At 35.0% G+C, this 72,089-nt stretch overlaps 1 protein-coding gene across 1 annotated transcript; it reads left to right on the plus strand.

Annotated features, from left to right (window-relative positions):
- The first annotated feature begins 51,087 nt into the window (after positions 1-51,087).
- On the plus strand, positions 51,088-56,633 carry LOC131073803 (wax ester synthase/diacylglycerol acyltransferase 11-like). The gene is made up of 7 exons (XM_059209615.1): positions 51,088-51,132; positions 53,716-53,833; positions 54,010-54,236; positions 54,910-55,497; positions 55,586-55,658; positions 55,755-55,831; positions 56,391-56,633. Exons 1-7 carry the CDS (start codon positions 51,088-51,090, stop codon positions 56,631-56,633), a joined length of 1,371 nt encoding a protein of 456 aa, XP_059065598.1.
- Positions 56,634-72,089: the final 15,456 nt, after the last annotated feature.

Below are 72,089 nucleotides of genomic sequence, written 5' to 3' on the forward strand. Positions count from 1 at the left end.
TTTCTCAATCACATCCATGTATGTATGATTGCCCATCAAAATCTGTGGCATGGTGCAAGGCTCAAATGCAGAAAACATAGACTGCGAAGATGCCATACGATGAGAAGCCCCTGAATCTATAAGCCATCTCCCTAAATCACGACTTGTAGTAGCATAAAGAGATTTTCCTTTTCTTGTCCTGAAAGAGTGAGTCTTCCCACTTGTAGAGGCCATGAATTCTTGCCCTTTCCCCTTTGATTGTGAGGAAGTGGAAGCTGATGAATCCTCCTTCTTGTAGGCATTAGGCAAATCAATGTTGTGCTTTTTGAGGATATGTATGAGCTCATCAATCTTCTTAGAATGGCAACGATACTCCTCATGACTAGAACCTTTTTAAAATAGGCACAAGTAGGTCTCTCCTTCTTTGGTGAATTGTCCTTCTTGGAAGAGGATGAATCCCCTTCATGTGGAGAAGGTGGTGCTTTGTCCTTTGGCTTTGATTTTTCTTTGTTCTTGTTTGAGTTGTCCTTTCCTTGATTTCCTTTGTTCCCTTGATTTGCCACTAATGCTCGAGACTTAGAAGTCTTAAGAATTCCCATGCTTATGAACTTAGTTTGTTCCATCATCAACATTTCGGTGAAAGCATCAAATGTACGAATTGTGTAGCTTGAACCCATTGTCATCCTATGGGTTTGGAAACTAGAAATAAATGCTGCATATTCTTGTGGTAGTTTTCCCATCAAATTGAATATCAATTGAGTATCCTTGTTATCAATGCCACAATCCTTGAGTTGTGCCCTCAACTCTTTTGCCTTAGTGACATAATCTTGTATTGTATCAAAGTTCTTGGGATATAACATAGTGAGATCACTATCAATTTGATATCCCCTAATTTCATCAACTTGACCATACCAGTCTTGAAACTTTTGCCAAGCATCCTTAATTAAGGTACATTTTTCAATATGAAAGATGAGATCTTTTGATACATACTTTCTTAAGGTATCAATTTACATGATGTTTTTAGTGAGCCAATCCAAGTGACCATTGGGGTCAACTGTAGAATCAACGGGAGCAACAATAGTTCTATCAATGTAATGAGTTAATCTTTTTTTCATAAGTTTACTCTATGCATCAATTTTCCAAGTAGCATAATTATGAGGATTTAAGAGAGGAAACTTAGGAGAACCAATAGAAGAAAAATAAAATAACACAAGAGAGAAAGAGCACAAGAGACACCCCCCCAAATTCACTCGATCAAAGTACCCCCCGCAAAAATGATGATTTTGGCACTTTATATGTACTGCGTGTACAATAGGGCACTTGCAAATAATGACAAGGTGGAATTTTGATTTTTTTTTACAACTTCCTCGATAGGTAGAGAACTACAATGCAAAAGACCAAAAAGATAGATCTATGCACTACAAGTGCCAAATTGGCCAAAAAAGACCATATGCTGAAAGCACAATTTCCACCTAAAATCACTACAAATTGATATCAAATTATGAAAGAATAGGAAAAATCATGCACTTTAAAAAAAATGACACTTGAAAAGGAGTTCGTATGAGCCCAAAAGGAGTACTGGAAGTTGCAGAAATGAGGATTGGACAGGTACAGTCATCAAAAACTGAATTTTATGAAAAATATGTCCACCCAAATAAGAAACTAACACCACCCCATGAAATTACACAAAAAATTAGCCCTTATAAAAAAAAATTGCACCAAAAAAGGAGCAAAACTGAGCAAGATATGGCCTTCCAAATTTGAACTGCAAAATGGAAAAGGAAAATGAGAGGGGCCTACTAAATTTTCAAAAAATTGATGACATCATCAAACTACAAGGTTAAATTTGATGGTTGTATGACCATCACATAAAAATTCACTCCTCTATTGACTATGTGTCCGTACTGTACGGACTGCTGACGTTTCACAATCCGATTGGCTGAAAAAGATGATGTGTCTGCATGACATGGCATACAGAAAAGACGATGTGGTGTTGCACGTGGTTGTATGTATTGTTGAGTGTATCTGATGACTGGGATTATATGTGACAGATGACGTGTTTATACGTGACACTCTAGTTGTCATTGACTGCATCGAACAACTGTCTATATGGTAGCCTGCGTGGATGACTGATGGTGGAGAACCACAAGAAGCATAGGCCGGGAGGACAACAAGGCGATACCAGTGGTTGAGCATGGGCGGTGGCGGTTGGAGTGGTGACGATAATACGTTGGCCGGGGAGATGCTGGGCCGATAGTGGTGGCCAGAGAGGTTGCCTGAGGATACGACCGGCGGGAGAGAACACGCAGGGGCTGCCGGGAGTAAATCCTTAGGGGCTACTAGAAGGAGTCGCTGTTGGGAGAAGCATGGATGGGAGGCATGGCAGGGATGACGTACATGAAGCAGTGATGACGGTGAGGAGACTTTGATGGGGCCCGATAAAGGCGACAGGCAGCTGGTATGACCCTATGAACTCCGCAAGGTATGACCCCTGCAAAAATAAATTTTTTGCAGTTTGTGTGGGGGAAAAAAAACACGAACCCCCCCACAAACAATAATTTTATTTTTAATTTTTAAAAAAACTTCTACAATCAATTTTTCATAAAAACCTTTTCAATATTTAAAAATTGTGAAATTTTAAAGAAATATTGACATAAAATATATTTCATAATTTTTTTTTTTAATAAATCCGTACCATATAGCCTAATAGGCTAAATTTTTCTTCCAAGCCCCAAACTTGACTTTCACCCAATATAGGCGAATTTATAGTCAAAATTCATGAAAATAGCCACCCAGATGTGATGGTGAGGTCGAATCTGGTCTAGGATGCCTCTATAAGATGCTTCTCCTCAGATATTCTTCTTGAGCTCCTTCAAAATCTCTCCAAAGACTATACAATGGTGCTCCAACCGCTCTGATACCATGTGAGATTATTCTTGAAGCAACCAATATCAAAGAGACCCCAAGATAGCACAATGATAAGAGATATAAAATATGACAAGAATAATCTGTATTCCTATCAATAATGCCAAAAGAGATCAACTAGATCATCCAAGAATTACATAATGTAGATGAGCCTTCTTATAAAGGCAAGGCTAAGAGACAAGAGAGCACACAATGATGTCATGTGGCTCAATGAGATGCAAGGGTAGGTAAGGGTAGGTAGGAGAAATGGTAAAATATTCCACATGAGGTGGATCACCCACCGGAGTGGAATTATCATTCCACAATAAGTGGATATGATAGAGTAACAACAAGATCACACCATAAAAGGTGGAAATTCTCCTACATACACATTCCCAATGTATGCATATCTCCCTAAGTGTCTCATATGCAAACTGCAATGTTATGCATGTACCTAAGTCAACTTAAGTAAAGTGTAATTATATCCAATATGAATAAATAATTACACCAACAAATTTATTTAATGCTTAATAAACTATACGAATCAATTAATTATTAAATAATTGAATACTCTCAACACCACAAGGCAACAAACATATGTTCAAACATCACATCACTAAATACCAACACGACGACTCACACCATGACACTTAATTGACAAGGATGCCAACTTAAGCCTAGAGTGTGTAGAGGGAACTCATGCCATCTCTAATTAACTTTCCTTTGGGATAAAGACACGCTCAAACCTGTGAGACCAGGTGGAATTGATGTCTAGTACCTGCAAATCCCGCAACCACCAATAACCACAAGACAACATATACCATAAATGATCAGACAAGTGAGAGAGAATCACAACGTCATATCATGCTTGTAATGAGTGGTATGACATCATCTCTATCATGAATACAGTAATAAGACAGTCACAATCAACAAAGAATCATCTCATCCATTACAATCATGAAGTGGGGTTAGCAATAATAAGATGCCATCATATCCTCAATATAATCCATACATGAATAATAAGTGCATCTAGATCACTACATAATTCTTATCATCTTAATAGTCCAGGAAATAACTTCATCTACATAAATAATAATGAATCCACTAATGTCAAAGAGACTATCGGTATAAGAATGAGACAGGAGATATCAGAACATGCACAAATCTAAAAGTGTTTATCACATCCCCTCATAAAGGATGAGTCATGGAGGGGCACTACACTTCACATTTAATTTTTGGGCCATTAGAATCTCTTGCATAACATTGGAGAAATTATTTTGGCTTTTATTGGGTGTAAGCATCATTTCATTTAAAAAAATACTAACATTATCTATAAGATCACTTTTCCAAGATTTTTTTGAAACTAAGCTTCAATATTGTAATTTAAGGAATAATTAAATCTCTTTGTCATGTATATTATGATTTGGCCATGAATTCCCCTCTTGTACCTTAGTGTGATATTGGGAATCAAAAGTGGTCTCTTCAGTTGTGTATCACAAAAGGAGTTTTCTATATAATTTGCAATCAGCCTTAGGGTGATTTTAGAGATCAAAAGAAAGAACCACTTACTTTATTTTCTTTTATATATGATCATAATTTGGATTTTAGTACCAATTGTTTACTCAAATCCATATATTTTGATTGAGTATAAAAATTATCTAGAAAATCACAAGAATTCCTCTTTAAGATAAATTTATCATTCAACTAATCTTCCAAGAAATTCTATAGCTAATTTATTGATGGGAAAGAGTGAATTATATTCTAAAACTAAGCTATTTTATATATGCCCAAATTTTGTGGATTTGAGCCATATATACCTTTAGGTACACAAAGAGCTCTGTATTTTAACCTTTAGAAAACATAACTTATAAACCTTTTGTTTACATGGTCTTTTTGATGCATTGGTATGAAAGTAGACCTAGGAAATTATCCACATGATCTCTTTGGAATAGGATAGTAGGAAACACATTCTCTCCTCAAACACATTAAGTTAAGTTTGAGGATTAAAAATGGTTAATCTCTCATTAGATAAAATTTTAATTTTTGAATTAGGTAATTTATGATGACTTTCCTTATGCTTCCACTTCCTACTTTTTCTTTTTCTTTGGAATTAGAATTTTAGACCTCTTATTATCATGTACTTCTTAAGTTATAAGACTAATATATGAACGTCATTTATTCTCCACTTAATCCTTTTCATGCTTCCTCTCATCTAGTATTGATTATTCACCACTCACTTCCTAATTTGAAGATTTACTTTCTCTTTAAGTCTCAAAATTTGAACTTTTAGTTTGTTCGCTAGTCATTTCCCTTACTCCACTTCCCATCTCTCTTCTTCCTTGTGGGACCCATTCATATAGGATTAATCATACCATCAAACTTGAAGGCTATAAGGTATGTGCTAAAACAAATCTCCGAACCTTGAGATTGTTCACCCTATTTTGTTGCTCATTTTCCTTCTAGCATTAGGTGCACCAAATTAATAATCCCTAACCCATCTCTCTTGAGTCATTAAGATTTGTATAATTTCTATTTTTTCATTCACCAAAAGTGCATTTGGCACTCTATATCTAAACAAGAGATGCAAAGCGTCAAGTTCTTGTCATTAGTTTAGTTAGTTTAGAATAGATAAAAGGAGAAATGAAGATAGAGGGGGAGAGGAAGGAGAGATAGATATAGAGAGGTAAAGGAAGACATAAATATAGATAAGGAGTTTGATCTCAATTATCATGAATTTCATATAATGCACAAAATCGATCTATACATTGTGTGGGAACGGACTAATAGAATGTAATCATGAAAAGTGTCTCACAATTATCTTATAGATATATGCATATGTTAAGGTAGTGTCTAGAGACATCGATTTGGTAAGTGAACAAGTTATCCTGGGTCAATCCCTTTAGTGAATTAAATTAATGACAACTAGAAAAATTAAAGACAACATTTGCAATCATGTAGATGTCCTATGTGAATATTTTTATTATTTTAATAATCTTTAGAATTTAATTGTTCTCTAATTATTACCCTTTTGATCATGAATATTATTGGACCATATAAAATTAAATGCATGTTGATATCACAACATAGTGAATGAAAAATGTATTAGACAAGTTCATAATGATTAATTTAAAGGATTGAAAAAATGAAATTTGAATACGAATTTGAAGTTTTAAGATTGAAATAAAGATAAATAAATAAAAATGAAAATCAAAATGTGAGTTAAACTTAATACCAAAAATATATCAGTTATCAATATATTAAGACATCTAAGTCATCTTCAAAGAAATATACACAATTAAATAAAAAATTATAAAAAAATATTCTAATTTCACTTTTACACTTATATTTTATTAAAATTAAAAAGGACAAGAAAAAGTCACTTGTGTGTAAGTCCCAAGATCATTTGAAATATTTTGTTCTGTTGTGTAGAATTAAATACGGATTCATTACATTATAATATTATTACTACTTACCTAATAAACATTGATAAATTTAGGAAAAATAAAGATTACACTTGGAAAGTGTTAGTGATAGTCTATAATAATAATTTATAGCCATTTACACCATACAATATTAATATATGTAATTATATATAATAAAAATGATGTCATTTAGTATTATAATAATTCTGGAGTAAAATATAATATAAATCAATCAAAATGTTGGCTTTTCAAAAGTAAAATTAAAAGTTGCATATAAAATTCTAAAAATATTTAAAAAAATAGTATATAAAGATAAAACAAATCAACTCTAAGATAAAAATAAAAATGTGTGTCCATGTCAAAAAAAATTAAGTAGTTGTAAGTAAAATAAAATAGCTAAACATTGATAGTATTAGTTTTTTGTTTAGATAAATGCCTTTAAAATATAAATATGCTAATTATTTATCTCCATAGTCAATTTCAAATTTAATAATTTATCTAATAAAATTTGATAGATAAATGGTAGATAGACATGACATGAAAAAAAATGTGTTGATAAAAGTTACATAAATACAAGTAAATAATAATATATATAAAATACGTCGAAAGATATCCTTCTCAAGACATTTATTACGCCTTAATGTGAGAAATTGATTAAAAATAGAGGAAGATATCTCTTGTATTTTATATATATTATTAAATATGTATATATGTATAGATGTAAATATGTATTTTATTATTAACCTTACATCTAATATTTCTCCTACAACCTTAATTGAACCATAACATGCTAATTAAACTGAAACTCTAATTAACCCCTAACACTAACCTTGTCTAATTGAACTGTAACACTAAACCTAATTTATCCATAACACTAACCCAAACCCTAAATGAATGCTAATCCTAATTGACAACTAATCCAAACCCTAAGATTTATCCTAAGACTCTAACCATAACCTTAATTAAACCCTAACCTTAACTAAATGTTAACATTCGCTAAGTCACATTTTCTTTGAGATATTATTTTGTCATTAATTAGACTATCAATTAATATTAGATATATTTAATCATAATAATCATGTGTCCATGCCTTCAACTTCAGTTTAAATTAGTCTTATTGTCTTTCCAAAGACAATTATAAAGAATATTATCTCTTTTATAAAGCTTGTCCAAAGCATCTATGCAAGTTAAGTCTTTTGAGTTAGATTTTTAGTTTTGCAAAGATTTATCATAAATTATCTCTTTTTAAAAAAAAGTTTAGTCTTTTTTAACCATATCATTTTTAATACATCCTCATTCAACATTTAAACATTCTCATATCCAACTTAGTATAGTATTTTGAAATACATTCACTTTTTCCTTAGGATATTAGTTTATAATCAATTGAGCTAAGTCACTAAAATGATAAAATGAAGGGACGCATAGCACATAGTTTTATTTTTAAAATTGCATTAATTTATTATAGAAAGGTGGAAGGTTGCATAGGGAGAGGAATCGAAGGAAAGTATTGGTTTCATTTGATAGCAAAACATTCATAGAGTCCTGTGTGTGGTGTAGTGGAATCTAGCTAGGAGAGAAGAGGACAATGGTGAAGGGAGTGGAGGGGGCCTTCACATTGATCTATAAATTCTCGTAATAATAAACTTCGATGAGAAAAAAGTTACATACACAACAAATTTAATTTAAAATTTAAAAAAATCACTCAATGCAATAGTTAAATTAAAAAAAAAAGTGTTGAAGAAACAACAACCAGTACAAATAACATCACATCTATTCTCCTTCATTGTTTTTACAAAATGTACATTTAAATTAGCAATATTTCTATTCAATGTACACTTAAATCTATCATCGTGCGGTACCATTCCAAACACGAAAATAATAAGTTTTGTTTTTTCTTTTTGAAAATTTTGGGTTTTAGAGTTGCATGAACCAATAAAAATTAAGAAAAATAAAATTTTAAAATTATTTTAAAAAATAATTAACTATAAATTGTAGAGATTTTGTTTAACCATTTTAATTCTTTGTCGCAATTGGTTAAATTAATTGATTTTTTTTTTTTTGAATGAATGCAATAATATCCTTCCTTCTGCCTTTAAGTTTGTGTTCATATCTCTTCAGATGTGACGGCCTTTAACAATTTACCAATCCTGAGCTTCTTATGTGGTGGATCTTAGCTAGCCAAATTTTGTTTTTATGTTCTTATATGTTACAAAGAATCATTTAATAAGGTTGTTGCTCTCTTTGTGCATCCTATACAAATAAAAATAGGAATGTTTGGTGTTGAATTAAATATTAAATATAATCTAATATTTAATTATGTTTGAAAGTGGTGAATAGTTGTCTTGTTTTCGTTGAATTTTTTTTTATGTAAAAATAGTTACATATTAGATAAATTTATAATATAACAATTGACTACAATCATATTATGCTGAGTGTATTTCCTATAAGTGTAGTTTGTATGAAAGACTTACATTCAAAATGAAACATTATTATAATATCTGAGATCAGCTTTATAAATTTACAAAAGTGCATATCTTCAAATATCACATTTAATAAAAATTAAGAACCAAAATTGATAAAAGTAATACTTAAAGTTTTGTAACAAATGTTTATAAAATTGAGTTTATCAAGAAAATTATCATGTAAATGGTTCAACAAAGATGCAATATTTTATAATAATTAGATTTTTTTTATCTACACCTAACCCCATCTTAGAAGTAATTCACTACATAAATTAAATCACATACATAAAAAATATAGTCTAAACAATAGTGTGTAATGATTGGAATTAAACAACTTAAACTAAATGATCTTTTACACTATTTGATATAAATTGCATTTGAGGAGATTAACATTTATTTTTAGAAGCTTCTACCATTTTAAATGTTATAGGAAATCTAATTTAAATAAGAAAACTATCGAGTAATTTACCTTTAAAATATATTTGAAGTAGGAGCATCTAGGGCGAATGGCAATCTGCATCATCCAAAAAAGATATGTTTGAGCATTTTAGTTTTCTTATTTCATTTTTGGTTTGCAACTATTGTAAATTGTGGTTGGTTGGTAGAGTAGATTGACATTGTTGTCAAATCTATGAACAAATTGTATTATTTTTTATATGTACTCAGGAGCTTCATTGTTTGGTTGAACTAAATTTATGTGGTGTCAAAAGACATAAATAGTCATTGAAAATTCATGTTGAGAAAAAAGGAGTCATGTTTGTTCCTAGCTCCATTGTCATTTGGTTTTCAAAGGGGATGTTCCCACAATGAGATTTAACTCAATGGTGGAAGATTGTTGGAAACAAGGCAGAAAACTGAGGGGGGGGGGGGTGGTGAATCAGTTTTCTCAAAAAATTAACTTAAACACAATTTCAGATCTAATCAATAACAATGAAAGCATAGATCAACACCACATCAATAACACACAATAAATTACAAAGATATAACCATACACACTACAATATTACATGCAAAACAAAACAATGTCGGCTAAGACATAGTATGGACCTAAACCGACATCTTGAACATAAAACACCTTCGAGAATTATGCCTTGAACATCCACAACACGTTACAATCAACATTTCGACCAAGAACATGAAGAATACCACCAGATCAAGGAAAATCATCAATAACGAGCACAATAATCAATGTGGACCATCAACACAAACATGACATGATCTAGAAACATCCACAAGCATCATGAATTACCACAGAAAGAACCACACCAACACAACTTACTAGAATCTTCATCATCATTATGCCAAACTTTAAGAACACTAATTGAACTGATTGTCAAACTGAAATATTCACTTGTGGACCTCCAAATCACCAACCATTTGAATTGATGACACACTAGAATGTCCCAAACACTTCCAAATCTGCAAACCAAGATATTGCAAGGCGGAGCAATACAAAGCAAAATCCAGAATATTGATCAATACTAAACAACTGAAAAACCAACCACAATACCAGATCTCATAACTTGATCAAATCTCCATGCGAACCTCTAAAACTTTAGCTGAACCGGCTAGAGATACTTATCTCAAAACCCTTTAATCCACAATAACTCATCTGCAAAACATTGGCCAAACCAACTCTCTTAATCTGATTGCAACACTGGGACACATAGAGGAATATGTTGACATCAATGATGACACATCACTTAGTCATCATCAAATATCACACAAGCACATATTTGCACATTATCCCAATAATCCAACAATCTCCCCCTTTGGCATTGATGACAACATATGATGTGAAAAACAATCAATACCAAAGAAATCAACAATTCTAAAAAATATTCTCTCTCCCTTACAAATAATTCTCTCCCCCTTAGATCATTACACAATTTTTCACATGATTCTCTCTCCCCCTTTGACATCAATGGAAAAGGCACATGTTTGCACCACAATAACTTACAAAACTGAATCTCTCCCAAAATATCTGATTCACAATGCTGACCACTCCCCCTAAGTAGTAGCTACCACTCATCAATTTGGATCACATGATATGACTTTGACATCCACCAGACTAATGCAAATCCATGCATCTTAGTTCTGATTAGGAGGGGAAATCACCCCCTAGCTTCTCTCTAAGATACTCAAAAGTATCCTTACGCAAAGGCTTTGTGAAGATATTTGCAATTTGTTCCTTTGTAGATACATACTCTAATCTGACTTCATTCTCATTCACCTTTTCTCTCAAGAAATGAAACTTGATTGATTTATTCTTAGTCTTTGAACACAACACTGAATTCTTAGAAATGTTGATAGCACTTGAATTATCACAGCACATAGCAGTCCTGCTCATCATAAACAATTTTGATATCGTTTAATATATGTTTCATCCATACCACCTGAGTACAATTGTTAGCAACAACAATATACTCAACCTCTGTAGTAGATAAAGGAATAGAATTTTGCTTCTTTCTCATCCAAGAAACCATTCTCTTTCCCAAGAAAAATGCACCACCACTAGTACTCTTCTGGTTATCAACATCACCTGCCCAATCAACATTTATAAAAGCAGTCAAGGTAAAATCATCATCTTTATGATACCACAAACCAAAATCAACTATCCTTTTCAAATATATGAAAATCCTTTTAACCACAACAACATGAGATTCCTTATATACTTAGAATACTATCCATAATACAAAAAACATGAAGGCAACGACGAGCGGGAAAGGAAGGTGAGCGGCTAGGGTTTCAGTCGAGATAGAGGACCAGTCTGGGGAAGGTGAAGATGATGGAGAGGGGGATGATCTCCCCTCTTTTCCCTCTGTCCATGTTTTTTTATCTGCATGGTGCATGGCGGATCAGGGTTTCAAACTATTTGCAGAGCTCTTGGACGACAATTTTGGTGGGACTTCAGAGGATTCAGTGGATCTATAGTTGGACATTTTTGGAGTGGAAGAGTCTTGCGTGGATATTGGAGTGAAGACCCATACAACGAGCCCTATTGTTTTTGATGCCCCTGCCTTCATTTTTGGTAGTGTGAAGATATCTGTTTCGGTGGAAATTGGTGAAGGAGAAACGTTTGTGGTGTTGATCATTGTTCGGATGCCTGTTGCTTTGGTGGGTCTATGAATATCTCCTTATTTGGACCCTGATGCTAAGTTGAGTGGTTGTTGTAGCAGTTGTTGCTTCTGTGGTTGGGCATCTGCATCTGATGGTGGGGGTTTGGTGAGTAGAGTCACTAGCTTTGGTTACCATTTTGATGAGGCCCTATTTCAGAAGGTTAGGTTTGTGGTTGATATGGACCATGGCTGCTGTGGATCATGGTTGTTTGTGAGTATGATGCATGACTATGTTCTGCATAGTTTTTGGCTCTTCACCAACTCTTTGTTTTTTGAGGGTTTATTTATTTTCCTAGCCTTTCCTTTTTCCTTCCTTCTTATGGGTGGTTTGCTGAGTCTATTGAGGTGACCCCAACTCCTATTGAGGTAGAGTTGTGTTTAGGTTTTCTTCTCGTGAGTAGATGTAGGGGGAAGTTTTGGGTGGTTGCTTTCCTTTGAAGGTCCATGTGGTTTCTTTCTTTTATGGTTCTGGGTTACATATTAAAACCCAAATTTTTGGGTTTGGGGAGCCCGCTAAAACCCCATGGGGTGGATTATTTTGGACTTCAGCTCATTATGTTAGCCCCTATTTTTTATTCCAGCTAAAGGTCAAGGGAGCCTTTCTAAAACCCTTATTCTGTGAGATTTTGGGATCTGATATTCCTTGCTCTTGTTTGATTATTCTGAGATCCTTGTTCGAGGAGGGTTGTCCTATCCTTATCTCTACTGGTTCCATGGTGTGGTGTATTATGTGTGGTTACCTGCATCTTAGGGTTTCTCTAACTGTTTCTATTGAGGTGATATCGTCTTCTATGGAGGTGGAGATGGATAAGGCTGGAGGAGACCTATCTCCTATCGAGGTGGAGTCAGATGTTGTTCATGATGCCTAGAATCTTATTTCTTTCATGAGTGATTATGTTGATGGTTCTGGGTGCCTCGGTAAAACCATGTCAGGTTGTGGGAGCCTCCTAAAAACCACTCTCAAGGCCGAGGGAGCTTGGAAAAACCCCTGGTTTTTTGCTTTTTTTAGGGACAAGCTGGATACTGGAAGTTTTCAAGGGCCCAGTTTGGCTAGTTCTTATTTTTGGTTAGGTGCAGGTCTTGTTGTTGGTAGCCTAAAGATTCCATTATAGGTTAAGGGTGCCTAGGAAAACCTTGTTGTTTGGTTGAGGGTGTTTGTTAAACCCTCTTTCTATATGTCTCAGATCTATAAAGTGGTTTAGATCTGATGTTTGGGTCGACATGGTTTGTATTGGTTTTATTTTGTGGTCTAGTTGGCATTGGTTTGGCCAAGGTTGTTGTTTGTAGCTTATTCTCCCACTAATTCTCTAATGTTTAATCCTTCTTTCTTTCTTGTGGTTGTGCTACTATTTGTCATTGTTGTATCCGTCTACAACATCCCATTGGTGGTTCTGAATCCTTGAAAAAATCCGAGGGTTTCAGGTCCCTTCAAAACCTATTGTATGGGGTTTATGGTCCCCTCAAAACCTGTTTATCCTAATAAAAAACAACATGAGATTCCTTAGGATCATCTTGAAATCTAGCAACAAGACATACGACATTCATAATATCTGGTCTAGTCTGATTTAAGTATAGCAATCCACCAATCATAGATTTGTATCTAGTCTGATTTTCTTTCAGAGAATCATCATCCTTTGTCAACTTATATCCAGTCACCATAGGAGTACCAACTGGCTTTGAATCATCTAAACCAAACTTCTTCAATAATTCCTTCACATACTTGGGTTGTGATATAAAAATGTCTTTATCCAACTGAGTAATTTGTAATCCCAAGAAGAATTTCATCTCACCAATCATAGACATCTCAAATTCATTTTGCATTTCATCAACAAACTTCTTGCACAAACTATCATGCCCTCCAAAAATAATGTCATCAACAAAAACATCAACAATCAGAATGTTATCATGATTAATCTTGAAATACAAATTACTATCAATAGTACCTTTATTGAATCAAAGCTTCAACAAATACTTATCCAATCTAGCATACCATGCTCTTGGGGCTTGTTTCAATCCATGTAGTGCTTTCTTCAATGTGCAAACTATATCTTCCTGATTTGTCAACTGAAATCCATCTAGTTTCTCAATATAAACTTCCTCTTCCAACTCACCATTAAGAAAGGATGACTTGACATTCATCTGATAGACTTTGAAATCTTTGTAAGAAACATAAGCAAGAAATAACCTAACAACTTCAATTATTGCCACTAGAGAAAATGTTTCTTCAAAATCATTTCCTTCCATATGAGAATATCCCTTACAAACAAGCCTTGCTTTATTCCTAACAAATTCACCTTTTTCATCCAATTTGTTTCAGAAGACCTATTTAGTTTCAATTACATTTTTATCCTTAGGTTTGAGAACAACAATCCATGTATTATTCTTTTCAATCTGGTTCAATTCTTCATCCATTTCTTTAACTCAATTTTTAGCTTTGCATGCTTCATTAACACCTTTAGGTTTAATCTTAGAAATCAAGCAATATTATTCAGGAATTATACTTCTAGTCATCACACCTTTATTCTTATCTCCTATGATTTAATTTTCTGAATGATTCAACCTCACATACCCGAGAGTCTTGGGATCAGATTCTTGATTTCTTTCTTCTGCACTAGCACTAGTCTCTCCTTGATTTTATGGTTTTTTTAGAACAATCTGAATTAGGTTCTAGGTCTGCACTTACTTTCCTTTATCAGAGCTATCAATCTAACCATCTAAATCATATTCGGAGAATCTAGGTTGATACTCATTTCCTTCATCCACTTTCACATATCTAGATACCCTTCTTGAAGAACTTTCTCTCAGATCATATCTCTACTTTTTGGAAACAATAGCTTTGAATGCATATTTTCTCTTAGGAATAGGAAGAGAGTCACCAAACTCACTCAATTCAAAGGAAACAAGCTTGCCAATCAACATGTCTCTAGTCACATTAGTCACGGTCCGGATCTCCTCAATAGCAACAACTTTGCATTTGTAAGCAGGAGGTAAGGATCTCAACACTTTAGTAACAATATCTAATTCTTCCAATACTCCACTAGCACATCTGATATTGCACACATGCTCATTTACTTTCTGCATAGAAGAAGTAATGTTCTCATCTTCACCCATCTTCAACAACTCATACTTTCCCTTCAAGTTGTGCAACTTAGCAATATTCAAATGACTGTCACCTTTATCCAAAGTTTCCAACTTCTTCCAGATCTCATGAGCAGTCTGCAAATCCATCACATTTATCATTTCAAAATCAATCAAGGTACACAAAAATGCTTCCTTAGCTCTAATATTGTATTCAACTTCCTTTATCTCATCTAGAGTTATAAGACCGTTCTAAGGAATGTCGTACACATTTTTAATAATCTTCTAGTAATCTTCACCAATGCATTTCAAGTGACACTCCATCTAGCTTTTCCAAAGAGTGTAGTTTGTTCCATCAAATCTCAGACTATCTTTCTTATAATTTTCCATCCTGGATCACCTCAAGCGATCAAGCTTGTTTGGAGGAACATGCTCTGATACCAATTGTTGCCAACAAGGCAAAAAATTGAGAGGGGGGTGAATCGATTTTCTCAAAAAATTTACTTAACTTAAACACAATTTTAGATCTAATCAATAACAATGAAAGCATAGATCAACAACACATCAATAACACACATAAAAAAATACAAAGATATAACTGTACACACTAAAATATTACATGCAAACCAAAACAATGTTAGTTAAGACATAGTATAGACCTAAACCAACACCTTGAACATAAAACACCTCCAAGAATTATGCCTCAAACATCCGCAACACACTACAATCAACATGTCAACCAAGAATATGAAGAATACCACAAAATCAAGGAAAATCATCAATACCGAGCACAACGATCAATGCAGAGCATCAACACAAATAGGAAATGATCTAAAAACATCCACAAGCATCATGAATTACCACATAAACAACCACACAACCACAACTTACTAGAATCTTCATCATCATTATATCGAACTTCAAGAACACTAATTGAACTAACTGTCAAATTGAAAGATTCACTTGCGGACCTCCAAATCATGAACCATATATGAACTGAGGACACACTAGAGCATCTCAAACATTGCCAATTCTATAAACCAAGATATTGCAACGCGAAGCAATGCAAAGAAAAATCCAGAACACTGATCAGTACTAAACAACTGAAAAACCAACCGCAATACCAAATCTCATAACTTGATCAAATCTCCAACAGAGAGAGAGAATAGACCAAAAAAAAAAAAGAGAATAATTTAGAATTGTATATATTTAACTATAAAGACAATAGAGAGAGAGAGAGAGAGAGAGAGAGAGAGAGAGAGAGAGAGAGAGAGAGAGAGAGAGAGAGAGAGAGAGAGAGAGAGAGAGAGATGCATATTTGCTTGAGCTTGGGTTGACCCTTCTCCAACTTCTCTAGCTTGAGCTTCTACTTGAGCTTGTGCTTGTTAAGCACTAGCTACAAACCCCCAAAAAAAGAGAACAATTTAGAATTGTATAAATTTAACTATAAAGACATCAAGCGGGGGGGGGGGGGGAGGGAGAGAGAGAGAGTCTTAAGGGGATCTAAAGAGACAATAAAAAGACCTAAAAAGACTAAAAAGACTTAAGAGGAGAGAGAGAGAGAGAGAGAGAGAGAGAGAGAGAGAGAGAGAGAGAGAGAGAGAGAGAGAGAGAGAGAGAGAGAGAGAGAGTAAAATTACTTAATCACCTAAAAGACCTAAAAAGAATAATATAGAGAGACAATTCATAAATAGACCTTTAAAGAATATGAGAAAGAGAGAGAGGGATGGGATTAAGGTGTTTCAACCTTTGCAAATCCTAACATTGGCTTATGGATTTATTTATTAATTTTTTATTTTATTTATTGCCTACAAATCTCTAGTCATCTAGTGGGATCCACAAGCTTGGTGGCATCCTACTTGGCGATGACTATATGACACATATGTTGCAGATGTGGAGGTAGGAATCCCACATGAGGATCTTGAAAAGTGTCGACCTATGAAAAATTCTATGATAGAATGGATAAGTGGCAGGAGATACCTTTTGCATGGAGAGGGTTATGATGAGTTGTAAGCGAATAAGCTAAAATTAGTCATTTATGATATATTCTCTTATAAATGTAAGCATTGTAAGTTATGACAACTATAAGATGTGTAAGAGAATCTGTCATACCTCAAAATAGTAAATTTTTAGTTCCCAACTTAGGAGGTTTGAATGGGGAGTCATTTGGAGATGTACATGTGTCATTTGCATGCTTGTTGGTGGCCAAAAAATAGGGCCAAATGTTATGCACGACACCCTCTTGGTGCTTCATCTAGAAGCTTCCTCTTGAGTTGTATTTCTCTATAAAAGGTAGTCTTGAGGAGTGTTAGATATGTAATGTTTGTAGGTGAAGTGTTATACTACCAGAATTAATCTAGGTTATGGGTTGTAGTTGTAGACTCCTATTGAAGAAGCTAAGTGTTGGCATTGTATTGTAAGATTTTGATTACTGGAGTAAAAAGTATTGTGCTTTTAGAGTGTGGGGTTTTCTTACCCAAAAGGGTTTTCCCCACGATATATCTTGTGTTCTTTGAGTTTATCTTTATGCATATTTATTTTCTACCTATGAATGTGTTTCTGTAATAGAAGATTTATAAAGAAAATTTGTAGAATTTCCCCCACTAGATTAGTGTTAGGAAGCATTTTCCACACCTTAGCTTCCTTTAAATTGGTATCAGAGCCTGGCCAATTTTGGTTCCGTTGCTGGGTAGCAGGTTTTTTATACTGATCTCAGTTTGAGTGGGAGATTTTGTAGAGTATTTTCAAAATCTTGTTGCAGGAAGAAGATGGAAAGCACATCCACAAAATCTAATATGAAGAAATTTAATGACAGCAACTTCAAACTATGGAATTTGAAAATGGAGGATATGCTCGTGGATCAAGATCTATGGGCGACAATATCTACAACCAAACATCAGAATATAGCACATGATGTTTGGGATAGGATAGATCGTAGAGCTAAGGGCCTTATAAAGTTCTATTTGGCAGACTCCACATTATTAAATATCCATGAAGAGAAGACTGCGAAAGATCTTTGGAAGAAGCTTGGAGATGTTTATCAAGCTGAATACTTGGTAAACAAGCTTTTTCAGAGAAATAAAATGTATTCTCTAAGGATGGAAGATGGAGGATCTATTGTTGATCATCTCAATACATTCAACATGATTATTGCAGAATTAATTTATGTTGGTGACAAGATTGAGGAGGTGGATCGTTGCATGCTTATGTTATGTTCTTTGCCTGATTCTTGGGACCACCTTGTTATGGCTATTGGGAGTACAACCACCATGTTCAAGATGGATGAAGTGGTATCATCATTACTTTCTAAAGAGATGCAAAGGAAGAATTCTGAGACAGCTAAGGAGGCCCTTGTAGTTCATGGTAGATCAAAAGAGAAAGGCAAGACAAAGGACAAGAAAGATGAAAATAGCAGATTCAAATCTTGTGGGAGATCTAAATCTCCTGGAAAGTCCAAGGAAAAGTGTTGGAACTATGGAAAAACGGTCATTTCCATAAAGAAAGTAAGGACGAGAAAAACAAGAAGAAGAGACCCTCTGAGTCAGATTCAGAAAAATCCTCTCAAGATGACGGTGAAGCATTTGTTGCAGCCTTGGCAACACATGCATTAGAAGATGTGTGGCTAATCGAGTTAGGTGCATCTTTTCACATGAACTCACATAAGGGTTGGTTTTCAAGGTATTTAGAATATGATGGTGGAAAGGTGCATCTCGGTGATGATTCTCATCTAAATGTTTTTGGTCGTGGAAGAGTCAAGATTAGATTCCCTGATGGAAGAGTGAAGGGGATCGATGGTGTAATGCACATCCTGGGTTTGGCATGGAATCTAATCTCTATAAGTAAGTCAAGAGATATGTGGATGTGCAGGTTGTTTTATCTCAAGGTGGATGTAAGATGACTAGAGGTTCTATGGTGCTTGCTAAGGGTGTTCGGATAGACACCTTGTATAAGCTAGATACATGCATTGTACAGTGCAATAATGCTTTTGTGGAGTCCAAGAAGAGGGCTCTAGATTCTTCATCCTCGCTATTAGATCAAGATGTGAAGAGGAATATTGCTTCTAGATTTGATGGTCATGCTTTCTGGGTAACTAAGGGTGCCAATGCTATGGAGATGAAACTACCATCAGAGAAGACAATGTTATGGCACCAAAGACTTGGTAACATTGGTGAGAAGGGTCTCAAAATCCTAAAAAGTAAATGCCTCATAGAGGGGCTTGAAGATTGTAATCTTGAGTTTGATTTCTGTGAACACTGCATCTATGATAAACAAAATTGCGTTAAGTTTTACTCTAGTTCTCATAAATCTTCTGGGTTGGTGGACTTGATACATTCTGATATTTTTGGTCCTGTTAAAGTTCATTTGATTTCAATGTCTGTGTATTTTGTTTCATTCATTAATGACTACAGTACAAGGACATTTTTTTTTCTCAGAAGTAAATCTGAAGTCTTTAGTTGGTTTAAGGAGTTTAAGGCTCTTGTTGAGAATCATACTAGTAGAAAGATTAAGTGTTTGAGGACTGACAATGGTGGTGAGTTTTGCTAGCAGATTTTGACAGATTCTATAAGGATCATGGGATTGAGAGGTATAAGACAACTCCATACACCCCTCAATGGAATGGAGTTGCAGAGAGGATGAACAAGACGTTGATGGAGAGGGCTAGGTCTATGCTTAGTGGTGTTGGCCTCGAACAAAAGTTTTGGGCTGAAGCAGTAGCCACTACCTGCTATCTGGTAAATAGATCTCCCACATCAACGCTTGTTGTTAAAATACCTATGGAGGTATGGCCAGGAAATAAGCCCTTGATGATACATCTCAACGTATTTGGTTGTGAAGCTTATGCTCATGTTCTAAATGAAAAGAGATCTAAGTTGGAGAACAAGGTAGTGAAGTGTATCTTTATTGGCTATGGTGTCGGTGTAAAAGGGTACAAACTTTAAGATCTAGTGTCAGAGAAGTTTATCTATAACATAAGTGTTATTTTTAGAGAGATGAAACCTTCCACTATTGAGCTACAACCAGAGAAAGAAGATAAAAAAAATAAGGAGGTTGTTCATATTCCTTCTACCCCTGAGAAATAAAAACTATGAGGTCCTAGTGGACCTAATGATGAGGAGAGTTCTAGAAGTTCTGAAAGTTCTGAAGAAGATAAATAACCTCAACCTCAGCCTTTGAGGAGGTATACTCATGATAGGAGGCAACCTGATAGATATGGGTATTCACTAGATAGGTTTGGATATTCATTGTTAGATTTAAATTGTATTTTTTCTTTGATTGCTAACACTAATGAGGCTAGGACTGTTAGAGAGGCTATGGGTCTGCATGATGTAGATTACTAGATGGAAGCCATGAATGATGAGATGACATCTTTTAAGAATAACAATACTTGGGATCTGGTACCTTTTCTTGAAGGATGTAATCCTGTGGGATGCAAATGTGTGTTCAAGAAAAAGTTGGGTCTTGATGGAAGTCTTGAGAAGCATAACACACATTTTGTTGTGAAGGGGTATTCTTAGGTTGAGGGAATAGATTATGGTGAGATTTTCTCTCCTATCGCAAAGCTGACATCCATTCGATTCTTGAAATCACTTGCTATAGTTCATGATTCGTAAATTGAGAAAATGGATGTGAAGACAACACTCCTTCATGGTGATTTGGAGAAAGAGATTTATATGTCACAACCAAATAATTTCGTAGTGAAAGGTAAATAAATCCTAGTTTGCAAATTGAAAAAGTCTTTGTATGGTTTGAAACAATCTCCTAGGATGTGGTACCAGAAGTTTGATACCTATGTGTTGAGTTTGGGATTTCAAAGGTCTAAATCCAATCACTATGTTTACTTCAAAACTGATAATGGTTTGATTCTCATTATTGCATTGTATGTGGATGATAGGTTATTATTTGGGACCTTGGGTATGGACATTTGATTTCTAACTTGAAGTCTAAGTTGTCAACACAATTTGAGATGAAAGAATTAGGTGCAGCTAGGTGCATTCTGGGGATGGAGATCAGAAGGGACAAATCTAAGAGAAAGCTTTGGTTAAGCTAGAGTAAGTATGTGAATTCAGATAGTTCCTGTTGCATTGGGAACAAAATTATCTATGGAGGATTGTCCAAAATCTCCTTTTGAGGTGGAGGAAATGGCCAGTGTACCATATGCGAGTGCAGTTGGCAGTCTCATGTATGCTATGGTTTGTACAAGACCAAACATTGCCTAAGTAGTGGGAGTCTTGAGTCGATATATGGCTAATCTTGGATGGGTACATTGGGGTGCAGTTAAGAGAGTGTTTAGATATTTGAGGGGTACTTCCGAGTATTCCTTGTGTTATCATGGTTATCCTGTTGGACCTTGGCATTCTATTAGTATTTGTGGATATGTGGATTCAAATTGGGGAGGTGACATTGACATCAAAAGATCCACCAGTGGTTATGTTTTCAATATGAATGGTGGTGCTATTAGATGGATGAGTAAGCGACAAGTTGTAGTTGCTTTATCCATGATAGAAGCAGAGTATATGGTAGCTACTAATGCTTGTAAGGAAGCTGGTGCAGTCACCGGTTAGGAGGGACCTCAAAGATATCAATCCAGATTGGTCAACAAGAGTAAACACAATAGAAACACAAGGATATGATGGAGGCAATGAAGAACTGAATGATTTATATCATGAAAACTGATTACATTCAACTGGTAACAATTGGGTTACTGAAACTGGCTCACTAGCTTGCTAAAACATGCTTAATTAAAGAACATGTCACAATTGGGACCTCAAATCTTAGGATCTATCTTCTATGTTCTATATCTTAACTGATCTCTATTCAAATGCTCAATTACAATGATTTATATGATCCAAGGGGATTTGATCGGCCCAAAAGGGATCAAATGCCGAAGAACAAGACCTAACATGTAAAAACAATAAGGTTGGCCTCCGACAAAGAAATTCCTCTAGAAAATCCAAAGGATGAAGTGCAGATCAAGGAGAAGGTCAGACACACATCAAGGAACATCAAAATCAATGCTCAGGACTCCGCAAGCTACAAGAGGGATTCAGTAGATTTTGGTAGATTACAAATGCAAATAGGTCCAGGCAATCGGTACTAGAAAACTGTCTTGGAAACCAATAGTGATAACTTGCTAGAAAATGATCCAAATGCTCTGTGGTTTATGAATAAGGTAGATGATTAGGTCCTCAAGCAAAAATCTAACTCCTTGAGATCTAGTGAGCCAATGCTAGAAAATGCATAATGAAATATTGAAATTGCAAAACTAGAAAGGAAATATTTTTGGTTGATGCAAGATTGCCACGAACCGAGGATGCTCCTGCATCAAACATCCGAGGTTGTTGAAAAAGTGAGTCTCTTACTTTGCTAGTGTCAAAGGAAAACGAAGGCGGTCTACGTCTGCCTAAGAAATCCAAGATGAATCTTCAACTGGTTTGTCCTTCCACTTTACAAGATACTCCTTCTACTGATTGCTCTGGTTACTATGCCCAATCCTACTGTCCAAAATGTCTTAAATCTGATCCGGTTCCTTCCGAGGCAACTGTTTCTCCAAGTCTACAATACTGTCCTCACTGAATTCTGGTTGATGATATTGATGTAGATTTGCAATGTTAAATACAGGTGAAATACTCAGACTATCCAGTAACTCCACTTCATATGCATTTCCAGAACTGAACTTTCTCAAAATCTTGCAAGGTCCAAACTTCCTCATCTACAAGTTCTTATAAGTTCCAACCGGTAATCTTTCTTTTCTCATATATACCATCATTTCATCACCAACGTCAAATTCCTTATGTCTCCTCTTTTCATCTTCTTTCTCCTTATACTTGTTATTCATGTCCTCCAAATGCTGCTTAACTTCAATATGTAAGTCCTTTATGTGATCTGCAAATTCTTCTGCTTCTGCACTTCTCCGGTCTTCACTACTAATATCTCTTAATTATGATATACCTTTAGGGTGTTCTCCGATAACAATATCAAAAGGTGTCCTTCCAATACTCCAGTTTTTTAAATTATTGTAGGCAAACTCTGCTTGTGCAAGAATCAAATCCCATCTTCCAGTTTTGTTTCCAACTAAGAATCTTGACAAATTTCCCAAGCTCCGGTTAACTACTTTTGTCTGTCCATCAGTCTTAGCGTGAAAAGTAGAAATGAACTTCAAATCTGTTTTCATCTTCTTCCAAAGTGTGCTCCAAAAATAACCAACAAACTTTGTATCTCTGTCTGAAACTATGATCTTAGGTAATCCATACAATCTCACCACTTCCTTGAAAAATAGGTCAGCATATGCACTGCATCTTATGTCTTCTTACATGGTATGAAATGAGCCATCTTCGAGAATCTATCCACCACCACAAATATAGAATCATTCCCGCTCTTTATTTTAGGCAATCCAAGAATGAAATCCATGCTGATATCTTTCCAAGGTCTTTCTGGTACTGTCAAAGGCTTATACAATCCCACATTCTGATAAGTAGTAACAATCTCCCCTTTTGACATTAGTTGAGATGTTTGACAAAAACTACTTTCAAAGTCATAACTCAAAAATCTATATACTTGCAAAATGACTATACTTGACAGTAAATACAATAGTTAATGAAATAGTATATTCAGATATACTCCCCTTATCATTATTCTGTACATAACTCTGATTTTGCATGCTCGGTTCTGTGCTTGTGTGCTCTGCTTGCTTTGCATACTCTGTATACTCTGCTCGGAATACTCCCCTGTATACAATACTCAAAACTGTATTATCAAAACTGTATCACTCCCTAAATATAGTATATTACTCCCCTTATGTAGTATTACTCCCCTTTTTTGACAAACATCAAAAACTTAATTTCCATCTGAGGGCGGTAACTGATCAAAAATAGATTTATACTTCTTCCGGGTGTCGGTGAGTGCGACTGAGAGTGCTTCCTTTACACTTTCCATTAAATAATTTTATGCTTGAATATCAGCCAATAGTGATATTAAGCCATCAAGAGTGCTTCCCTCTTGTGTAGTAGATAGGCGTGTAGCTCTGGTAATCTGTTCCTGAGCTGATGAGAGATGAGGAATGAATAATGTCTGGAGGGTCATTATATCCATCCTGAACTTATTCTCTTCATTTTTGAGTTCTAACTGTTGAGCCATGACCTGTTGAGGCTTGGTATAAAAATTCTGAACAAAATTGGGCTCTATGGTCAACTTATTTGAGAGATCGGTGATCTCTTTCTCAATTGCATCAGTTTTATTCTTGATATCTTTAATAAATAAGGAAAATGTACAAAGTTTTTGAAATAAATAAAGAATATGCTTGAGTTGAGGGGACAACTCAGCAATGAATTTGACAAGCTTGACTTTTCCAATAGCTAGAGCTTTTTGTACCTCTTCAATCATTTTTGCAGTAAGCTCTTTGTCTTTTAGCTTGCTCAAGTACTCAGATGCATCAACTCCAGATGTTTCTATTTGAGTAAGGAGTTCATCCAGTTGAATGTGGATGGCTGCATCGGTTGACACTGTAGCTGATGGTAGCATTTCTGTTAGCAGTGTCTTCACCTTCTGTAGTACTTTATTCTTCTTTTGAATGGCCATTTGTTTTTCTTGTTCAGCCTTTGCTTTGCATAGTTCACTGAAATCAATAAGTGCTTGCCCCTTTAATTTTGAAATATCCACATTGGGAAACACTATCGGTTTAGTTAAATCAACTTTAAAGCTATGCTTTTTCACCTTCTTCTCTTTACCTTTGGTCGATTGTACCAAGACAATTGCTTGTGAGGCTTGCTGACCCTCGGTAGGTTGCTCAATAGAGGCAACACTTTGCTCGGTTCCTATAGTCATTGTGGTGTCCTTGGGTGTCTCGGTACTGGGGGTCTCAGCTGTAACATTTTCAGTGCTTGACGGTGCTTGAGAGGCCATTTCTTGAGTTGTACCTTCTACTGCTTCAGACTGGTGACCTTCGGTGCCTTGTGCTGTATCTTTAGGAGCTTCGGTAGAGACAGGTGGCTTGACTGGCGGATAAGGCTAAACTTGTTCTAAAACAGACTCACTAGATACAAGTTTTGCATAGGTAGTGCCTTCTATCATTTCCTGCTCTGGTGCTTCTGCATCCATGACATCTTCATCAATTTGAATAGTGTCAGCCAGGTCTTGCTCGGTAGCGTCAGGACCTTGCTCGGTGACATCAGGATCTTGTTCGGTGACATCAACAATTTCAACTTGAGATTGGTCATCGATATCCTTTAGTTTGAAGATTTCCTGCCACTTGGCTTTTGTTTCATTTTCTACATCAATATATAGCCCATTCATCAATTTCAAGGCTCTCTGTTTGACAAGAAATTTAGAATTGTAGGTTGTCAAATGCTCCTTTATTTCTGCTACAGACATATAAGGAAATAGATGGACTAGATTTCATTCTCTAATGTGTTTCTGTAAGTCCATTGCATATTTCCACCTGTTATCAATATGTAAGTACAATTCACTCGGAAGTGACTTTACTAATTCTAATGGAGCTAGCCGAAACTTTAGAAGTGTGCAAATGATAGCTTCTTCAATTTGTTGCTTCTCATCATTATTCCTAGTCTCATACTTGACATATCTAAATGCTGCAAATCCACCATATTCTTTAATATTGGCACAAAAGTTTTCAACACTATGAATATTTACCTTTTTGCTTTTTACAATATGGAATTTGTTGGCATCTTCTGATTATGTATCACTAGAATCTTTTGCCAAAATGAGTCTCCGAGTAGATTTCTTTTAGGTCTTGGTTACCTTGGGAATAGTAACACTCTTTTGTTTCTTACTTGGCGATGCAGCTGATGCTCTAGTGTTAGGTCTCTTTGTTGGTGGAGTTGGTAGGGCCTTTGAAGTGTCCAGTTTCTTTCTTTTTAACACTTTACCCTTAGGCAACTCGGTACTCAATGTTATTGCTGCCTCTTGAGCTTCTGATTCCTCTTCGGTAATGGCAAGAGTGCCCTTGACAAGTGTAGACGAGGATTCTTCTCTGAATTTCTCAAATAAAACCTTTATCATCTTTGTAGCCTTTCTTGTAGCTTTAGGTACTACAATGCTCATTTTCACTTTTTCCTTCACTTCTTCATAAGTTCCATATCTCAGTTCAGTAGCATGCCTTGGCAGTGTGAGATATGCATCAATTTCCTGTTGTGTGATATCATAGTCAATCTTGTAACCCATTGGTGGCAAAGATTGAGTCCTTGGTTCTACAACATTCACATAGCAGTAATCGATGTCTACCTCAAAACATATATCATCCTTATATTTCTCTACCAGCTATGGTGGAATCCGGTACCTGTTGTGCATCTTTTTTTGAAATTTGCTGAAGTATTCATCCATGATATCATTAAAATTATTTCCCAATCTCTTGATAAAGTCATTAATTTGATGGGTGATAGGTCGGTGTAGCTCCCAAACTACTTTACCGACTGAGGGAAAGAACTTCTCAAAGTAGAAAAACACGCATAAAAGAAGTGAACCAAACTTCAGTGTATTTTCCGAGTTGTTCTTTTTCGGCTTCCTTATTGTGTTCAGGTTCTCAAACAAGCTCTTCAGTAGCACTTCACATAAATCAACTTTCATTCCCTTTTTCACTATTTTATAGGCTAAGTCAACTGCTGCACAGGGTACACTATTTTCCCTTGCTGATTGGAAGAAACAGTAACCAATTACTCTAATTGCAAATTTAAGTTCTGCATCAGTGACATTAATCAGTTTCAGTCCTCGATAATCAGATTCTACTCCAGTTAAACTGATTAACTCCTTTTGTGATATCATTTTCTGTGCTCGTGCATGATCATAGATAGGATACTCGGTGATCACATGAATGATTTCCTTAGTGATTTTGAATGGTTGCTCCTCTAGCCACATTAAATCATCATGAACTCTACTTAAAACAAACTTAACCCACTGGGGTTTGAAAACACACAGGGATAGGCTAGGGCTTCAGTTAATCCCTTGATTTTGATATGCTCGAACTTGCTATCCATTTTGCCTTCAGTACATAGCTCATCATATGTGTCACTAATCTCAACATGACCAAGTTCTTCAACACGACATTTGGTAAAGAATCTAACATCTTTGACTAAGAAGACTTGATCTGGGATGAGTGAAAAGGCAGTTTTGTCATCCAGTTTAGAGGCGACTTTAGGAGTCAAAGTGTATTTCAGTGAGGGCTTCTCCACATTCTTGACAATTACGGGATCTTGGATCTTGGGTGCCATTTGTAAATTCTAGATAAAACTTAGCAAACTATCCTTAGGGTTTGACGGTTTACAAATGGCAGACGCTTCACACTCGGTAGATAATAGCAATTTGACAAGATCGGAAAACCAGCTTAAAAGTGATGCGATTTGATGTAAATGCCTTGGATTCGCTTTGAATGAAGTTTTGATCACCTTGATTCGCTCTGCTCTGCTCTTTTGAAAACTTGGTGAATGAAAATGACCGCGAAAATACCTTTAAGTACACAAAATACCTTATCGGGCTTCATGCGAGTTAGGTCAAAACATTAAATGCACTCGGTTTACCTTTAACCGATTTACTCCCTTTTTTTCGTTTTAACCGAGTAACCAAATTTCCTTGTTTACCGACTTGACAGGCTTCCTGTATTCACCGACTTGACAGGTTTCCTGTAAAGTACTTTTGATAGAATTTCAAACTTACTAATGCATCTTAACTATGCAGATTTTGAATTTAGTACATAATAGAATAGGAACTGTTATGATTTTAACCTTTGGAGAATGCAGTCCCTTCATACCTTTTCTGATTAATTTGGAATAGGTGCACCTAACTCGGTAGGTAAGGTGCTTTCTTCATCTGACATGATTTCCTTCTTTTTCCAAATCATCTTGAATTTTTCTTTTATCTCTTCAGTGTCTCCTCTAGGTTGATCTCTACAATCTCCAGCTAAATGTCCAACTTTGTGACAATGAAAACATGCCATACCAGGATTTCTCCATGATCTTCAGTTGTTCATTCCAAACCTTATAAAAGAGTTGGCACTTATATGTCCATATCTTCCACAACATTCACACCATATCCTTGTATTGTAATCCCATGGTACTACTGCATATTGTCGGTAAGGATCTGTGTGAGTTCGGTAACCACTAGTGTTTGCTCGGTGTGCAGACCACATGTGGTTCTTTTGCTTAAGCCATCACTTCTCGGTACTATGTCCATATCTATTGCAGTTTTTACAAAACCCTTTGAATTTTGCCTTCTGATAGTTGTTAACAGACTTTGTCCTACATTGATTAGATGTGTGACCATATTTATTGCAATTGTAACAATAATCGTTTGACTTAGTGATATTCGGTTGCTTACCTTTTCTGATTTGGCATATGTTGGTAGTATGACCTTGATTTCCACAGTAGTAGCAAATAGGCTTCTTCCTTTTGATTTTATTCCTGTTTCCAGCTTGCTTTGATGATTCTCCTCTCTCGATAGTATGAATTCCTTTCTCAATAGAGTCTTTTCCTTTGTAATCGAGTCCTGCATCTTTGTTGGGTCTTCTTGTATTCAGTTGCTCATCCAACATCTTTGATGCTTCATAACTCTTCTTCAATGTTTCTTTGGATTTCTTCTCTGTTTCAAGTTCATTAGTCAACCTTGATACTTCAAGTTTCAATGCTTGATTCTCATCATTCTTCAGAATTGCTTCATGATGTGCATAACCTAGTTGATCTGTCATATTTTGTTGAATCCCAGTTAACCTTATGATTTCATCATTCTTATCAGATACTAAGACTTCAAGTTGTTGTTTCTCTCTTTGTAGATCTCTTTCTTTATCCTCTGCTGTCCTTAATGCATCTAGATTTTCAGTCATCTGTGTATTGAAATGTTCATGTTCTCTTTTCATTGCTTTTAGTTGATCAACCAATGCTTTGTTCTTTTCTTTCAATACTCCAATCATTTCTTCAGTCTCTTCAGATATACTATTCTCAGATGATGTTTCAATTTGTTCCACTAACTCTTGAGAATATTGCAAGTCATCAGATAATCTTCTTCTTACTTTCAGAGATTTTTGCATTTGCCTTTGCATGTCTGCAATCACTTGATTTGCATGATCTAACTCTTCTTGCAGATATATAATCCTCCGAGATTGTTTATAGCCTTCCATTGATAAGATCTTTCTCTTTAGGTAGTTAAACCATTTTCCAAGATTCAAGCTCTGATACCAATTGTTAGGCCCAATATGGAAAGCTAATGTATTGAGAGGGGAGGGGTGAATCAGTACTCCAAAACTTTTCTTCAATAATAACCTTACTGTTATGCATAAATAGAATAGTGCAGTAACATAAAATAAAGTTAAAACAAATAGATAACAATCATACATGATTCACTCCATAACACATATATTTTGGTTACGCAGAAGCTCTGGTTAGAGAGAAAAACTGCGGTGGGGATGGCACCCACAACTTCACTACTGCAATAATAAAGAATGCTCAGTTAGAGCTACATTTAGCTATTTCTGATAGCTTACCTTGTTAGGAGTAGCAAGATCTATTAGATCTACCTTGCTAAAGGATTTTACAACATTTATTATGAATGCTGCACCTAGTTAGAGGCTTTACAATTTATAGACTTGGTTAGAGTCTTTTACCTTGTTAAAGGTTTCTCTTTCAATCTTCACAATATTACAATAAAATTATTACAAATATCTACAACTTTACATCTGAAATGTTATAGCAGATTCTATGTGCTCAGAATAAGATTACCTTTCTTACAACATACCTCGGTAACCCATATAGTAACTCGGTAAACCCTTTTGTTTACTCTGTTCTTCGACTGTTCTCTGAAAACCTTCTCGGTGACCTCTATGTCTCTGTAAAAGTCTTCCTTTATTCATACATGCACACACCTTGCTCTTAACTCATGCTGTATAAATAGATCTCTTAAAACGGTGATCCAATTCATTGCTTCAATCTTACAAACAAGATTTATCGAATGAATAACTATACAAAATATTTCATTGGTTAGATTGTCCTTGTAATCATACACAATCTTTTGGTGCAATTTCCAATGTAATAACGGTTAGATGTGCCTCGATCTTGTAACACGTTTTCATATGCATGTCCAGGTTCAATGTATCTGGTAACACATTTCACTCGGTGTATGTCAACTTGGTGTGTCATCTTTACTGCTCGGTAGTCTCAAAAAGATACTCGGTAGACAGCTCAGTGTATATTGTGTTTTGTAACTGCTTTCTTCTGTAACCGACTAGACTGTGCATACCGACTTCTCTATGTATATACCGACTGCATGATTCAGTAGTGCTAACCGACTAGAATGTATAGTATGACTTTGAATATAAAACTAATGGTAACTTGATAAGTAGTAACATAGGATAGGATGTAGGAAAGTGGAGGTTAAGATAGAGGACATGAAAGGTAGATGGAAGGTAATAATGATAGGAAGTGAGGTAAAGGTTATGAGGTGTGGGTTAGAAAATAGGGTGTAGGAAATGGAAGGAAGGGTCATATCACTTTGAGAGTTTTCACCAAGATGAGTAGCCCGAGTATGGACCTCAAATCTTACAAGCCATGAGGATCCACTTGTAGTAGAGGAGCATATACTTGCATCTTGGGAGCTTACTAGGAGTTCCCCTTGAACTTGGGAAATACACATAGAGGAGATAGATTATTGATCAATACACATTACCTAGCCTCATCATGCATAAATATAAGAGGTATAGACTATAGCAAGCACATATCATGGGCCAAAGGATCATATTCGAGATTTGCTTCATCTCCAATCCTCTACATTTTAAAGATCCACAAATGAGGTTGAGGATAAGTCTTGGTTACTTAGCTTGGACTTATGCTTTGGGTTGCATCTATATGTGAGCAACCTAAAGGCATAATTTTCAATGCAATTTTTGAGAGGACTTGCTTCCACCTTGTGGTACTGGGGGGATAAAATGCACCAACTCACATTGGAAACCCTCTCCAGATACCATTTTGAAGTGCTTCAAAGTGTGTTCTATTTCAAAATATTTTTGACAGAGATGCATAGATGAGTTTCACAATTTACATAATAAGGTTTCATAGTGGCTCAACATGAGAGTTAGTTTTTGGAGTTCTTGTAGTTTATAGATTACATTCAACGCAAAATACTTGTCAATTATTTCATTAGGGGTTGAAAGCCCAAAATTTTAGTTTTCCTACACATGGCCAATCCAAATGACTTTAGGGTTGCTATGGAAAAGTCTCTTATAGAAAAGGAGGTACACGAGAGGACACAAGGCATGAGAGAAGTTTGTAACCTTGATGAAGGGACTAAAGTGTCCATAGGCCTCCCCATCCTTAAAAGAATAATTTAGACTTACTATATGATTTACAAAGAAAAACCCAATAGTATCAATATTAGGGACAAAGGTCTACTAGAGCATAGTAGGGGCCATAGGGTAGTCACATTTGAACATCATCGACACAAGGATATTTTAGGTATGAGAGACTATAGGGATATCAAGCTAGGCCTTCTATGTCTCAACAACCTTTTAGGGGAGAATCTAGTGTTTTTAGTAATTAGGATCTTCTAATTATGGTGGGGCCTAGCCAACATAGGGTTATATGAGAGGCACATGTTATGTATATGTTAGTATCAGACAAAGAGTGCCCACAAGGTTTTAGAGTAGGTGGACACCATCCTAGGATGTCAAAGTAGATAGTTGATATGTGGGTCTTTACCCTCCCAACCAATCAGCATATACCACCATGGGTTTTTACCCTCCCAAACACACAAAGGTCAAAGGAAGATTCACTGCTGCAACACTCACTTTTTGTTACAATCTCAAGCATTTAGGACAGTCGCTCCTTTCATGGCCATTCTTCTTCACACAACACTCTCTAACATTAATTATGATGATAGTGTACCTCCTTAAACCTTCCACCAACACCTAACTCAATACCAAACTCTTTCCCAATCTCGCTAATGGACTAATTAACTCAACTCACTGTGAAATTGTGATGGTCAATGCAAGGTTTAGGACAGTAGTAATTAGGATCTTCTAATTATTGTGGGGCCTAGCCAACATAGGGTTATATGAGACAGGGGTAAGTTCATTAGTGATGTGTATTAGATTGCCATCAAATTTTCCTATTAGTGTTACTTTGTATCAGCATTAACCACTTATTGTCATGGGAATCAACTAATAGACAACATAGATATTTATCATCAACCTCCTTTTTTTCACCAAAGGGATAAAAATTTATTAAACACAACGAGAATTACAGAGCAAGAAAGTAGATACATAACCTAATCTAATCTCCATTTGCATAACCTAAGAAGGTAGATACAACTAAATAATCTTGAAAGAATTGCATATGAAGGGCACTATTAGAAAAGAGCTTATGTACCATGCTAGTCTATGTGTAGCTACTATTAATTATTGCATAGAAATAGATACATGTGTTAGAATGTGTTGAAATAGTAGCTAGCTCAAATATGATAGACCCTATAAATGTAACTTGTAATTTGAATATACCTTGAAGTGTGCAATATGGAAGGTTTGTATTCTTAATCTCCTACCCATTTCTTAATTTAAAAGATGATATCTTTATTAAATATCTCCTCTATTAAATATCTTTATTAACTTGATTTTTCCTTCAATTCTTGATGAATGCTTGATTGCCTGTTCACTTGGAATTGAATTGACTTTATAATTAAGAGATCACTTAAATTGTAGGTAAACCCCTTCAAATGATAGGGTAGGCTTCCTTTTATACCTAATATATGTCTTGAAAGCATTTTATCCTGATGGCTTTAAATTAAAGTACTTTATCTTCTATCTGGTATTGGTGGAGCAGAGGTTGCATTGCATTGTCCTAGGATACATATTTCTGCAGATACAACACAAGTTAAATGTATCCCAGGTCAATGCAAAGCAACCTCTACTCTAGAGATCACCAGAAAATAGAGAAAGAACTTTAATTTAATGCCATCAAGATAAAAGTCTTTAATCAAGACAGATAAATGGTATGCAACTATATCTATTTGGAATACATTACCCAAACATGGCAATCGATCAGTCGCCTTTGAAAAGAAAGTGGTATGATGAAATATTTAGGCATAAAATAGATGAAATGTACTCCATACTACTGCTGCACAATATTTTGGTCGATGATATTTTTAAAATAGTAAAGGAAGGTGTATGGAACAACCAAATTCTTATCATTATAAACATTGAATATTTTAAGATCCTTTTATAATGTGTAAGTTGAGAATATTTTATGAAAGGTCCCTAAATGAATCAACTTTAAACTGATTTTAGCAATGACTATCGGATGTAGACAAAATGAATGCTTTTTGGATTAGGATGGTACACAAAATCTACTATCAAAAGGTTTCTTTGGAAAGTATATGATTCAAAACTAAGGAAATGCAATTATTTACAAGTTTTAACCTTCTTAGATGCAAAATCCCTTATTTAGCCTCTCACAAACCCTTAAAAGTAGGGTTTCTCATATAACCCTCTTCCAAACACTATACCATCCAAATGATGATGGATTCACCTTTCATTTGAAATGTCTAAACATTATCAATTATAAAATGTGCCCCTCCTTAAGGCGGATTTGCTACTGCTGCTCCTTAGCAAGCAATTTTTCCACTCTTACATTCGCCATAATGGACCTTAAGACATCATAATTGATTGGCTCTTCACTCCTAAGACCTTCAAAAGTCTTTAATGGCTTCATTGAGTCCTTTGGTCTTCCAAATGCACTTGCACCAACTTGAACTCTCCTTTAATGCTTGATTGTTTGTTCACTTGGAATTGAATTGATTTTATAATTAAGAGATCACTTGAATTGTAGGTAGACCCCTTCAAATGACAAGGAAGGCTTCCTTTTATTCCTAATATATGTCTTGAAAGCATTTTATCCTGATGGCATTACATTAAAGTACTTTATCTTCTATCTAGAATTGGTGGAGTAGAGCTTGCATTGCATCGACCTATGATACATATTTTCGCAGATACAAAACAAGTTAAATGTATCCCAGGTCGATGCAAAGCAACCTCTGCTCCAGAGATCACCAGAAAATAGAGAAAGAACTTTAATTTAATGCCATCAGGATAAATAATCTAGAAAGAATTGCATATGAAGGGCACTATTAGAAAAGAACTTATGTACCATGCTAGTCTATGTGTATCTACTACAAATTATTTCATAGAAATAGATACATGTGTTAGAATGTGTTGAAATAGTAGCTAGCTCGAATAGGACAGACCCTATAAATGTAACTTGTAATTTGAATATACCTTGAAGTGTGCAATATGGAAGGTTTGTATTCTTAATCTCATGCCCATTTCTTAATTTAAAAGATGATATCTTTATTAAATATCTCCTCTATTAAATATCTTTATTAACTTGATTTCTCCTTCAATTCTTGATGAATGCTTGATTTCCTGTTCACTTGGAATTGAATTGATTTTATAATTAAGAGATCACTTGAATTGTAGGTAAACCCCTTCAAATGAGAGGGTAGGCGTCCTTTTATACCTAATATATGTCTTGAAAGCATTTTATCCTGATGGCATTAAATTAAAGTACTTTTTCTTCTATCTGGTATTGGTGGAGCAGAGGTTGCATTGCATCGACCTATGATGCATATTTTTGCAAATACAACACAAGTTAAATGTATCCCGGATCGATGCAAAGCAACCTCTGCTCCAAAGATCACTAGAAAATAGAGAAAGAACTTTAATTTAATGCCATTAGGATAAAAGGCTTTCAAGATAGATAAAATTTGAGTTTGATTGTCATCATTTACTTTGCCAAATTCTTCACACGTAACTCCTGAATCAATTTCCTACTCACAAGAATTTTATTAATTCTCAAATATAGGGAAACAAAAGGCTTCAAATAGAAAACTTGTACATGCAACTAAATCCATTGACTAATCAGAAGAACAAAATTAAGAAACAGTTTGATCATCTAAGAGATGTTATAGACTTGCAACTCACCAGCTACTTAGTTTTTGCGGGTAAGAATTTTTTTTGTTTTGGTTATGGTTGTGGTGTTTGTAAGGAGACATTTAAAAATTTATATCTATTTTCACTATTTAATGGTTTATGGGTTTGTAATGGTAATTTAATGTTCTTTCATATTTTTGTATATATTCTTTATAATAGCCTATTATATTGATTTGTTCTATTATGGATAATGGTGTGGGTCAGACGACTTTGTCATCGGTGCATGAAAGCATTGAACGAGTTCTACGTTTAAAAATTACATGAAACATTTTTAATTTATTTGATTCAGTGTTATTTGCAAAAAATGATTATCAATGATGTTTCCTTTCTCCAAGAATTGTCTAGGATCTTTTCGTCAGATAATATGTAACATCGAATGACTAAATTTTTTCATTACAAATGCTTTTTTTATTTAATTATTATCTGAGCGTGAATTAAAATTTATATCTATACGGAAGCAGAACATACAAGCTGAAGAGTCATGTGCAAGCAAATTTCGTAAAAGAAAGCAAACAAGCATTATCTTGAATGACATGGAAACAAGCTCATCAGCTGCCTAGAAGAGAGAAATTGGAGAAAAGCAGAGGAAAGTGTTTAAGGGTGATAAATAGATAGAGATTATGAAATACAAACAAATAATGTCTGGAGTGTCTGATGTGACGTCTCTAATTTATGTCCGGAGGGACTAATTGGTTTTGGAGTTCCTGCAAAACCTATTGGGCCACGCTTGGAGGAAATCAACGTGTTCATGCAAGGAGCACCTTTTTTCTATTATGAGAATGATGCTTTTGCACCAAAGGATATTTGGAAGTCAATATTCAAAAATTTCTATAGTGTGGAACCAGAGTTGGCAGACTCGAAGTAATTTTCAGCTTTTAGAAGACCAAGAGGTTATGTACACAATCTCCCAATAGAAGGGTGATTTCAAGCATTACCTCTCCCACCACGACTATTCAGGAAGAACTTCCTCAAACAAAGGACTATTGGCCTCCATGGGATCAAAGAAAAAAAATGAAGCATAGACTCTAGACGATGTGGTGGTGTCCTTCGTGAAGAACTCTGCACTATAATTGAAAATTCATGAGGGAAACTGCAAGATAGTGAAGAGAAATACAATCTTGAAACGTGGGAAGAATGGATCTTGGTTTGGGTGGGGCCAAGTCAGGTGGCTCCTCTAGAGGTTGACAAGATAGAAATCATATTAGGATTTGAAAAAGATCACACTCATGGAACTTCGTGTGCGAGTGATTGATTGCGGTGTTTGGGTAATGCATTCCAAATAGATATAGTTGCATACCATTTATCTATCTTGATTAAAGCCTTTTATCCCGATGGCATTAAATTAAAGTACTTTCTCTTCTATTTGGTATTGGTGGAGAAGAGGTTGCTTTGCATCGACCTGACCTGCCACCTATTGGCTGGTCAGGTCGATGCAAAGCAACCTCTTCTCCACCAATACCAGATAGAAGAGAAAGAACTTTAATTTAATGCCATCAGGATAAAAGTCTTTAATCAAGACAGATAAATGGTATGCAACTGTATCTATTTGGAATGCATTACCCAAACACCACAATCGATCACTCGCACATGAAGTTCCACGAGTGCGATCTTTTTCAAATCCTAATATGATTTCTATCTCATCAACCTCTAGAGGAGCCACCTGAATTGGCCCCACCCAAACCAAGATCCATTCTTCCCACTTTTCAAGATTATATTTCTCTTCACTATCTTGCAGTTTCCCTTGTGAATTTTCAATTATAGTGCAGAGTTCTTCACGAAGGACACCACCACATCATCTAGAGTCTATGCTTCATTTTTTTTCTTTGATCCCATGGAGGCCAATAGTCCTTTGTCTGAGGAAGTTCTTCCTGAATAGTCATGGGGGGGAGAGGTAATGCTTGAAATCACCCTTCTATTGGGAGATTGTGTACATAACCTCTTGGTCTTCTGAAAGCTGAAAATTACTTTGAGTCCGCCAACTCTGGTTCCACATTATAGAAATTTTTGGATATTGACTTCCAAATATCCTTTGGTGCAAAAGCACCATTCTCATAATAGAAAAAATGTGCTCCTTGCATGAACACATTGATTTCCTCCAAAGCGTGGCCTAATAGGTTTCATAGGAACTCCAAAACCAGTTAGTCCCTCCAGACATAAATTAGAGACGTCACATCAGACACTCCAGACATTGTTTGTTTGTATTGCATACTCTCTATCTATTTATCACCCTTTAACACTTTCCTCTGCTTTTCTCCAATTGCTCTCTTCTAGGCAGCTGATGAGCTTGTTTCCATGTCATTCAAGATAATGCTTGCTTGCTTTCTTTTACGAAATTTGCTTGCACATGACTCTTCAGCTTGTATATCCTGCTTTCATACAGATATAATTTAATTCACGCTCAGATAATTATTAAATAAAATAAGCATTTGTAAAGAAAAGATTTAGTCATTCGATGTTACATATTATCTGACGGAAAGATCCTAGACAATTCTTGGAGAAAGGAAACACCATTGATAATCATTTTTTGCAAATAACACTGAATTAGATAAATAATAAATGTTTAATTCAATTTTTAAAACTAGAACTCGTTCAATGATTTCATTCACCGACGACAAAGCCGTTTGACCCACATCATCTCTCGCCGTCAGAATTTCAATGACAACTAGTGAAACATTCGACAAGGATGTTGTATATCCGACATCACTTCCATGTTGGATGGTTGTCGAGGAGCAATCATAGCATCCATCGGAAATCCAATAGAAATCCACCAAAATTTGTGGCCAGGGGTGCAAATATAGCCGCCGTCGGAGGAGTTCATAACATCGTCGAATGACCGACGCAAATGGCATCGTCGGGAAGCCCGACGACGAGTTTTTGATGGTTCAAAGTTGGTCGAGAGTCCGACGTTTGGTTGTCGCAAATCCGACAATTAGCCGTCGGAAATTAGGCCCAAATGTACTAGTGATGCTCTCCAAGGTTCTACAAAATCCGGTCATCATCATACAAGGTCTTCAACTCCTCAAATCCTAATACTGTCATTCTCATCTCTGTCAGTAAATTCCTTCTTCTACTCAATGCATCAACAACTTTGTTAGATTTCCCACTTCTATGCTTCAACACGAAGATGTAACTCTGCAAAAATTCTACCCATCTTATATGTCTTTGATTCAACTTACTCCGTCTGTTCAAATACTAAAAAATCTTGATGATCCATATACAACACAAACTCCTTAGGCAATAGGCAATGTCTCCACTTCTTCAAGGCTTGAACTATGGCATAAAATTCTTGATCATACACTAAATATCTCCTCCGGGCATCATTCAACTTCTCACTGAAATAAGCTAATGCTCTCCCTTCCTGACTCAAGACTGCTCCTATATGTGTTCCACTTGCATCACAATCCACTTGAAATACTTTGTTGAAATCCGGTAAAGCTAACATAGGCTGCTCAGTCACTTTCCGCTTCAGTAATTCAAAACTTTTGTTTGCTCTGGTGGTCCACTTGAATTCCTTCCCATCTCCCCTCATTGTCTCAGTCATAGGGTTACAAACTAAACTGAAATTTTTGATGAACTTCTAGTAGAAACTAGCCAATCAATGAAATGATCTTACCTCTCCAATGCTTTCCGATGTAGGCCATTCAACAATTTCTTTTACCTTCTTAGGGTCCATCTTCAAACCATCCCCAGATATCACAAACCCCAAATAGACTAATTCTTCCTTCATGAAAGTACACTTCTTAATATTTATCAACAACTTTTATTCTCTCAACCTCTGCAAAACTTGTCCCAAATGCAACAAATGCTCCTCTTTTGTCTTACTGAAAATCAAAATGTCATCCAAATATACAATAACAAACTTACTCAAGAATTTATTCAATACCTCATTCATTAGCCTCATGAAAGTACTCGATGCATTAGCTAACCCAAAAGGTATCACCAACCATTCATACAACCCTTCATTTGTCTTGAATGTTGTCTTCCACTCATCTCCTTCTCTGATCCCGATTTGATGATATCTACTCTTCAAGTCTATCTTTGTAAAGTATTTGGCTCCACTCATACAGTCCATTATGTCATCCATCTTAGGCAACGAAAACTGGTATTTCACTGTGATCTTGTTTATTGCTCTGTAATTGGTACACTTCCTCCATTCTCCATTCTTCTTAGGTGCTAATATTGCTGGTAGTGCACAAGGACTCAAAATTTCTCTTATCAAACCTTTCTTCAACAGCTCTTGCACTTGTCTATTCAATTCTTCATTCTCTGTCGGTGTCATTCGATGTGCATCTTTGTTAGGAAAACTAGCTCTGGGAACTAGGTCCATACAATGAGTGATACTTCTCATAGGTGGTAATCCATCAAAGACATTTTCTGAAATGATGTCTTCATACTTTGTCAACAACTCTTTTATCTCTTCTAGTTGTTCTTCTTCGTGCTCTGGATTCTCAGTCTTCTTAGGAACTAAGGCAAAACACACATTCTCATGTCTAATTCCATCCAGGAATTTCCTTCCATCCACCAAACATATTCTAACATTCATACATATTTCACTCTTCAAAGGCTCCTCCAAGGGTAACAAGGTTTGCTTCATCCCATTGGTCACAATAGTGTATGTATTCTTCCTCCCATCATGTATTGCTTATCTATCAAATTGCCAAGGTCTACCCAACAAAAGGTGACAAATATCCATAGGCATAATATCACACAAGACTTCATCATGATAATTCCTAATTTTCAATTTCAACAAACGTTGCTCACTTACTAACAACTTATGATCATCCTGAATCCATGCTATCTGATAAGGCTTAGGGTGTTTCAATCTTTCTAAATTCAACTTATTCACCATCTCTTCTGAAACAAGATTGTCTGAACTACCACTATCAATAAAAAATTAACAACACTTACCAGATACCTTACATATGGTCTTGAAAAAATTCTTCCTCTGCAAGGGCTCTTCATCTCCTTTGGTATGACACAAATCTCTTCTCATCATCAACAGTTCTCCATCTTCCGATTTATTAGCTGATCTGGTGGGGTTTTCTTCCACCACGACTATTCTTCTGGTATTCTGTGTCTTCTTACATTCGAAAGAACGATGTCCTTCTCCTCCACACTTATAGAAAGTTCCTCTAAACACTCTCTTGTCTTGTCTTCTTTCATCTTTTCCAAAATTCTCATTCCGGTAGCCATCCGATTCTCTCCTCTGGTAGAAATTTCTATCATCTTTCCGGTATGAATTACCTTCTTTACTTACTTACTTGTCCTTGTTATGACCCATACAGGTTCCTCTACCTCCTGTATATCCTCTTCCTCCTTGAAATCTTCCTTTGGAAAACCTTCCACCTCTACCTCTCTGTCTCTTCTCATGTCTTTTGTTCAGCTTCTCTTCTGCTTTCAGGGCATACTGGTAAGCTTCTTCAACACTCTGCAATTTGATCAAATTGAGTTCATCTTGTATAGACATCCGCAATCCATTCAAATACCTTGCAACTTGTTCAACTTCATCATCAACATGTCCGGATTTGATATTCAACTTGTAAAATGCTTCGGTGTACTCCTTCACACTAGATTCCTTCTGCCTCAAATTCTGCAACTTCCAGAATAGATTCACTTGATAATCACCTAGAATAAATTTTGATTTCAACTTAGCAACCATTCGATCCTATCTCTAGATCTTCTCTTTACCTCTTCTCTGTCTATCAACCTGCAAATGCTCCCACCAAAGAGATGCATGACCTTTCAACTGGGTACATGCATATTTCACCTTTCGTTCTTCTGTGGTGCTCTCAAAATAAAAATATTTCTCCATCTCCGAGTTCCAATCCATCAATTCATCTGAATCCAACTTTCCATCATATTTCAGTGGGGTAAAATGAGGTTTAGTATTCACCCTACTCAAAACCCTCAAAACCTTTCTTCATCTGGATCAATCACCGGTGGGTTTACTTGTTCTATTGAGGCCTGTTCTCTTTCATCTTCACTCACATCTTCAATATGTCGGCCTCTTCTCTGGGCTGTCTCAATGACTTCCAACTGAGCTGCAATTCTTCACAACATTTCCATGACAATAGGGTATGCATTCCCATGTGCTCCACCATTCATATTTCCTCTTCACACCAGTCCTCTATAGCTGCAGGTCAGATCCACAGTCCACCACCCTACAACAAAATTTCTCAAGACAACGGAATCTCCAGAACAAAAGCTTGCTTTGATACCACTTGGTGCAGTCATCGGTTAGGAGGGACCTCAAAGAGATCAATTTGGACCCGTCAACAAGAGTAAACACAATGAAAACACAAGGATATGATGGAGGCAATGTAGATCTGAATGAATTATATCATTAAAACTGATTACATTCATTCGGTAACAACCGGGTTACAAAAATTGGCTCACTAGCTTGCTAAAACATACTTAATTATAGAATAGGTCACAATCGGGACCTCAAATCTTAGGATCTATCTTCTATGTTCTATATCTTAATTTTTCTCTATTTTAATGATCAATTACAATGATTTATATGATCCAAGGGGATCTGGTTGGCCCAAAAGGGATCAAATACCGAAGAACAAGACCAAACATGTAAAAACAACAAGGTCAGCCTTCAAAAAAAAAATTCCTTTAGAAAAGTCAAAGGATAAAGTGTGGATCAAGGGGAAGGTCGACCACATGCCAAGGTACATCGGACTCAACGCTCAAGACTCCACAAGCTACAAAAGGGATCCGATAGATTCCGATAGATTACAAATGCAAATAGGTCCAGGCAACCGGTACTAGAAAATTGTCTTAAAAACCGGTAGCGATAACTTTCCGGAAAATGATCCAAATGCTCCATGGTTTGGGAATAAGGTAGATGATCAAGTCCTCAAGAAAAAATCCACCTCCTCAAGATCTGGTGAGCCAATGCTAGAAAATGCAAAATGAAATGCTGAAACTGCAAAATAGAAAGCAAAACAGAAAGGAAATATTATTGGTTGATGCAAGATTGCCACGAACCGGGGATGCTCTTGCATCAGAATCCATTTGTCTTAAGCAAAACAGAAAGGAAATATTATTGGTTTGATGTGGGATTGATTACTATTTGTCGTGACAGTTAGAGTTCTATTTGATTAGCAAAGAATCCGACTTTCCATGCTAGAATGAAGTACATTGATGTTCAGTTTCATTTTGTTCAAGATATGGTAGAGGATGGGAAGGTAAAATTGGAGAAGGTTGAAACTTTGATGAATGTTGCAGATGCATCGATGAAACCAGTGAGCACATAGAAGTTCAGATGGTGATCCAGTTCTATGGGCCTCTCGGCCCCTTGTAGTTGATTTATAGGATATTTGAAAGGTCTTCAACAAGTGGGAGAATGTTGGCATTAAGGTGTCTCAACCTTTGCAAATCCTAACATTGGCTTATGCATTTATTTATTAATTTATTATTTTATTTAATGCCTACAAATGTCTAGTCATCTAGTGGGATCCATAGGCTTGGTGGCATCCTACTTGGCGATGATTGTATGACACATATGTTGCACATTTGGAGGTAGGCATCCCACATGACGAGCTTGACAAGTGTTGGCCTATGACAGATTCTATGACAGAATGGATATGTGGTAGGAGATACCTTTTGCATGGAGAGGGTTATGATGAGTTGTAAGAGAATAAGCTAAAATTAGTAATTTGAAGATGTACATGTGTCATTTGCATGTTTTTTAGTGGCCGAAAAATAGGGCCAAATATTATGCATGACCCCATCTTTATGCTTCATCTAGAAGCTTCCTTTTGAGTTGTATTTCTCTATAAAAGGTAGTCTTGAGGGGTGTTAGATATGTAATGTTTGTAGGTGAAGTGTTATGCTACCAAAACTAATCTAGGTTGTGGGTTATAGTTGTAGACTCCTATTGAGGAAGCTAAGTGCTGGCATTGTATTATAAGATTTTGATTACTGGAATACAAAGTATTGTGCTTTTGGAGTGTGGGGTTTTTTGCCCGAAAGGGTTTCCCCCACAATATATCTTGTGTTCTTTGAGTTTATCTTTATGCATGTTTATTTTCTACCTATGAATGTATGTTTGTTTTCTGTAATAGAATATTTGTAAAGAAAATTTATAGAATCTCCCCCACTAGATTAATGTTAGGAAGCATTTTCCGCACCTTAGCTTCCTTTCAGAGAGATCCTAAAAATACTTAATCACCTATTTAAAAGACCTAATAATAATAATAGAGAGATAGAGATCCTAAAGGGGAAATACTAAAATGATTTAAAGAGAATAACTGAGAGAGAAAGAGTGTGTGTGTGTGTTTCTTAACGGGAGGGGATAAAAAGAGAGCTAAAGAGAATAATAGTGGGAGAGGGAGAGGGAGACTAAAGAGGACCTAAAGAGAATAATAGAGAGAGAGAGTCTTAAGAGGAGAGATTGAAAAGATATTCTTATTTAGAATACTTCTTTATAATTATTTATTTAGAATACTTCTTTATAATTATTTGTTTATTGTCAAATTAAATCTTGATTTCAATGGTCTCTAGCTTTATACGTAGAAAGCATTATTTGTAGCTATTTAAATGTTGTAATAAAAAATTACTATATTATATTCCTAAAATATAAGCATGCGTCCCTCTTCAACATGGATAAAATTCTATCTATTTCTATTATATTTTATAATTTGATTACTTTCAAACCCTTTAGACTATATTAGCAATTGTGTATGATTGGCAAGTGGGTTCAAATTATTCTTACCAAATTTAAGTGGGTTGATGAATTATAAATTGTAAAGATGCATCCATGTTTTATTTATATGATATCTTGCAAATTCTTGTTCACAATGTCTTTGTTACGTATCAAGTGAATACTTTTGCGCAATCTTATTTACCCTTGTCCTTTTAGTTCCCATCTCCTTCCTTTGAAAAATGCCCCTCGAAAATTCCTCACCAACAAAATTCACTTCAAAATGTCTTCTTTATAAAAAAATGCAAATTATCCTTCAATTTTATTTTCTAAAAAATGGAAAAAAAAAACTTATATTTATATGCAATCATTCATAAACAAATTAAAAAAATTACCCAACATGGGCTTTTATCAAATGTTGGCCATTAATATAGGCCATGTTATATCACACATAAATTTGTTCCCAACATGTTCAATCGAACCCTAATATGTTTGATTAGACATATGTTTTATCAAACATGCTTTCTATGCATCTCCCCCCCACCCAATCTCTCCAAATTTCTGCAAATTTATGGCCTTCGAAGCTCTGATTGAAGGCTCAAATGGAATAATATTGACAAACTCAAATTCATGATATTCGTACTTGAAGCGAGCTATCCAATGATTATAATTTTAATATATATTGAGTGTATTATGAATACTTTTTTTTAAAAGTTTAGCTAAACATGGTTTCTCACCAAACATCAACTTCTCTATTGAATGCTTATGAAAAAAGTAAAGTAATGAATTTTTGTTTTTAAAATATCTACACACTAGGTATTTAAGTCCTCTTTTCAACAAAATAAATAAATAAAATTTCCATACATACACAACAAGTTACGAGTTACCAAATGAAACTATGTCTAAATTATAGTTAAGTCGACTTCAAAACTTAATAAAATATGAAATACTCAACAGAATGTTATGAAACCAATTGCAAACATTAAATATCAATGCTACAAACCTAAATTCAAAAGAGTCACATTTTTATCTATTTAAAAAAAATGTTATGCGTTGCCGATTGTCACTCTTCAAAAATGTTGTTTACTGTTAAAAACTATTTTTTTGAAGGGGATAGAAAAATGGATAAAAATTGATTCAAAAATTTTCAAAAAAATATATTTAGAATCTACATACAAAATTTCACAAATCACTACTTTACATGATCTGCAAATTCCTTATGGTTTAGTGGTAATAGATGTCCGAATGCACAAATATGTGTCCAAATGTTTGTTTCAGTGTCAAAGTTGGCTAAAAATTGTAACCCACTACCGTGGGATCAAAATTTATAACATATGTAGATATATCAATGACATATATGATCATGATGTAGATTAGACACATTTTATCAAGTAATTACATGTTTAATGTCTTTAAACACCTTGTTGTAGAAACATGCCACATAAAATATGTGCTATTCAAATCATAACAACTAATACAGGTGGGAATATTAATTTTGAATTTGATAATTTAAATTATGAAAGAGAATGGTGAAAACTTGATATTTCATTACCATCAAACAATTATTACATAGTAGTTGCAATGGTAGTTACACTATCAATGATATTACACCAATGTTACCCTCTTAGTACTTTGATCCTAAAAACATCAAATTTACTTTGCCCCAAGGAACCCCCTTAAGGCTAACACAACAAAACTTGTTGAAAACATAAAATAAATGAATATATTTGAGAAGATATTTCCTTGTTCGAGACAAATCCTGAATCAAATGGAACTCCCCCAAGTTGCTTCACGACCTTCCTAAAGGCGTAGCTTCAAGTTGAATCCTTGAGCTCTCAATCCCAAACTCTCAAATCATAGACACTGAATTATTTTGGAAAAAAATCCACCACTTTGTCTCTTGACCCTCGTAAGGGTGATAATTCTCAATCATAGCCTAGTGAACTCTCTGGGAAACCATCAATAATCGAGCTCTTCACTAAACCCCAAACCTGTTTCCAAAACATAATCTTTACAACACATGTATTCTTCAAATCTGGCAACATCAACAAGGAAAAGTGAAAGGAAAGAAAGAAAGACTAAAGCCAAAAATGCTTCTCAGACAAAGCATCATCTCAAAGCGAGAAGCTAACTTGAGATGCTAGAAATCCCCCATCCTCTGATGCTCCCAGCCTCCAAGATGATCCTGTTACACTTTATCCATTTGACATTTCAAGTGAGTTTTTAAAGGTAGCATTAAGTGTAACATGGATAGCTTTTAAAGTATGCAATTTGGGATTTCCATTTTGTTTGTCTTATCATGTAGATGATGAAATCCAACATAAGCCTTTAGTCTAATGAATGCTAAATTAAATTTTCATAAAAATCAATAGATCTATGAACACAAGATGAAAGAATATGCTTCTTTTATGACCAACTTTTCAATTACATGATATGTCTTTATGCCTTTCTAATAAATGAACAAATATCTCTATTATGTAGTTTGTATTCTTCGAGCCAATGTGCACACTAAGTTTTGTTTCCCTGCTTTTAGTGCCTTTCTTTGTTTATCTATCACCACACAGAAGCCCCTTAAGTCTGCAAATTGATATTAATAGCCTGGAGAAGATAACCCTGATGTTGGTGAAATAAGAGGTTTGTTTCAACAATACACTAAAAATTTATGATCGCACTGCATATCTTTACAATAACTAATGCAGTAACAATTCATCCTAACTTTTGCATCTCTTCCTCAGCTTACCAAAAAATCATATAACAATACTACGATAACATTATGCATAAGAACATTTTGCCTATGTTCTACTGACAGTTGACTTGTCACTGTTTCCTTGTTCTACTCCTGAATCAGCTCCCTTGTTTTGACTGCTTTTAATATCAAAAACATTGTGAATGATCCTCACCCAAAACTACCTTTTATATTCCTTTTGAACTGCAGTGTATTTTGTGCCTCTGAAAATGGTATTCATATACGCCTAGACTCAAACTTTCAATCTAGTTGTTCCCCAACATAAACTGGCGATTTCAAGTAGATCAACAGCGTAACATAGAAAAAACAAAGGAACACAGGAAAATGCCTTAAATTGCCAACACAAAGAACAGATTCATATATTAACTTTAAATAACTATTCCTATGGTGGTTGCATATCATTAAAATTAGCATCTATGCAATCGGGCAATAAAGTGAAATGGAGGTCAAATTAAATTGGGACTTAATTACATACACCTGCCTTTTGGCCGACATATCATATTGCTGGTCTTCATAAATGCAACCAGTTAACGTATGGTCCACTAAGAATTCGACTAATTTAATTTAAACCATTCAATGTCATTTCTATAATTATCTAAAATATTAATATTTTAAAATTGTATAAAATAAGCAATGCAAAAATTTATGTTTTTATATACAATAATGAAGTAGTATCAAAGTAAAATATTATAATTTCAAATTATATTTCATAACAATTTTTGAACAGATGTATTTAAGATATCTATACTAGTTAGATAATGCTATTGAATAAAAGTTAATATTGCTTTCTAAGATTTACTTACAATACAATTAAGTGTAGCATTCTCAAATTTACTATTTATTATTTAGAATTTCATTATTCCAACTTAATAGATTCTTAAATTTATTATTAAATTAATATTTTTGAGCATTATATCTTATTAACACCTATTCTTAAAGTAAAATATAGATAATATTTAATCAATTAATTTTTTAATTAAAATAAATAACACTAATCAATTAAAATTAGTTTTCCAAATCTATATATATATATAAGAATTCATTCTATCAAAATTAATTTTGAAAATAATGTTTAATTATAATTTAATTTAAGAAAGCAATCAAATAAAAAAATCTATAAGTATCAGTATTTTTTTATCTTATCGAACTTGCACTTACCTATTCTTACCTTTATAGGTGTCTTACATTTAGATTTGCAAAATGAATTGGCAAATCATGTGTAGTATGATATTTGTTAAAAATAAAATAAAAAATGAGAGAACTTATGGTTTGAGAAATAATAACTTATCATTTTTTTCTAGTCCCTTGCCTATACAAATTGCAAAGCCAAAAATAATGAGCTAACTAAGTGCATATCAACACATGGTGAGCTAAAAGTAAGTGTGATATGAGGATGAGAGAATACATCATTAATGTGTTCTACCTATTGTGTAGCTTTACCTCAATGAATTAAAAGAACAAAGAGATAAAACAAAATGAAAGAAAAAAATCCACCTTACAAAATGTAGCAAAATAAAGTTTATTTCTATTTGTAATGGAGGACAAGAGATAAGAGGGAAGAGATGAAATATAACCTAAAAGTGAGAAAATGACAAGAAAATTGTGAAAGGTCTAATCAACAAAAATATTATAATGAGCATACCAATACTACTACCACTTCCTAATATTTCAGAGATCTCCACACATTATCAATGAGAACAAATCTTATTTTGAACTTCTATTTATTTTGGTTAAAAATGTCCATTGAACTTGATTTTTTTTTTTGAAATGATGAAATTCTAGATTTATTTTATGTATTTATTTTTGTTGTTGTTTTAAGGAGGGAGGATAATTAGTTAGGGGAAGAGATAGGTTAGTCAAATTGGGAAGAATTCTCAAACACAAGAAAAAATGGTTGTAAGTTGTCTAGAATTGAAGAGATAATATGTCTACAAAACATGACAGGGTTTCTCTTTTTAGGTGCCAAGGTCCTCTATTTTTCTAAGATAGGTCACCTAAGAAAGAATACAGTTTCCTAAAAAAAAAAAACTCAAGGTTTGTGAAATATTTTTGGTGTTGCACATGTACCTAGAATTCAATTTAGAGGCTAAATGGGATGGATATGAGGCTAAGAAGGATGGGAAAGCTATCATAAAGAAGAGAGGATATGTAATTCATGCCTTTTGGGTCAAAATTAGAGTGCTTAAAAATCATCAAATTGTCATGTTAGCTAGTGATATTTTAGGCACAAACATATTTGCCCCCTTGAGTATGGTAGCTTTCATAGTAGGTAGGTACTATCATTGAAGAATAGCATTGTAGAACTACTCTTACTTGTATTAAGTTTATTGGTATCATAGATTTGGAATTTGAAATAAATTAGAAAATAATATGTAATATTATATAGCTTTAAGAAAAATAAAAAGAATGAGAGAACTTGCCTTGTATATATGATTTCAACAAATAATACTTTGTTATTTTTCCCCTATTTCTTTCCTATTGTGAACCCTCTAAATTAAATACAAAACAAATGGATTACTTAAAATAATATATAAATCTAAAAAGACAAATAAAAAAGAAACCATGATTAAATAAAATGAAAAAAGAAGATAATATAAACTATACCAAAATATGCATCAAATCACTATGATATTGGGATTTGCTCCAAATATTTGTGGATTCTCATTGTAGTTATGTCACGAAATAGACAAAATAAGGAAGCAATAAATGATTTGATTATGAAATGAGTATAATAAACTTAGCATGAATGTGGATGATTAAATGGGAGGGAAAATCTTCATCATATAGAGTTTCTCCAATGGAGAATGGAGGGTCAAGATGCAAATATAGATTTAATTGTTAGCATAAATTTTTAATAGTACATTGTTTATAATCCACCACTTAGTGGTTATGGTGTGCAATTACATTATTAGGCAATTAGCAACTGATTGCAACTATTTTTGTGGTGTATAAATAGATTTTACAATTAACAATTAAGACCATCAAGTTTTTTTGGCTTTCTCATATTGTTATCAATTAGATATAGGTCCATGAATATTAGTGTTATTGTTGTGATAGTAAGATGAATGTAGGCATGAAGAAAGCTCACAATTGTCTTTTATCATAAAGATGTTGCAGTACCATAGGACTTAGTAAGGCCTTCTGAAATAGGAAGGGAAAGTTATTATTAATTTGTGCAATCATTATCACCCATATTCTTGACTTTTTCATTGTTATCATGAGCATTTGGTTGCAAGAACTCGCTATTTATTTTTTGATTATAGGGGCATTTAGAATTTTTAAGTATTTGTTCATAGGATTTATTTTAGGATAGGCATGCAGATTTTGAAGAGATGGGAAGATATATAAGTATTGCTTGACAAGATCAGTTTTGTATGCTATGAGTAAGTCATATAGAGATATATAAGTATTGCTTGACAAGATCAGTTTTGTATGCTATGAGTAAGTCATATAGAAATCAAGTAAATCAAGGGCATACAAAAGAGTGACAAATTTGTAATATTTGATGGATGTTGATTTCACTAGCCAATTTCAATAGTGCTATGAGAAACCATGAAGATGAGAAACAAAGAGGTCAAGATGAAGCCCTAGAAAGTAGCAACTTCTACTTTGTGTTGCTATACACTCTCCAAAACATCGATAATCTACAACTAGGAAATGTAATTTGAAAAAGACTAAGCAAAGAGGATCCACACCAAGCTCAAGGAAGGCTATGATGCAAATGATAAATGCGAGGTAAAACACCTACACAAGCATCCCCATCTCATTGAAATTGACATGCATTACACTAGAACCTATTGGTATACTAGCTTGACTCAAGACAATTCCAATAAAGAAGGCATATTTGGTCACAATTATTCTTATGAATCAAAACAACAATAAAGAAGACATAAAGAATTGTGATTCACATTAAAATGAATTTCTTATCACTCAGAACTTGCAACTAATGAGGAATATTTGGTTGATTGACTTTAGCATCAACAAGCATATAGAAAGCAATAAAGAGCTTTTTTATACTCTAACTAATCAATTGACTAGAGATTAGGTTCGAAGCATACAAAATGAATTAGAAATGACACGATTCCTCTTTGACTAAATTTTTATACACTCATGAAAGTGCTCTATGTTTCTAGCTTGACAAGGAATTTCTTTTCTAGTGTATTTTTTTCTGGATTCGATTGTGTGTATATTTTTCCATCAACGTTTCGAATCACACTCCGTGATTCATCATTAGGATGAAAAGAATTCCCAAGACATGAGAGATGTTGAGTTGCAGATTTGAGGCAAAATATAAAGAGGAGAGGGGTGGGGGAAGGCACGAGAAATAAGGAGAGAGGAAAGAGAAAAGGACAAGACCACCTGAAGGATGGGAGACCTAAAAAACTCCAAGGGATAAACCACCCACAGAAAAGAAAAAAGGAAAGCCAAGCACCACATTCAAAACCACTAAAAAACAAAAAAGAAGAAAAGAATTTGGGACAAAAATTAAAAACTAAAAGAATAAATAAATGATTATAAATACAAAACGAAATATATGCAAAGGCATAAACCAAAAGACAAAAACCCAGAAACAAATACGAAAAGAGATAAATACAATTCCAAAAGATATGAGCATATAAAAATAAACACAAGTAGAGGTCTAAAAGCAAATAAAAACTAGAAAATAAACAAATAGGTAAATAGACCAAAGGGGGAGAGGGAGACGCACAAATGAAGAAGAAAGAGGGGGAGAAGTCAAGGAGGGGGGCGGGGATGACGCTGGAGGGCAAGAAGAAGAGGGTGCCACGAGATGCTAAGGTTTAACCCATTGTCTCGATTAAGATTGGATGGGTGCTGAATGATAGCAATGGCCTCTTTAACTTTCCTCTTGAAAAAGTTGTTCTCCCTACACAATACCTGAGTGTCCTCCAAACAGATATGATGCTTGGTAGTTGATGAATGCTCAGCTAAGGCTGATTTGAGGGCATGTTCATGCTTAATGTCGACACTATGCTCTTTAATTCGAGTCATGAACGAACGACCTATTTCTCCAATGTATGGAGTTCCACAGGAGCATACAATCTTGTATACACCTGACTCTGGAAAGGCATCCCTAGTGTCCTTAAGCGGTGGGGCATGCCTCTTGATGGTGGAAACAGGTTTGAAGGCACAACGGAGACCTTTTTTCCCAAGGATTTTTGAGATTTTGTGAGAAATGCCTTCAACATAAGGGAGAGAGACATACGGGGCCTGAGATGGAGAGGGCACGGGATTCGAGATGGAAAGGAAATGAGATTTGGCTTGGAGGAAGGCCCTAGTGATCTGCTTGTTCGAGTAGCCATTCCAAAGGAAGACTTGACGAAGATGGGAGAGCTCTTGGTCTAAGTTATCCTTATCACAAATCCGATGGGCTCTTAAAGCCAAGGTTTTGAGGATCCCAACTTTCTGGCTATGGTGGTGATGAGAAGACGAATGAAGATATAAGTCAGTGTGGGTAGTTTTGCGAAATACCTGACGACCAAGGGATCCGTCAGGCTTTTTACAGATTAAGACATTGAGAAAAGATAAAAGGTTGTTGGATTCAAGTTCTTTGGTGAAGGTAATAGACGGAGAAATGTTGTTGAGGTGAGTATGAAATTCCTCTAACATGTCCAAGCCGTGGGGCCAACATACATTGGTGTCATCCATATATCGTTTCCACCATTTTGGCTTGAGGGGGAAAGAATGTAAGGCCACCTCTTCAAAATGTTCCATGAATATGTTGGCAATGACCGGCGAGAGAGGGGAGCCCATGGCTACTCCGTCAACCTGTTCATAGATAACGCCTTGGAAGGCGAAGAAGGTTGACCTTAAGCAAAGTTCCACCAAAGAGGCGATTTCCTCATTGACCTTAAGCTTGACCTTGGCTTTAAGAGCCCATCGGATTTGTGATAAGGATAACTTAGACCAAGAGCTCTCCCATCTTCGTCAAGTCTTCCTTTGGAATGGCTACTCGAACAAGCAGATCACTAGGGCCTTCCTCCAAGCCAAATCTCATTTCCTTTCCATCTCGAATCCCGTGCCCTCTCCATCTCAGGCCCCGTATGTCTCTCTCCCTTATGTTGAAGGCATTTCTCACAAAATCTCAAAAATCCTTGGGGAAAAAGGTCTCCGTTGTGCCTTCAAACCTGTTTCCACCATCAAGAGGCATGCCCCACCGCTTAAGGACACTAGGGATGCCTTTTCAGAGTCAGGTGTATACAAGATTGTATGCTCTTGTGGAACTCCATACATTGGAGAAACAGGTCGTTCGTTCATGACTCGAATTAAAGAGCATAGTGCCGACATTAAGCATGAACGTGCCCTCAAATCAGCCTTAGCTGAGCATTCATCAACTACCAAGCATCATATCTGTTTGGAGGACACTTAGGTATTGTGTAGGGAGAACAACTTTTTCAAGAGGAAAGTTAAAGAGGCCATTGCTATCATTCAGCACCCATCCAATCTTAATCGAGACGATGGGTTAAACCTTAGCATCTCGTGGCACCCTCTTCTTCTTGCCCTCCAGCGTCATCCCCGCCCCCCTCCTTGACTTCTCCCCCTCTTTCTTCTTCATTTGTGCGTCTCCCTCTCCCCCTTTGGTCTATTTACCTATTTGTTTATTTTCTAGTTTTTATTTGCTTTTAGACCTCTACTTGTGTTTATTTTTATATGCTCATATCTTTTGGAATTGTATTTATCTCTTTTCGTATTTGTTTCTGGGTTTTTGTCTTTTGGTTTATGCCTTTGCGTATATTCCGTTTTGTATTTATAATCATTTATTTATTCTTTTAGTTTTTAATTTTTGTCCCAAATTCTTTTCTTCTTTTTTGTTTTTTAGTGGTTTTGAATGTGGTGCTTGGCTTTCCTTTTTTCTTTTCTGTGGGTGGCTTATCCCTTGGAGTTTTTTAGGTCTCCCATCCTTCAGGTGGTCTTGTCCTTTTCTCTTTCCTCTCTCCTTATTTCTCGTGCCTTCCCCCACCCCTCTCCTCTTTATATTTTGCCTCAAATCTGCAACTCAACATCTCTCATGTCTTGGGAATTCTTTTCATCCTGATGATGAATCACGGAGTGTGATTTGAAACGTTGATGGAAAAATATACACACAATCGAATCCAGAAAAAAATACACTAGAAATGCAAAATGGATTGTGGAAATCTCATAGCTTTAAAGAAATTTCTTCCCAAAAAAAAGAAAATAAAAAACATTCAATATTATACCCACTATAAAACCCCGCTTTACTATGAACCTGTCTCTTGTAATGTTTACTATCTTTAAATAACTATTCTTGTGGTAATTGCATTTCCTTAAAACTATCATATACCCTATTACAAGATACTATGAGTTCATACCAATTTAAAAAACTTTATTATTCTAAAACAGCATTTTTTGAAAGCTCGTAACGAAAGAAAAAACACCAAATCAGGTAATAACATGGAAAAGGGCTTACAAGTTGAATGGCGGGACCTGGCATTGGTGGATCATGATCTGGCTGGATGTGGTGCTTTCTTGATTAGAAACTTCACCAATTTGATTTAATCGATGTCATTCTCATTGTTCCATAAATTTGGTGTGGACTAAAGATGCAACTAAAGTAAGTTGATGGACAGATAGTCGTTTCAATGCTAATTTATTGCTAATTTAATATATATATCCGTCTTCGTTTTGGCATTTCAGAAGCACGACATATTGGTGTTACAAGGTTTCTTCAATCATCTATGGAAGCAAACCTGGTAAATGGCGGCGAGCCGCTGAGTCCCATTGGTCAGCTTTTGTGTACGTCTCCTATGTCCTTATGCGTCCAAGTGATATTTGAGCTAGAGCAACCTATAGATGTTTTCGGAATGAAGAAAGCCATACAGGACATTCTCCTGCCGTCCAACCCCCGTTTTTGCTGCACAATGGTATGTATTGTCTGCATAACATTTTATTATTTTTATTCATGTTACCATCAACTCATGAGATGACTTTTCAAAGATGTTTTATTCTTTTTATACGTTTTATTATTTTCATATTTTGATTAGATATAACAGTAGAGGTCCAGATTTTTATATAACAGTCATAATGTTAAGAAGACAGAAATCAATGGTTTACTCAGTGGAGGTTTTTTCAGCTTGTTAATCTTGACGAAACATTTTATTCTTCTTAAGAAAGAAATAGCCTTGACCATGGTGGATGTCATTTTCAATTAGCGCTTCCTCTTCTCATGTTTTCTATCAATCTCTTTCTAAATTTCTTTGTTGAGAGCCAAAATCTAGTCAAGTTTTCTTTTGAGGGTCTCCTGGTTGCCTAATAAATCTACAATAACCCTAACCATCTCCTTCCTTTCTTTCCTCTAAGCCACTTATCACTGAAAACCTTAATTTTCTCCTCAGATTATCCCATTTCTCGAGTCAATCCACTACATGATTATTTTCATATTAACTCATGAAATGACTTTACCGTCAACTGTACAACTGGATATAGTGATATCAAATAGATCAATATTAATAATTAGGAGAGATTCTCGTGAATCATTATTTATGAAATATGTATGAGATTTCCACAGTTGATGATATCGTTCATGTTTAATGGCAGAGCGAGGACAGCCTTGGAGTTCTTCGTTGGGTGAAAACTGAAGTGAACGTGGATGATCATGTAATTGTTCCAAAGTTTCCTCCAGGCCAAACAGAATATGATGAATTTGTGAATGATTATATCTGTAAGATACACCTTACTCCTCTTCCTAAGAATCGGCCCCTGTGGCAGTTCCACTTTCTCAACAACAATACAAGCAAGGCGAGAGCCACAATGATCATAAATATACACCACTCTTTAGGCGATGGTATTTCTCTCATGTCGTTAGTCTGTTGCTGTCTCACCAGAGCAGAAGATCCAAGTCTTCCGCTCACCTTTCCTTCTTCCAAATCTCTGCCTCACAAACCATATTCTTCAAGGTTTTCGGTCAAGTTTATGTATTACATGTTGCAGAGGCTATTTGTGCTCGTGCTTGTTTTGTGGTACACTGTTTCTGACTTCATTAGCAGCTTACTGAGAATGATGTGTATGAACGATAGCAAGATACCCATTCGAGGGCCTCCTGGGGTGGAGATGCTGCCTAAAGTTATGACCCATGTCACCTTCCCCATAGAAGACATCAGAAAGATAAAGACTTCCATCGGCGGAGTAACTTTTTTCATCTTACCCTTATTTCATATCTACTCTTTCTCACTCATTCATCACGCCTCCCTTATTTCACTAACATGTTTTGCAGACGGTGAATGATGTGATAATGGGTGTTATATTCTACGGTTTTCAACGATACCTGCAAATTACTCATTCTCATGGTGAGATTTGCAACAATGGGTATATTCAAAATTACGATTGCGATTGTGACTCCTTATAACTCGTGCTTTTCGATATAATAATGTCAATGATTGCAGGAGGAAACAGTAAGGAAATGAAAAAGTCAAGAGTAACAGGGCTTGTTGCAATCAATACAAGAGTTTTGTCATTGAAGGTTTGTATTTAATCTATTTAATCTGTCTTTTTTTAATAGGGAAAGTTTTTAGTAGTTGAGTACGATCTAATGTCTGTGATTGTATTTGTTGATTTAATGTCTAATATTTTGATAATATTATAGCAATAATTGTGACTTAAAGTTGTTATTGTGATGATGAGTATCCATAATTGAATGAAATGTATCCCTAAGTACTAAAAAGCAGCTAATCATGTGATGTCACATCAGCATACAAGTATGGGTCTCACTTTTGCATGAATATTGGTCTCACTTTTTTTCCTGGTTGTTTTGGACAACTTGACAAAAAATATGCCTATGTGGTATCATATTTGATGATGTGGCCCTGAAACTTTAGTTATAAGGAGGGGACTTGTCAAGTAAGCTGTTATAAAAAATTGACAATGGTTTGAAATTTCCAAATAAGATTTTGAGAAATACAAAATTAAGATTGTCAACTACTAAATTCTCTCCCCAAATATAAAAATTAAGACAAATTTATGACGTTCTATTTCTTGTCAGAACACTATCTTATTGCCGTTTGTTATATGGGTTTGTACAGGATATAAAAGAAATGATGAAATCTGAAAGTGAAGCACCCTGGGGAAATCGCTTTGGGCTGCTGCACATACCCATGCCCACTGGTAATGCGGAGAGTCCACTGGATTTTGTGCGAAAAGCCAAAAAAATCTTAGACCGGAAGAAAATGTCACATGAAGTGTCCCTTACCACTCGCCTAATCGGTTACCTGGGAAGACAGGTATGCAGATTCATTGCTTTTAAACCATGGACTAGTCCAGTCTAATCTAGAATTACAGCTTTTACAATTATGTCCTGCAGGCGTCTGCTATTTGTATGTATAACACTCTCGCAAATGCAACGCTAACAATATCGAATCTCATCGGGCCGATGGACAAGATAGCCGTAAATCAAATTCCGGTGAAGAACATGTTTTTCTCAATATCCGGTTTGCCTCAGGTAAGTAATAAAAGAGATAGACTCGAATACTGTTTACACCTTTAGCTATCCATTCATTTTCGAAGAAGATAAGTTTAAAGTGTAATGTGAAGATGTGTGGGGTTTTACAGACGCTTGTTTTGACGGTGGTGAGCTACATGGGAAGCATAAGGTTGCAAGTGATTGGTGTGAAAGGTTACGTAAACAGCGATAGTTTGGCCGACTGTTTTGCTGAGTCCTTTGAAGAGATCAAGGAGGCCTGTAATAAATCTAGTGAACGAAAAAAATCTTATTAGTATCAGTAGATTTTCATATGCTGTTCTAGCATGGAACATGGATGGTGACTATCAGTAATTTTCAATCTAAATAATGCATGTTGCTCACCCTAACTTTCATCTTTGCTTCTCGATGCCTTGTGATGAGCGTGTTTGGTGAATATCGAATGGAACAGATTTTCTAATCTCTCCCATCTGCTTCAATTTGCAACTTTGAAGGTAGTGGGAAAGGGAAAGATACAAATGTTTTACTCTTGCCATCTGAATTTTTTTTGTTTTATTTCATTTCAATTTAGTTACTGTGGTAGATTGTTTAAATTGTTGAATCCGATATTTCACTTAAGTTCTAATTTTTGAACTAGCTATAAATATACAAAATTTAAAGGTTAAGATGTCTAGGATTCAATTAAATGGTAGGTATATGATTTATTATAAGTTTAAGTGGAAGTTATCATTGAAATAATTGTATGAAACCTTAATCTATTAGTTTTTCTTTCAAAATTTTAAAGATTCCTTTTAGATTACCTTTTAAAGAAATGTACCACTAATTTTTGTAAATTTAATCAGAAAACTATATACTTGGTCTTATGTAAAATACTACCAAAGTGAGGGCATCTTTGACCTTGTCGTGCAATACTCTTTTTAGCAATTATGAGAAACTTATTATTCACCCTTTGAAGTTTTTCTACATAAAGAGGAGCTAATATTGCTTTTTGTATCTTCACAAGAGCATCTCAGATTCTTCAATTGAATTTTAGTCTATAGCTTCTCTTAACTCAATTGTGAAGTCTTCAATGTCTTTATCTTCCTATAGTCATTCAAATTTACTCAGTCCTTCATTTCCTTTGAAGCATGTCCCAATACCTTTAATAATATTATCATAAATAAGATCTCTAACAACGAACAAAATAGTGACAAGAAGAAAAGTTTCTCTAAAATAATCTACCATGGCATACTATGGCTGTTACATTGCACTTTCTTTAGTAATAGATGTGTACATAAACACAATACTGAAATAACCCTTCCCTAACACCCCAAAATACCAACCTCCCTTTTTTTTCTTTAATATTATTAAGTGTTCATGCATAGGTATACTTAGGTAGTCATATCTGTATGGGATAGGTAATGGCCCAATTTGGACATCATCTAACCATATGGGTTAAGCATATGTTCATTCATGATAGGCATCCACCTAATCGGGGTAGGCATCTATCTTCATTATGCATGGGATAGGTATGTGCTCTGGACATAGTTTTATGACTCATTGGGACCATCTGGGTCCTGAGTTGCATCCCTAAAGACTACACTTCCTATTGGAAGTGCACTGAGGTCTTCATCCTTAGAGGTATTATTTTAAACTCAAGCTTAATAGTTGGATCAAAATTTAGCCCATGGCCTCGCGGTGTCAAGCAATCTATCTGGGATCTTTCCAAGTAAATAATGAATTTATTTTATCTTAATAGTTATGTTAGGATTTATTAACCCAAACCTCACCTCACTTAATAATTATCTTGAATATTAATCTTATTTAACCTTCCTACTCCCCATCCTTGATTGCTTGTGTATTAGGGACACACTCCATCCCTATATTGCCTACATACACCGCTTCCAAATGGGACCAAGGCATATGTAGTTCTAGTTTCTAAATTAGGTTTGATGTAAACTATTAGTGGGTATGCAACCCTTTCTAGGGTCATTGTCCAAGAAAATTTCTTTGCAATTGCTACCCATGTTGACAAGCTCATAAAGAAAAAAGGGTCCATGTTGACCCATTGTTTGTTTACCTAATTGCATCTAGATCCTAGTCCTAACATCACATCACCCTTGTCTCATGTGTTGAAATAGAGAATCATAACATTATAAAATTAAAATAACCAAATAAAAAAATTGCATACATCAAGCCCTATTGGGGTTTTCTAAGGTTTCACTAGCGAATGTAGGTTCATTTAAAAATTATCTTATTAGATTTCTGATCCAAGGGGATTTCCCACCCCTTGGATTTTAACTCCATGATGTCCCTTATTACTCCCCAGTGATGTATAGGGACGATGCCACAAACTTCGTTGTTGCAACTTTATTATGCATTAGATGCAGTAGCTCAATATGATGACATTACCCATAAGTATGAGCCAGAGGAAATGTATATACTAAATATTTCTAAGGTTTTTCTATTTTGCTCCTCTTGTTTAGGATTACTTACAACATGAAAAGAAAAATGCCACTAAAGTAGTATATAAAAATAAAAGTGCTTCATTTAGAAAGAAAACGGAAAAATAATATACAAGCTTTTGAAAGAAAAGGAATGATTTACTTTATCATACAATAATCATCATTTATCATTAAAAGGATAACAATTAAAGAAATTTAAGTGCAATAAATTATTTCATTACTTGCCCAATCTCAATGTCAATAAAGGAGAAAAATGACTTACTAAGTAATACTAAACTCACATATATGATTTTATATATCCCAAACATATTTCAAGATTACAATTATTTATCATAAAGAGAGAACAATTGCATATTATGATTTATCATAAAACAATTAATAACTCATTTAATTCACTTCAAATTAAATGAACAACTTTGGATTAAATTTGGATGAACAACTTTGGATTAAATTTGGGAACATTTATAGATAAAATGAAGATATGCTTTCTTCTTATAACTATTCAACAATTAAATTGTATTAAGACCAAACACTAAAGATGCTATATATAGTAGGGTCCTACCCAAAAAAGATACAATTTTTAGGGCATCATACACCCATTATTGTCAAAGGTAAAGGAAGGTCCTTGAGCTACTTGACACATTACTAATTTTTGTACTAATTGTTTATATTAACATTTTATGAAATAATTTTTAACATTCATAAGATCAAGTCAATTAACTATGTTTGGTTTTGATTTTGTAAGTCTCCTGACTCATTATAATGAAGTATCTGAGAACGTCATAATATCAAAATAAGGTAATGTTGTTGGTATCAATCACAAGGTATATTGAAATAGACATACTGTACTCAATGCAAAATAAACATCATTGATTAAGAAGGTATTGAATTGGGTGAGTTCCTTTGTCTAACTTTAGCTACAAATTGAACAGATTCATTATTTTGATTTTAAATGCTAATTAATAATGGGAAAGTATGGGTGGCTAGGAAAGGGGTACATGCTAAAATAGGGTTTCTCTTACAAATCTTAATGGTATTTGGATCTTTCGTTAATTACTATTTACCTTTCTACCCTTTCTATCTCATATATAACTGTCACCCATATCCAACAATGTGCAAAATATGTGGGTAGAAATAAAAGAAATGGTTGTATTCAGCACTACCAGAGATTATGATTCGTATTTGTGAAAGTAACTGTAGAATGTCAATTATTAGACTGAAGTAAATTGGATTAGAATCATACAAAAGTTAATTAAATTATCAAGATCTGATGTTTAGATATAAGATAATAAGGGAGATTACATTTTGAAGGTTATCGATCCATGGAATATTCTATGCTACTAGAAGAGCAAACACAGTAATTAGTATAATGCACTAGTTTTCTTAAATATGGATCACATTTCCCCCAACATCAAAAAATTAACACATATCTAGAGCAGATTTAACATATTTGGAATCAATTTATTATATTTTAAAAATCTAAAAAATCTTTTGTAAAAAAATCATTGGATGCCCTCAAATTAGTTGAATCCTTTAATAAGTTCTAGTTATTAAAAAAACGGCTGAACAAAATGCCTGAAAAGAGTCATTTCCTAATTAAGGCCCAGCTTAACGCTCTATTTAATGAAGGTGAAGAGCTTCAGAGCTAATAAAATACATACAAAATGGATGAGACTACTGTATTTCTTTGGCATAATGGATCAAGACTTCAAGGAGGGTATGATTCTCATGCATACATTACAAATCTATTATTCTCGCTTCTAAGACATTTATGGTCTATTTAAAATATCAAGTACCTATTTGGTAAGGTACGCTTTCAGCTACTGAAGCAATTAGTTGGAAGGTATAGTTGATCTATTTCAAATTTGCAAACAATTCACCTCCAAAGTAAGAGAAATAATAGTACTATTGTGCATCTTCTCAAACAACTCTACAACTTCATCTAATTTATTGATCAAATAGATCAACGGAGTTTCAAAAGCATTTACAATATATCCCTACGGTCATATCCTACCATCATGGTGTCCATAAGATCATATTTCTTTAAGGAATTTCGTCAAATGGTTCACATGTCATGTATTTTTAAATCCACATTTTGTAGTCATGTCTACCAATATTCAAATGGATCTATGCTAGTCATATGCTTGTCCTATTTGTCAATTCCCATGGAAACAATTGACTTGTAGTCACCTAATTTGAAGTCTTGAAAGTGCCACCTTCAAATTTTTTGAATGGTAATAGTGGGCGTGCACTCATTATATTTATATTTTCTCATTATGATTAGCAATTCCATATCTCTATAAAGATCATCCTCTAAAATATCAATTCCATCTTATTGCAAACAATTCACCAGAGAGAACAAGACCATACTCATCATGATCATAGATAAGAACCAGTAATGAAGTAAATGAAATTAACATAGCCCCTACGCAAGAAACTACTAGTCAAACTCTAAGTCGTGGCAATTGAAGGAGAGATTTTGGATATCATGGGAAGTGACTAAACTCCAGATGTGGAACTGTTTGAGCAACTTAACACTTGGAAAATGGTAGAGTAAATTTTATGTGAACTTGAGATAAGAAGGTTGGCACTAAGAGTTGCATGGGGAATGCTTACAAGTCATCTAACTCAAATTTGCCATGATGCATAATTAACTATTCATTCTCTCTTGTGTGGAAGAAATGTAAGGAAGAACTAACTTGAGATTTAAGAGATAACATGTATTGTATGCATAAGATGTCGGTGCATCGTAGGGGTTGGGTAAACATTGCCGATTGCATCTCCGACCAAAACCAAACTCCACGTCGAGCATCTACTCAACCAAACTACAAACAAAACTAAAGAAAATTTAACCATGCTAATCAAACATCTCAAGCTGACTAGTGGTTGAATGTGCTCACTACCAGCTAAGATGATGGGGAAGAAACAAGAGGTGTAGTTAAGGTTCTGTTTATAGGAAGTGTCATGGGGTGCATAGGAGATGCTTTCCACGTTGCCTATCCTAAATACAACATCACTGCATTTGTAACTCCTCTTGAGGCATGATTTTATGGAAGTCGTAGTCATAAATGGAGTTGTGGTGGGAGTAAAAAAGGCATTCTACACTTTCCATATTATCATTCTTTCCTCAGTTACCATATTCTTCTTCTTCCTCAAGCTCCATTAAAATCTTCCAATCTTTTCTCAACATTCTTTGTTAAGGGTTCATCACTCTTAGTTGACCAATGTGGGGGAGTTTGTAGCCTGTTACTACCAAAGGATGGATCTGTTGTCATTTTCAGCCAAAGAAAACTGTCGGTGACTGGTATGGCATCTTGGGGTGATTTATTTCTCATCTGATCTTCTCAACTTAGCAATGGATGAGTGTTAAGGGTACTCTCTGAAAAATAACTATGGCGGTTCTCTAGGATTGTCATGGACTACTAGTATCTAGTTTACAAATATGCAGTTTACTCCCATTTTTCAGGCTAGATCAACACTCATATGGTACAATCCTCATGTTTGTAAATGAGTGAAATACCTTATATCATTCATGACTCTATGTGACAATGAATCTATAGATATTTATTTCATATTCATCTGCCACATATTACCATGCCATCATTATACATCATGTAAAGGTATTTCAAGAAGTATTTGTAAATGGTTATGATGACAACTCTATTGTCAATTCCATAAATATGTACTAGTTATGATTATGGAAATTTATTAACATATGAACTTTAGTGAAGATACTTTCACTAGGTTGATCGATATTAATTCTCTATACATAATTTATGATTGATAGTTACAATTTTATATATTTTTCATAGTCCTCTTTCGTATAAGGGAACCATGGATTTAGAATTAACCTCTTATGTCCCGTATGTCAAAATAATTTATCATTTCCATATATCATTCTTCTATGTCCTCATGGTAGTAACATAGTGCCACCTGCATAAATCTAGAAACATTTATTATACTATTTAACACAATTAACCTCTCCCTTCTTCCCCAATCCATATCTAAACAAAGGAGTATAACATCATTCAATAAATAAAGAAACTCAAACCAAAATAACTTTATATTACACAATATGGGTGTTATTTTTAAAGTCTTATAAGGCAAGAGCTTCCTTAGAAGACCAAGTCAAGCTTGAAACTACTTTACAACTAATTTAAATATTTGACATAGTCTACTAAGTTCATTGAACCATCTATTTAATTAATGGATGTAAATCCCATAAGAATTAGAACCTTTACGTGTTTGAGCAATATGGTGATAGGAAGTGTGTATTGATATTAAAATCTACCCACTCTCAATTATGAATTTTAAACAAGTAATTGTCATACAATAGAACATATAATATCATCATTTGGTGATTCACTTGAGAGAAGAGATAGTCGAGATAATTGATTTTAGATTCATAAAAATTGTCAAATAAGCAATAATTTATGAAATAGACATGTAATGGGTGAGAATTAGGGTTTCACCATAAAATGTAATAAAACCACTAATTTTGCTTAATTTAACTGTACATTAGGGGAGAATGGAATTTGATAAATCTAAGCCTAATAGACCAAGATTCTAATAAGATTCCAGGCCTTCTAAATGGGGCTCTTCCTTCCCTAAGATTGAATTCAATTTGAATTATTTAAATATTAGGGTAAAATTGTGAATTATTAAAGCAATTTGATACAATAGTAAGATACAGTTGTCATATGAAGCCACAAACCTGGATTTGAGTAGAAGGCAATGATTCAAATCTGTTCCCAAAAATTCGGCGTGATTTGTCAGGACCTTAGTGGTGGTTGCCCTAGTCCTTCGAATTTTATACCATCAAAAGGTGAACCTATTCATCTTTGTGAATCATGTTGATCCTCTGAAACACAACTTTGTACCTATTCCTACACACAGTGAAAAGAGGGAAATTGTTGGGAATAGGGGTTCACCTTAGGTCAAAACTTGATTTTGGAATTAACCATGAAATTGAATAAAAAATGTAAATGAAGTACTGCAGTAAAATACTTTCCTTTTGAGAGAAAGGTTGAAAATGAATGGAAACCTAATGATATACCTTAATGAAGTTTTGTTTGTCCTCGCAAGGAATTACGGTTTCATGTAGATAGTCTTCATAAAATATAGAACATGAATGTCATCTTTAATGCTTGAATCTCGACTTCACCTCTTCTCCAATGATTGATAGAAGATCGATTGCTTGCTCACTTGAATATGGGTGAAAGCACAAAGTTGTGTCGCACTTGAGGGCAACCAAATAGTTTCGACCAAAATAGGTTTGGTCGAAACGATTTCAAATGGATATGAATCCTTTCACACCTTATTTCAAGTGGTTTTGACCAAACCTGGCTCGACTAAACTTGTTTCGGCCAAACTAGGTTCAGCCAAAATTGTCTATTTGTCATGTGATGTGGCAACCAAATCGTCATTTTCTCTACAATTCTAAAACTTTCCATTTCTGCTATATTTTTCTTCAAGCAGAATATCTTTTTGCAAAAATTGAAAAATACCCTTTTGTAGAGCTCAAAGTCAGGAATTTGGATATATGATTTTTTTAATGTTTTCATTAATTTTAATATGTTAAATTATTTTTTAAATATTGCTAGTAGCTTTTTAAGTTCAAGAAGAGGTTGATTTGAAATTAAGAAAAAACATTAAATGTTATTAATAGGTTTTACAAAATATATTTTTCACTAGATGAGAGAATATTTTCGAAAAGGGTATAATTTGTTTTTTGATAATGATAAATTTAATAGACAAAAAGGGACCCCAAATGAAAACTATCAAATTTAGCTATGTTGGACTTAAAAATATTGTTATGAGAAAAATATACATCAAATTTAATTTTTCTTTTTTTTAGCATTGCATATATATGTCATCTATTTGGAAAATTAAAATCAAGAAAAAATAAATTTGTTTTCATTTTTTTTGGTGATGTCAACTAGAAACCCCGATTTTTAGCAATGTTTAGCAATAATAAATGTCTTTGAATATATACAAAAATATTAATTTGTTTTTTTCAAATAAAAAATAACAGACATAAAATTCACTAATATTTCTACATTTCATTAGTTAAATTATTTTGAAATTCAATTTAGAAATGTCACTTTTATGCGGTCGAAGTTAAACGGTTTTAGTTGTGTTGGCCACTTCCTTTATAAAAGTGTGACATAGGTTTGTGCTTTTACCCATATGCTAGAGTGTAATTCAGATCTTGAATTCATTCAATGATTAGTTAGGTTTGAAATGAGAGGGGTAGACCTCCTTTTATACTTATTGGTCGAAAAACTAATTGAATTTCCAACTCAGGCTAACAAGGGATCTAGGTCCCCACCCAGATTAGACGACCATTATGAGGTGCCAAGACACGCCCTTTTTGAGAAGACCATGGTGCTAAGTGGCATGGTCCTAGAAATTAGGGCTCCATAATCTTGGGGATTCAGAAAAGATAGTTAAGAATTGTGTTTGATACTTGGTGTGAGCAAAATCGGTACTTTAATCAAGCCTTAGAGGATGAACACCAAAATGAGGCCTAAGTGAGGATAAAATTGTAGGCAAGTACAATTTAGGATGCTATATTTAGCCCCCTCTTTAGTGGGAGTATGAGACTAAGCATACTCATGCAGTAAATTACAAAGGTCTACATTGAAAACTTTCATCAAGACATCAAAGAGACAAACACACTAAACCCCAAGGGACTTTAGGATCTTGCTACTTCAATACCGAGATTAAAGGGACATTAAAAGAAAGAGGAAAGAAAGGAAGAATCATGACTGCTAGTAAGGTTCACTTACTATGAGTCGTGAAAAATAAAAAATACCAAATTACAAAGAAAATGACTTAGTTTGCAAGGTAACTTGAGTATCGAGACATGTTACAGTGTGTGCATAAAGTGAAACATTGAGTGGAGTGTATGTCCCCATGTTAAAGTGATTGCATACACCTTATGAAGAGAAATTGTTTTAAGGTAGCATGCATCTAAAGACAAGAACAATTACCAAAATGATATGCCCCCAAGAAAGGACAAATTAAATGATAATCATCACAAAACATAAAAACGCATAAGGGATCCACTAACTCTAGGGTCACTATGCTCTTATGATAAATAATATATATCATGAATATTTGCCTTGAATTGAACTCATCCCTGAAAGGTAGTGGAACCTCAAGCACAATGGAAGAAGGGAACATGTGTCCTTTGAGTCAACATGGAAGAGACCAAAAGAGATCTCAATGCTTTGCATCATCCCCAAGTAGACAACACAAGGGACAACAAATAGAGGAATTTAGATACAAATAAAAGAATGTCGCAATAGATCAAGCCTCTTTATTACCTAGCACCAAGGGGTCATCCAAAGAGAACCTAATACAACATAGAAATACATCACGGGGTAAAGACATTATGAACAAGAAAGAGAGGAGAGAGAGTCTATGACATGAATGAAGCTAATCAGGCAAATCATCTGCCTCCCAATCTTACTGAACATTATTATGGGAATATGGACAAGATGCGAGAGGAGCAACTTCAAGCATGGTAGATGGAGGTATTACAAGTTCCAAACAAGGACCATGCTCTAATGATGGGTCACTTTATTTGTCACTAGGAGCTAGGATTAATGCTTTTTTGAAAGATGTTTAGATTTAAATCATTGTCAACATCAACAAGCTCATTGATATCATCAGAATAATTAGAATCAACATTGTTAGCATGAAGAACATCTTCATACATTTCTTCATCAAGATTAATAAAAATAGGATCTCTCACACGAAAAGTGCATGAACCATCAATTTTCTTAAGAATTTTTAATCTTGGTGATTTAGGTTGAACTTTCTCTCTAGTGTTAGGTGAAGGATCCAAACAAATAGGACCAAATCAACATTTGGCATCTTCGGGGAGGAAATGGTTTGAGAAGGAAGCTCACGAGCCTTAGGATGATGTCTACAATCATATTCTCTTGCACAATATTTTCTTTTAGTTTTAGTTGAGGGTTGTGAAGGTTTAGGATCAATGGACATATGTTTCTTTTCTTCCTTTAAAGGAGGATGAATGGGAGAATGTCTACTAGGTTGAGAAATAGGAGATGTTGAGTGTTTTCCTTTGTAAGACATAGGAGGCAAGACTACAACATATATAGGAGGAATTAAAGGTGTAGGAAGGATACCAAGTCCATCATGAGGAGGAGGAATAGGTCTATGGTCTCTAGGTTTACTCAAAGATAATATCATCTCATTTTTCCACTTTGATATGAAAGAAAGAGAGCATCACTTCAAGGATTAAAAGGCTCAAATTGTTTAGGCCAAAATTAATCAAGCGACATATCCACACGTCACCATAGGTTGGTACATGCTATGATTGATTATTATGATAATGTCATTATGAGGGGATTTTAAACATTTATGAATAGTATAAGTGATCTCTTTCATGGAAGAGAGCCAAGGATGTCCCAACTTCACACGAAATTGATCTAATGTAGGAATGATAGAAAAAGTCACATGTAAGAACTTAGTACCAACCTCAATGGGAAGAGTAATAGAACCAATAGTACGGAAAGAGAAACCATTATACACCTTGACCATTACATCAAATTTATCATATGCTACTTGATGCAATTGTAAAGTATAAAAATATTCTTCAATGATCACATTCACCATACACACCAGATCAATGAGTACTTCTCGTGAGAGTTTGTGTTTGATCTTCACAATGATACATAGTGGTCCATCTAGTGCATCAATAGTCTCACTAGGATCAAAGGTAATGCATAGGTCCTTAGAGGTGTAGGTTTGTCAACAAAATGCACAACATTATTAGACTCAACACCAAGGTCATCGAGAGAATATGCCAGAGGCTCGGACTCAACCACATTAGTAGAATAGGAAGGCAAATGATTAGTAAAAATTTGGAGGTTCTGATTTCGAGGATCTATGGATTTGTTTCCTTTGTCATTCACACCAGTTACATATATGGTATTGTTATTAGTAAAGTTTTGAATCCTACTCCTTAATGTATAACACTTCTTAGTATCATGATTGGGTTGACAGTGATATTGGCAAAGGGCTTTGGCATCATGATAAGATGGCAAAGGTATGGAGGTATCAATTTTCTTGATGGGAGGAAGTTTCAACACATTATTATTTATCAATTTTGACATTATTCTATGCAAAGACTTAGAAAGAGGAGTAAATTTTTTTCTAAAGTAATTGGATAAAGGGGCCACACTTGATGTTGTGGATATCACTTGAGTATTGATGTTGTCATTTATCTTGATGTATTGCTTGTTCGGTTTAAACTGAAGAACACAAGTGGACACTGAAAGGGGGGGGGTGAATCAGTGTAACTATGTGTACAAATATTGAAACTGTAAACTAATTAGGAAAAACACACAAAAGTCAAACCACAACACAAGATGTATGAGGAAAAATCAATGTGGAAAAAACCTTGGTGAGAATAGTTGCTAGAGTCTACTACTCCAATCCAGCCTCACAATAAGAAAAATGTTTACAATATGTTTAGGACACCACCCCAAGGAGCACCAACCCCTGATGATTCTAAGTAGCAACTCAAGGAGCACCAACCCCTAATCCTTTTTGAGCGCCTACTCAAGGAGAACCTACCCTTTCTTTGAGCACCCACTCAGAGAAATTACAATGAACAAAAGCTTACAGGTTGATTGCCTTCTTACAAATGCATTTTGTAACTCATAGATTTTTTTCCTTCTGACTTCTACTCAATCCTTTGCATTCTTCTCTACTTCTCTTCTACTCTTCTTCCTATGTTTGATTGTCCTCTTTTCTTTGTCTCAGCTTCACCTTGTTGAATGCTATTTGTTCTTTGTTCTCTCTTTCTACTACTACAACTTCATCCTCTCAACTTGGCAACAACACTCTCCTTACTTTTTTCTTTTTTCTTTTTAACCACTCATTCGAAGTACAATACTCACTTTTCTATTTCCACCTTTGTCTTAGTATTAACTACCACACCTACCAATATCAAATCTCAATGCATTCTACAAGAATCAATCAACTCTATACATATTAGTCCCTCCAAATCTGCAATTTAAAATTAATTAACTTTTTTCTCTTTGAGATCTAGTTTGTAGCAAATTTGATTTTCTTTCTTGGATAGACCATCTCCATTAAATGAAACTTATTTTTTATCTAACTATTCTTTGTACTTAGTTTTCTATATTTACCAAACTCAATCTTTCTCACCAATTTGATTTTGCCCGAGTCGATCACTTGAGCCCTGCAATCACCTATAACAGGCTCACCATTAATGAGATCTCCATTTTTTATTGACCTCTGCATATCATATTTCATTCTCAACCACTTGGAATCCACATGTCCTCATATCCCTTGTCCAAATCACTTGGTTAGTTTTGGTCATCTCAGTCAATATGTCACGTGGACCCTTGTGGCAATCAGACTACCAACGTGTTCATAGCGTCATCACAACTGCTTAGATTTTATTCTACCTCCTTGTCTGTTTGAATCTTTTTGACAATCAACAGACTGTTTTGTTATTCACATTGGGGGAAACTCTCTCTGATTCCCTCTATCTCTTGGATTTTGCTTCCCTCACGATCATCATTGAGAGTCACAACGATGTCTACCAAAAATAGGTCCATCGATACAATATCAACTATCAGGTAGAGATAAAAAACATGACACCTTAGAACAAAGTCTCTCTGATGTCTTCAGTCAATCGGCAACAATCTCTTCAATGAGCAACACTGTTAGCTTATTGATAAGAGAACAACTATCAACAAAATATCCAAGAAGTCACATTGAAGAGCAAAGTCACTCCAATGTCTTCAGTCAACTGACAACACTTATCAGCAATAGTCTCGCTGATCAATTTGGCTTGACTTCTTACTCACATTAGGGTGACTCAACTTGATGTATCTCCCTGTAGCTCTATCGACATGACTTTCATTGTCGGGCTGACCACTGGGATCTCACACTGCTTTTATAACTTATCTTGATGACCATCCATCGAACAGATTCTTCCTGATAGCCTTTTGATGCCTTTAGTTCCTCTCATTGTACACAATAGCCTGAGTAATCCTGATGTTCCTCTATACTCAATCCATCGCTATGAGTTACGCTGACAACTTTTCCAAAATAGCCAAACGACATCGGCCCGACTCTTCCTGATGGTATTAGTCTCGCCGATTCATTTGGCTCATCTCACTATTTGCATCGGGGTGACTTAACCTGATACGCCTCCATGTTCTTCTTTTAGTATGACTTGCACTCTTGGGCTGACTTTTGGAATCTCGCCCTAGCTATATAACTCATGTCGATGTCAAACTCATCGGCCAAACTCTTCCCGATCAAAACTCCATCGGCTATAGTTAGACTGATATTCTCATGGAAATAACTTCTAGGTTCACAGCTACTCATCCGTTAGAGTCAGACTCATATGATCACGAACAAAGCTTCTGAGCATTCCCTAGATCGGCAAGAGTCTCACCTATATGATCTCTTGTCATTCTTCTCATTAGTAAGACTTTCCAAGGTCTCACCGATCTACTTCTCCTCTATTATTCTGATCTCTGCAAGTCTCTCCACTGCATCTCCTTAATGGTTGACATCAATGCCAATCTAATGCCAATAATCTTCCCCTTTGGCATTGATGTCAACACTCAAAACTTAGACCAAGCTTTTATACTCCCCCTTTGATAATAATGGCAAAGGGCTTGATAGACAACACACTCTTCTCCCCTATGATCATTTGAATATCCATGTATCACCTAAAGGCTAGATGAACCATTATTATAATATAAAAGCAATGCCAATACTGCTTATAAAAATATTTGATCTCCCCGTGAGACCAAGCATGGGGTTCAAGAATGAAAAAGGCTAAGATAATGTACTCCCCCTGAAACATAGACCATAAAATATACTCAAATGTTGAAGGAAGGTGGGACAATGCCCAACTTGTGTCTTAGATATTCAAATGTGTCTTTAAGCAGTGGCTTAGTGAAGACATCAACAACTTGTTCACTAGTGCACACATACTCAACTTTGACTTCTTTCTCTGCAACATTTTTCTTGATAAAATGATATTTGATTGCAATGTGCTTTTTCCTAGAATGCATGACAAGGTTCTTTGATATATTAAGGGCACTTGAGCTGTCACACATGATAGATATGGGATCTATAAATTCTATCTAAATGTCCTTGAGTGTTTGCTTCATCCATAATACTTGTGAGCAACATGTGGTAGTAGCACCATACTCTGCTTCAACAATTGACAATGAAATGGATTCCCGCTTCTTGTTGTGCCATGACACTAACCTGTCCCCAAGGAAGAAAGCTCCACCACTAGTTCTCTTCCTATCATCTACACATCCCAGGCCCAATCAACATCAGTATAGGTTTGCAAAGTGAAATCTCCCTTCTTTGGATACCATAAACCATAAGAAAGTGTTCCTTGCAGATACTTTAATATCCTCCTAACAACATTGACATGTGATTGCTTAGGACCTTCCTGGAATCTTACAACCATGCACACTAGGTGTCTCATCATCCTTACTTAGTTTGCATTCAATCACCATGGGGGTACCAACCGGTTTGTTGTCCTCCATCTGAAATTTCTTCAACATGTCTTTACCATACTTAGTTTGTGAAATGAATATTCCCTTATTTTGTTGTGATATTTGCAAACCAAGGAAATATGATAACTCTCCTAGCATGGACATTTCAAACTCTGACTGCATTTGATTAGCAAATTCTTTGCATAGAATATCTTTATTTCCTCCAAAAATGATGTCATCTACATATACCACAAATATGATCATGTGGTCTCCATCCACCTTAATGTACAAGTTGCTATCAACATTTCCCTTTTTGAAACC

The sequence above is a fragment of the Cryptomeria japonica genome, chromosome 1, assembly GCF_030272615.1.
Source record: "Cryptomeria japonica chromosome 1, Sugi_1.0, whole genome shotgun sequence".
NCBI lineage: Eukaryota > Viridiplantae > Streptophyta > Pinopsida > Cupressales > Cupressaceae > Cryptomeria > Cryptomeria japonica.

Bases quoted from the DNA above. Each gene is read 5' to 3' on its own strand.
- LOC131073803 (XM_059209615.1), top strand. From the start codon at position 51,088: ATGACGCTGGAGGGCAAGAAGAAGAGGGTGCCACGAGATGCTAAG. The intron at 53,834-54,009 runs GTGCTTTCTTGA...TTGGCATTTCAG, and splicing joins TCATGATCTGGCTGGATGTG to AAGCACGACATATTGGTGTT. The intron at 55,498-55,585 runs GTAACTTTTTTC...CATGTTTTGCAG, and splicing joins TAAAGACTTCCATCGGCGGA to ACGGTGAATGATGTGATAAT.